This window comes from Oncorhynchus clarkii, chromosome 5 (genome assembly GCF_045791955.1).
Source record: "Oncorhynchus clarkii lewisi isolate Uvic-CL-2024 chromosome 5, UVic_Ocla_1.0, whole genome shotgun sequence".
NCBI lineage: Eukaryota > Metazoa > Chordata > Actinopteri > Salmoniformes > Salmonidae > Oncorhynchus > Oncorhynchus clarkii.
In genome coordinates, this window is record NC_092151.1 from 71,962,576 (window position 1) to 72,034,664 (window position 72,089).

The following is a 72,089-nucleotide window of genomic DNA, read 5'->3' on the forward strand; positions in this document are numbered from 1 at the left end:
CCGTGATAAGTTCCAGTCATCTCCTGTGATTACCTCTAGTTAGTATTCTTTGTTTTAGCCAAGGCCAGTGTGCGTCCTTCAGAAATGTGTGTTCATATTTCTTACAATTTGTGTGTTGTGGATGCACTCCTTTGTTATGCTAATGAGCGTTTTTTACCACGTCCTAGCAACTGTACGCTTGCTAACCCTATTGTTTCTGTCATCTCATTTCAGACGTTTAGCATTTCAGTGTCTAGTCTTATATGCCCTGTGGATATTTGGATGTATACTGTATAGATTATGTGGGTATTTTGTTAGCAATGTGCCTTGTGGATACAATCAAGTGCATGCAGTTGTGTGAAGATGATGGTGCTGCTCAGTAGTGCTGTGTAGTTGCACACTCCTGATCATTCATTAGTGAAGTCACAGCCATGTTGTTAGGTTGTATTGCCCTGTGCAGAAGATAAGCTATACATAATATGGATACAATTGGTTATGTAATTGTAGGTTGTATTAAGCCTATACCTGCCATTTACTATTGCATTTAATTTCCCCCTTTTCAGAACCACACACTCTTGGTTAACACAATTGTCAGGCCATACACTGTGCCATTACTGCTCTATGTGAATCAGCGTCATTAAACAACCACAACTGGAATCCTACCGGTCTGTCACCTGTGCCCTTACAAGCACCTAGGAGAGAACACGTAGTGCTAAGTATAACCTAACCCTTAAGAATATACAGTCCACCAAGTCTTCAACTACATCATATGCGATGTCGGCTCTTCCTATCATTGTGAAGCAGAATTCACCAAGCGTTGGATTGTTCACCCACTAATAGGGAACATGAGCTGGGTTTAGACCGTCGTGAGACAGGTTAGTTTTACCCATACGCATTAAGTATGTTAGTATCCAAAATGAAATCTAGAATCGGCTTCCTATATCGCAACAAAGCATTCTTCACTCATGCTGCCAAACATACCCTCGTAAAACTGACCATCCTACCGATCCTCGACTTCGGTGATGTCATCTATAAAATAGCCTCCAACACTCTACTCAACAAACTGGATGCAGTCTATCACAGTGCCATCCGTCTTGTCACCAAAGCCCCATACACTACCCACCATTGCGACCTGTAAGAGCTCGTTGGTTGGCCCTCACTTCATACTCGTCGCCAAACCCACTGGCTACAGGTTATCTACAAGTCTCTGCTAGGTAAATCCAGACAGAAAATATTTACACAAGAAGCAATCTATTATCACACAGTCAAAACTCTCCATCGTTTAGTTAAGTTCACCATTCTGCACCCCATTATCTCTACTTGCACATTCATCTTCTGCACATCTATCATTCCAGTGTTTAATTGCTATATTGTAATTATTTCACCACCATGGCCTATTTATTGCCTTAACTTACCTCATTTGCACTCACTGTATGTAGACTTTTTGTTTTCTTTTGTTCTACTGTATTATTGACTGTATGTTTTGTTTATTCCATGTGTAACTGTTGTATGTGTCGAATGCTATCCTTTATCTTGGCCAGGTCGCAGTTGCAAATGAGAACTTGTTCAACTAGCCTACATGGTTAAATAAAGGTGAAAAAAAACAAAATAAAAGTATGGGTATTCAAACACAGCTCAGGTTGTGTTTTCCATTCACTCCATTCCGGCCATTATTGAGCCATCCTCCCCTCAGCAGCCTCCTGTGGTGAATACATATAGTATGCCTATACTAGTGTATAGAACATTAATAATTTCAATTTTTACATGTGGAAACATGACACAGGAAATAAAATGTTTTACCAAGTTTGCACAACTTCAAGTGCATGGAAGCCCCGGTGGATGCTATTGTTATATGGTACAGCAACTGCTCGGCCTCCGACTGCAAGGCACTACAGAGGGTAGTGCTTACGGCCCAGTACATCACTGGGGCCAAGCTTCCTGCCATCCAGGACCTCTATACCAGCCGGTGCCAGAGGAAGGCCCTAAAAATTGTCAGACTCCAGCCACCCTAGTCATAGACTGTTCTCTCTGCTATCGCACCGCAAGCGGCACCGGAGTGCCAAGTCTAGGTCCAAGAGGCTTCTAAACAGTTTCTACCCCCAAGCCATTAGACTCCTGAACATCTAATCAAATGACTAACGAGACTATTTGCATTGCCCACCCCACCCTCACTACTGCTACTCTTATGTATGCATAGTTACTTTAACACTACATATTACTTCTATACCACCTGTATATAGCTATTTACAGATGCTCTTTAATGTTAGGTTTTTTTCCCCTTTAGGTATTTTCTTAACTGCATTGTTGGTTAAGGGCTTGTAAGTAAACATTTCACTGTAAGGTCTGCGCACGTGAAAAATAAAATGTTAATGTCTGGGCTGCATATTGAACCTGGTTAATTCCTTAAGCCTTGAAAGTGAGAGTAGCGCTATTGCTGTTTTCACTGAAAACCGCTCATATTTCCTTTGCCCTAATTCTTCATGACAATAATGGAATCGTAAATTACTGGTCTGTTCAATTCACTGTTACCAATAACATTTTATTAAATTTTAAAAAGCACACGTTAGATGAGAATGAATGAGAACATTTATTAAAAATGTTACAGAGCAGTCAAAATAATAAAAGTCAGCAACGCCACTACGTAGCAACACCCCTTTATCCCTGGCAGAGCATGGAAAATGTGACAACCAGGTTACAAATATCTTTAAAAGGTCATTTTCAGTCATCCAGATCCTGTGCCAAGTTTGGATGTGTGTAAACACCATTATTCTTTGATTGAATGGTCCCCAAGGCTGTCACATAACATCTACCCTCCCATACATTCTATTAACCCCTGCCCTTCTCTCACCATACATGAACCAACTCCTCTCTATGCCTTCTCTGCCTGGTACTGTTGGTGCAGCATTAGGACATCTGACTGGGACACTCTGGTCCAGCCCTCACTGTGGACGTGGTAGAGGTTGACCTGTCCTCCACTGTAGGCATCACGGTATGTGGCCTGATAGATGGCCCTGCGACCCAGATCACAGGCCTCCTCCACTGTCAGGTCCTTCTGCTTCAGACCGCTGTCCACGATGCCATACGCGTACATGGAGCCAGAGCCCACTGCAAACAAGTCCCCACACACACGGTTCCCCTCAGAGTCCACGTAGTAGAGACCTGGAAGGGGGAGAAAGTGAAATGTTAATATTTGCGAACGTTAGCCATGTGCAGTAAATCACCTGTTGGTGTCGCCGAATGGAAGAGATTGAACATGTAGAATCGTTGGGAAAAAATAAATGACGGCTGCTGTACTGTGGTCTGAGGTGATAGGACGGTGTGTTTCCCTTTTTGGATTTTTGTCTTTAGTGCACTTTAATAGGAGCTTTCCCTCCCTAAGGGGAAGGATGTGCCATACATACATTTATAAAATCATGGGAGATATGACATTTACGCTACTGCAATATGTAAACTCAGCAAAAAAAAGAAACGTCCCTTTTTCAGGACCCTGTCTTTCAAAGATTATGTAAAAAAAAAATAAAATAAAAAAAATAATAATAAAAAAAATAGCTTCACAGATCTTCATTGTGAAGGGTCTAAACACTGTTTCCCAGGCTTGTTCAATAAACCATAAATAATTCATGAACATGCACCTGTGGAACGGTCCTTAAGACACTAACAGTTTACAGACGGTAGGCAATTATGGTCACAGTTATGAAAACTTAGGACACTAAAGAGGCCTTTCTACTGACAGACCACGTGTAACACCTACACAGGATTGGTACATCCGAACATCACATCTGCGGGACAGGTACAGGATGGCAACAACTGCCCGAGTTACACCAGGAACGCACAATCCCGCCATAAGTGCTCAGACTGTCCTCAATAGGCTGAGGCTGGACTGAGGGCTTGTAGGCCTTGTAATATTCATATGTGTAAACATGAATTATAATAAAATGCAGTACTACAGGATATTTCCTAAAGTAGCTCTTTATTAGCTAGCTATAACTTGCATGTCCACGTATCTCCAACCATGATCAACTGCCCATGACCTAACCATCTGGGTGGTCTTAACCAATCATAGTAATAATAATCATCGTATGATACGGCGGTAAAATGCATCCAATTATAATTCAGTATGTTTACACATGCGTGCAAAACAAGACATGGTGTCAGAGTAAAAGGTCTTAAAAGATTGAGTTCCTTCACCTCGAATGGACTGGGAGTCTACAAACTTACCCGATGCATGGCGTAAGTACAAACAGCATGTGGAGCTAATGTTCACGGGTCCTCTGAAGGACAGAGAAGAGGAAAAGTGCAGCTACCTGTTCCTCTGGATCGGTGAAAAAGGGAGAGATATTTACAACACATGGACACTTACCGTGGCTGAATCAAAGGCACTGAAAATATTCTACGATCGATTTGAAGCATATGTTGTGCCGAAGACCAATACGATTTTCGCTAGGTACAAATTCCATGAGAAAGTACAGGGAGCTAGCGAGTCTTTTGAACAGTTTGTGACTGAGCTGCATCTGCCCGAGGAGAGGAGAAAATGCCCACAGAGCGTCTCAGAATTCTGGAACCATCGTGATGAACTATCACAGATCAACAGAATAATTTTCAAAGGAGAAAAATCATTATTCCTACCAGTCTCAGAAGAGATTTTGAAGAAGATCCATGCTGGACACATGGGTGTGGAAAAGTGCAAACAGAGAGCACAGGACATTTTGTTTTGGCCCGGAATGTGCAAACAAATAGAGGACATTGTTGGTAAATGCGCCATATGTCTTGAACGACACCCCTCAAACACCAAAGAGCCAATGTTACCTCACTGTATCCCAGACCGACCCTGGCAGGTCGTGGCAACCGATCTGTTCAGCTGGAACAACGAGGACTACATCGTAACAGTGGACTACTACAGCAGATACTTCGAACTCGACAAGCTTCACAGCACCACATATGCAGCTGTGATACACAAGCTGAAAGCAGCCTTTGCCAGGCATGGTATTATAGAGACTTTAATATCTGACAATGGGCCCTGTTACAAATCAAATGAGTTTGAATCCTTCACAAAAGCATGGGAGTTTACACATGTCACCAGAAGCCCACATTACCCTCAAAGTAATGGCCTTGCTGTTGATGAGCCATAGACTTCGCTCAATCCTTCCTAGCACCAACTGCAACCTGAGGTCGTCAGCTACAAGGAAATGCATGAAAAACATGCACAGACAACAACAAAAGCGATACTACGACAGGTCAGCTAGACCACTGATCGACGGAGAGTCAGTTAGAATCCAGAAGCATGGCTTCTGGAAGCCAGCAGTCGTCATCCAGCCAGCTGACACTGAACGTTCATATCACTTCCGCACCGCAGAAGGAGCGGTGTACTGCCGCAATCGTCGTCACCTACTGAACACAAAAGAACAACACACTGATGAGATGAACTGTTCCCCTGAAAGAGAACGTGATGGACTAAACACACACACAGCACAACATACACCATAAGAACTGTTGACTGACACAGAAGCATGCTCAGCATCATATTGCACAAGGTCAGGAAGGGAGGTTAAGCCCAGAGCAGTCCTAGACCTGTGAAATGTCAAAGGGTGTAGGCGGATCGCTGCCCTAAAAGAGTTTGACTGTAAACTTGTTATTGAAAGTTCACTTGAAATGCTTTGGTATTGTATTTGTTTGCAATGTTAAGATGTAATTTCTACTGCGAAAGCTGAGTTGCTGAGAGTCGCTTGTTTCAAAAGTAACAGTATGTTGGATCATTGTTCAGAGTCTATGTTGATTCAGTTGGTGTAGTATGCAATATAAATGGTTACTTACCTTGAGTTCAAACTACAGAGCATGTTTTCAAAAGAAACACTTAGAATACGTAAACATTTTTTTGAAGGGGGATGTAATATTCATGTGTAAACATACTGAATTGGATGAATTTTACCGCCGTATCATACTGTGCTATGATTGGTTAACCCCACCCAGATGGTTAGGTCATTGGCAGTTGATCATGGATGGAGATACGTAGACATGCAAGTTATAACTAGCTAATAAAGAGCTGCGTTAAGAAATATCCTGTAGTACTGCATTTTATTATTTTGTACAAAGCGTGCAAAACAACAGGCCTGTTGTAAGGCAGGTCCTCACCAGACATCACCGGCAACAACGTCGCCTATTGGCACAAAACCACCGTCGCTGGACCAGACAGGACTGGCAAAAAGTGCTCTTCACTGACGAGTCGCGGTTTTGTCTCACCAGGGGTGATGGTTGGATTCGCGTTTATCGTCGAAGGAATGAGCGTTACACCAAGGCCTGTACTCTGGAGTTGTATCGATTTGGAGGTGGAGGGTCTGTCATGGTCTGGGGCGGGTGTGTCACAGCATCATCGGACTGAGCTTGTTGTCATTGCAGGCAATCTCAACACCGCGAGTTACAGGGAAGACATCCTCCTCCCTCATGTGGTACCCTTCCTGCAGGCTCATCTTGACATGAACCTCCAGCATGACAATGCCACCAGCCACACTGCTCGTTCTGTGCGTGATTTCCTGCAAAACAGGAATGTCAGTGTTCTGCCATGGCCAGCGAAGAGCCCGGATCTTAATCCCATTGAGGACGTCTGGGACTTGTTGGATCGGAGGGTGAGGGCTAGGGCCATTCCCACCAGAAATGTCTGGGAACTTTCAGGTGCCTTGGTGGACGAGTGGGGTAACATCTCACAGCAAGAACTGGCAAATCTGGTGCAGTCCATGAGGAGATGAATTGCAGTACTTAATGCCACACCAGATACTGACTGTTACTTTTGATTTTGACCCCCCCTTTGTTCAGGGACACATTATTCAATTTCTGTTAGTCACGTCTGTGGAACTTGTTCAGTTTGTGTCTCAGTTGTTGAATCTTATATCCATACAAACATGTTAAGTTTGCTGAAATAAACAGTTGACAGTGAGGACGTTTCTTTTTTTGCTGAGTTTGTGGCTCACGTGTGTAATTCAAATTCAGATCCCTAGTTGCAGTCTAAGACCGCAAGATCTGATAGAGGTTAGGGTCTAGATTCCATCCAGACCATGGAATATCCGCATTATATTGTGATTGAAATTTAAAGATGTTTGACAAAAATTGCGCGTCGGCTCAATCGGAAAATCCCTTTACATTTCAATCTCGCTATAAAATGGATCTTCCATCCTGATGAACCTAGCCCTAGATTTATCAGGGCTGATCTTGTGTGATAGAATGGGTTAGCCTATATATTATCCCTATCCAGCTTAGACTATGATGTCAGTTGGTGCACGTGTAACAGAGATAAGATCGTTCTGTAATCTCACTCCAAAGCTTCAAATGTCTCCACTCATGTTGCCGAATGGCTTACTTTTTGGTGGCGCAACTGGCTAGCATGTTGTCGGTCCTGTGTGTTTGCGAAACAGAGGATTACTTGTTTGAGCCCAGTAAGAGGACATCGACAATACTGCTATTAAGCTAGAACAGTGAAGCCTGACGCACACAGTTCATATCATATCCATACCTGGTCCAGTCTTGTCCCAGCCACACACCATGGTTCCCATGCTAAGGCCCATGCCTTTGTACTGGTACACCATGTTGGCCAGCAGTTTTGAGGCGGCTGCCACTGAGATGCGTTCCTTGTTGCGGAGCTCGTAGACGCGGCACTGGCGGGCCAGCAAGCGCTCCCAGAAACTGCAGTCAGCTGCACCTCCAGCCATGGTGCCCAGCAGGTAGGGGTTGATCTCTATTACCTTCTTCACTGTCTGGGAGGCGATGTAGGAGCCAGCTGTGGCTCTGGAGTCCACAGCCACAATGACACCATGCTGGAACTAGGGAGAATGGATATGAGGCAGAAGACAATGGTTAGCCTTGATTATTTCAGATGTAATTGTTTAAACAAGTAGCCTATCGAGAACTAAAATGGCCATGGAGGAGCCATTTTAGTCTGATTATGTTCTCATTCAATATGTTGTTTGTGTTGTCTGTCTAAGGATGTTACTGGGGGCCCTTTCACATGGGGTTATAGGTCACTTAATGTAGGTACACAGGTGACCTGGAAGTGTTAGCTGTCACAGGTGAGAATTGCTTATGTGATGCACCTCACGTTGGTTCAGTAAGTTAATGTTTTTGCATTGGAACGCAGTAGTTAGCTATTTCATATTCAGTAATACATGGCCCAACTAAAGATCTAACTAACGTTAGCTAGGTCTAGAAAACAAAATGTACGTGGACGCGTGATGAACTTCTCTTAAACTGCGACAATGGCGTTTCATAGCGTTAGCGTTACAGTTAATTAATTGATGATACAAGCTAGCTAACTAGCTAGCTATCGTGCAAACTGTTGGCGAACTATTCTTTAATTAACTTACTAAAGTTAGCTATGTAGTTAGCCACCGTTCGCAAGCATATTAGCTAGCTACCAAGAAAATTAGCTTAGCATACTTACTTTGAAGGCTAATGTGGTTGTGCCATGAAGGAATTCAATCTTTCTATCTGGTCCATCTTCGTTAGAGCACGAGGTGCTCAGAGCGAAAGAGAGTCGATCTCCTCCAACAGACTCCAAACCCAACTCTGCTTCATACAAACCACTGGCGAAGCCATGACGCTGGCGACCATAGTTGGAAAAATCTACTGACTCACTCTGCAACACACTAGCAAGCGCCATCTTTGAACTATGGATGATGATGACGATAGGGTAGGGCTTCTGTTGTTATCGAAGCAATTTTGCCGGTAAAAGGAAATACGTCACTGTTTTGAACATCGTTCGGGGTTTTCTCAAGATGGCCAAAGGACGCAGCGTTGTATCCAATGATTATTTATAAATAATGCCTCGTTCAAAATCACTGGGAACTCGAGCTCCGACTGGAAAAAATCGATTTGAACGGTCACCCAACTCTGAATTTCAACTCGGGAACTTAGACCTCTTTCTGGAGCTCCACTTTTCGACCGGAACGGATCACCGATGTCATGATTTGACTTCGTATTTTTCCGAGTTCCAAGTTGTTTTAAATGCGACACTTTATTTAACCTTTATTTAACTAGGCAAGTCAGTTAAGAACAAAGTCTTATTTACAATGACGGCCTACCAAAAGGCCTCCTGCGGGATACAAAATAAAAAATAAATACAATATAAATATAGGACAAAGCACCCATCACAACAAGAGAAACATCACAACACCATATAGATGCCTAAGATAACAACATAGCAATCAAAAGCTTTGACCAAGTCAATAAAAATAGCAGGACAATATGGTGACATCATTGAGGACCTTTAAGGTTGCAGTGACACATCCATAACCTGAGCGGAAACAAGATTGCATACCCGAGAGAATACTATAGACATCAAGAAAGCCAGTCAGTTGATTATTGACAAGTTTTTCCAACACTTTTGATAAACAGGACAACATAGAAATAGGCCTATAACAGTTAGGATCAGCTTAACTGTGGCTGACTTCCAAGCAATGGGAACCTCCCCAGAAAGGAGAGACAAGTTAACACGTTTGTAGATAGGCTCGGCGATAATAGGGGCAGCAACCTTATAGAAGAAAGGGTCTAAACCATCTGACCCAGATGTTTTATATAGATATCAGAATTGAGGCTAGCAACAGTAGGTGGGCCAGGGTGTTCATGCACATTTCCAGAAATCATCAACAGTAATACAATCAAGGCACGGCATAGGACAGGAAGAGCTCTGCAGTGCTGATTTTTGACATCTGAATGTGCACCAGATGGCAACAAGATCATATTGTACAGCGATTTCATCAGGTAACATGATTACAAAGCGAGAGGTGGTTAGAATAGGATGGGAGGCCAAAAGTCTGAGTAACCAATAGAGAGTCAGAGTCCCGAGTGTGGGAACATACATAATCTGTCCCATGGTTGGGTTAAGAAAGTTTGTAGTCAACAAAGTATGCAGGAATCATGAGGAAAATAGCAAAATAGCAAAATTCATAAGAAAAAAATTAAATATATAACGAGTTGGGGCTAGCCATTGTAAATTCAGAGTCACTCACCCCAACAGTGTGTGTGTGCTGGAGGCGAGCGAAAGCTCAGGAGAGAGGGGTGAGTGTGGTGGAGGTACCTGTACCAGACAGAGGGAGACAGGCCAGGGAGAGAGGGGTGAGTGTGGTGGAGGTACCTGTACCAGACAGAGGGAGACAGGCCAGGGAGAGAGGGGTGAGTGTGGTGGAGGTACCTGTACCAGACAGAGGGAGACAGGCCAGGGAGAGAGGGGTGAGTGTGGTGGAGGTACCTTTACCAGACAGGGGGAGACAGACCAGGGAGAGAGGGGTGAGTGTGGTGGGGGTACCTGTATCAGACAGAGGGAGACAGGCCAGGGAGAGAGTGGTGAGTGTGGTGGAGGTACCTGTACCAGACAGAGGGAGACAGACCAGGGAGAGAGGGGTGAGTGTGGTGGAGGTACCTGTACCAGACAGAGGGAGACAGGCCAGGGAGAGAGGGGTGAGTGTGGTGGAGGTACCTGTACCAGACAGGGGGAGACAGACCAGGGAGAGAGGGGTGAGTGTGGTGGAGGTGCCTGTACCAGACAGAGGGAGACAGGCCAGGGAGAGAGTGGTGAGTGTGGTGGAGGTACCTGTACCAGACAGGGGGAGACAACCAGGGAGAGAGTGGTGAGTGTGGTGGAGGTACCTGTACCAGACAGGGGGAGACAACCAGGGAGAGAGTGGTGAGTGTGGTGGAGGTACCTGTACCAGACAGAGGGAGACAGGCCAGAGAGAGAGGGGTAAGTGTGGTGGAAGTACCTGTACCAGACAGGGGGAGACAACCAGGGAGAGAGTGGTGAGTGTGGTGGAGGTACCTGTACCAGACAGAGGGAGACATACCAGGGAGAGAGGGGTGAGTGTGGTGGAGGTACCTGTACCAGACAGGGGGAGACAGGCCAGGGAGAGAGGGGTGAGTGTGGTGGAGGTACCTGTACCAGACAGAGGGAGACAGGCCAGGGAGAGAGGGGTGAGTGTGGTGGATGTACCTGTACCAGACAGGGGGAGACAGACCAGGAGAGAGGGGTGAGTGTGGTGGAGGTACCTGTACCAGACAGAGGGAGACAGGCCAGGGAGAGAGTGGTGAGTGTGGTGGAGGTACCTGTACCAGACAGGGGGAGACAACCAGGGAGAGAGTGGTGAGTGTGGTGGAGGTACCTGTACCAGACAGGGGGAGACAACCAGGGAGAGAGGGGTGAGTGTGGTGGAGGTACCTGTACCAGTCAGGGGGAGACAACCAGGGAGAGAGGGGTGAGTGTGGTGGAGGTACCTGTACCAGACAGAGGGTGACAGGCCAGGGAGAGAGGGGTGAGTGTGGTGGGGGTACCTGTACCAGACAGATGGAGACAGGCCAGGGAGAGAGGGGTGAGTGTGGTGGAGGTACCTGTACCAGACAGAGGGTGACAGGCCAGGGAGAGAGGGGTGAGTGTGGTGGAGGTACCTGTACCAGACAGGGAGAGACAGACCAGGGAGAGAGTGGTGAGTGTGGTGGAGGTACCTGTACCAGACAGGGGGAGACAGGCCAGGGAGAGAGTGGTGAGTGTGGTGGAGGTACCTGTACCAGACAGGGGGAGACAGGCCAGGGAGAGAGGGGTGAGTGTGGTGGAGGTACCTGTACCAGACAGGGGGAGACAGGCCAGGGAGAGAGGGGTGAGTGTGGTGGAGGTACCTGTACCAGACAGAGGGAGACAGGCCAGGGCAGACGGTGAACAGATCACCAGGTGAAATCCAAGCAGCAGTGCAGTAGACGACAGGGGTAGGTGTCCCACCCACTTGGGAGAAGCTTTTATTTCTGGAGGCAGATTTCTTGTAGAAAATGAATGAATGGTCTTTGAACAGCAGGAGAGGGCTTCAGAGGATGCTTCAAAGACTCCTGACACTTGTTGGGCCCAAAGTCCTTGCAAGCCTGGGAGCCTTAACTCAGCATTCAGTCCCCATAAAATAAAATATATCATTGTAATGTACATTATTTTAATTGTTTATTTTTTTTCTTGGCTTTCAAAATAGCATCAGACCAAACACTACTCACTCAGTTCCGGGTTGGATGGTGTCCTCAGGTCTCTGTTTGTTTGCTAGAGTACCCTCTGTATGGCTTGGCATGATCCTATCTGTGTTGTATCTGTCCCATTATGGCGTCTGTGAAAGCATGGGCACCGCCATTGAGGCCATCTACTTCTATAGGTTGGTAAACAAACTAAAAGGGTACGTACTGGCACTTGGAGTGTGTTGTTTCAACCGGTATAAAGCCAAGGTTGGCGATTTACTGCCACCTGCAGTTATGGAATGTTTGCTCACGAGTATAATGCATTGGCCGATCCCTCCTGATGACCTGCGTGGAATTATGTGACCCTTCCTTAACGCATAGGAAATCGCACCCAGCTGACTACTTCAAAATGGTGAAAGTCCTCAATGGGCTGCCCATGCTAAAATGGGATTTTGGACATTAGAGTCCTTCATCTCTAAGAGATGACCCAGTAACTGTAGTTAGCCCCACTAAGATATTTGGATGATTCCCTATAGGTCATTGTCAGCTATAGATGGGTTACGAAAACGATGCACACACTTCAATGGGGCAGAAGTCTGTGTGTTGTTGTGATTCTGGATGGCCAGATAGCTAGCAACAATGTCAAGAAGCTGCCATGTGTGTAATCGTAGGTGGCTCATTCTTGATACCATGTCTTGTTTTGAGATGCTTTGACTGATGTCAAGTCTTTGCTAATATGGCAAAAAAAATTGCTCGCTAGCTAACCAATAACTGTAACAAAGTTTTTGAGAGACAACAAGTGCTCATCGTGCACATTTATTTAAAAATGTTCAATAAACATTGGAGACGAAATGTAGTTTATATGTTGTCAACAATCTAAGCCAACCCCCTCTGTTTTGCCCCATAGTTGCGCACAAGCTGGTTTTGTTGCTAAACAACCAACCCGTCTTAGGCAGAGAGGAAAAGGGTATTTTGATATTATAGACGTTCATTATGGGTTATTATTTGGTAGAAGTTTGTTTACACATAATAAAGACAAATATTTATGAAAATATGATGTTTCACAATAATGAAAATGCAGTATTAGGCTTCATGATACATATGTCTTATTTGTTGAGAGAAATTACATGTGGTTTTACTGTACTAAAGATCTCTGAACACACAGTATGATTGATTCACCTTAAAAAATAATTGTATGGATTTTACCACCTCACCAAATCTTTGGCCTTGGTTGACCTGTCATGATATATTGCTTGTTTGTTTTTTTGGTCTTGAAGCACTTTGAGATTCTATGAAAGCGCTATAGAAATGTAATACATTCATATCATTATTATTATTAACCTATCCCACCTCCCCATTCTCCCCTCCTCCCGTCAACATACCTAAACAATGAATGACATCACAGTTCTTATAATGTCATAAAAGCTATATTGTGTTCTGTTTCCATGGCAATTTTTTAGGTATTTTTCTTAAAACTGCATTGTTGGTTAAGGTCTTGTAGTAAGTAAGCATTTCACTGAACCTGTTGTATTCGGCGCATGTGACAAAAACAATTTGATTTGATTTTGATTTAGATTTGAATTATGCTTCTAAATTTGTATTTTATAAAGACAAGAAACTTTCCAATAGCTTAATTTTGAAAATGTAAAATTAAGAGGAAAGGTGTTTCTTATGGCTATACAGACAAGGTGGAGTCCACCCACAGCTACAGTGAAATACAGAGAACTACCAAAGCACAATATAAGGACAATACCAGCTATGGACAAGAGATCTGCTGGTTATGGATCAACAGTCCACCTTCTTGGACTGGCGAATTTGAGGGTGTCAATGTCCTCCTTGTCATTTTTTTTTGTTTTTTTTGTTTTGAATTTTACCCCCTTTTTCTCCCCAATTTTCGTGGTATCCAATTGTTGTAGTAGCTACTATCTTGTCTCATTGCTACAACCCCTGTATGGGCTCGGGAGAGACAAAGACTGAATGTCATGCGTCCTCCGATACACAACCCAACCAGCCGTACTGCTTCTCAACACAGCGCGCATCCAACCCGGAAGCCAGCCGCACCAATGTGTCGGAGGCGACACCGGGCCCGCCACAGGAGTCACTGGTGCGCGATGAGACAAGGAGATCCCTACCGACCAATCCCTCCCTAACACGGACGACGCTAGGCCAATTGTGCGTCGCCCCACGGACCTCCCGGTCGCGGCCGGTTACGACAGAGCCTGGGCGCGAACCCAGGGACTCTGATGGCACAGCCGGCGCTGCAGTACAGCGCCCTTAACCACTGCGCCCTCCGGGAGGCCTCTCCTTGTCATTTTTATGGATAGTTTCAGAGATGACCTGTCTGCTGCTGACTGTTAAGTCTTGGACGTCTCAACCATACTACCCCAAGGAACCATGCATACATATCCTTTGATAAGATGCAGGCGCACCCAACCAGTGACCTCTTGACCTTACTTCTTTCTACTGTCAGATCGTGCCCCTTTTATCTCCCGAGGGGCACAGAGCCTCCAGCATGTGGACAGGGTCCCATTCACAGGAAACAAGGTAGATGCAGGTTGAGGACCAGGTTGTGGCCCACCTTCCTTCTGCAGTCCAGAGACATCTTGCATCAATGCCTCCAGAGACGTCTTGGCAATTCTCCGAAATAAATATGTTTTTAATTCAACGTCATTGTGGTTTAAGACTAAATTCTAAATCAAGCACTACATTTCTATCAATAATAAATGTGAATAATCTAGTCCATAATCTGGTTTTGAACATAAATTAACACACAACCTCCGATGTTTACAAAAAGGATCAATATTCATCAGTCTACAAACAATCTCAGTAAAACCCTGTAGGGTACAGTTATTGGTCACTTACAAGTTTCTTGTTTTCTTTCTTCTTCTAAGCCTTTATTTCCAACTCTCTTTTGCCTTCTTTAGTTTCACTTCTTTCTACCACTGCTCTGCCCATCTTCCACTCCTTCCTGTTTCTCCCTCCTTTCCTTCAACTTCACTCTTTCTCTCTCCTTCTCTCTGTAATACTCCTCTCTCAATTCCTCTCTGTCCCTGCGAGTCCACCCATGTGAGGTGATATGGTACACATCCACACAGTTCCCAGAGTATGCATCCCTGTGTGTGGCCCTGTACACAGCCTCTCTTGCCAGTGAGATGGCCTCCTCCACCGTCAGCCCCCACCGTACCCCTCCGTCCAGCACAGAGTAGGCATAGGGCGAGCCAGAGCCCACAGAGAACAGCGCTCCCTGCAGGCGAGTCCCGTCACTGCAGACGTAGTACAAGCTGGGGCCAGAGCGCACTAGCTGTTTACCTCCAGCAGAACAGTGCTGCCGACTCATGGCTGGTGAGGGGCACGGATTCCTTCCCCGTGCCTCTGCTTGAGAGATTGAGTCACTTTCTGATGTCTTTGCCAGATCATCTGTTTCATTCCCCATCTTTGATATGTTCTCTTGCTGATCCGCCCCTTTGCTGCCATGCTCAAGAGGACATGTCTCCACCTCACCTCCGTCCCAACCACACAGAGTGGCTGCCACACACAGCTCAGTGCCCTTAAACGGGTGCAGCATGTGGGCTAGTAGCTTGGCAGCGCCAGCTGTGGACAGCCTTCTGCCATGGCGGAGCTGGTAAAGCCGGAGCTCCCGAGCCAGTATCCTCTTCCATAGGGCACAGTCGGCAGATGTGCCCGAGGTGGTGCCCACCAAGTGGGAGTGGACAGGCAGGATCTTCTGCGAGGCTGGGCAGGCAACCAGCCCATTGCAGCTGGACCGTGTGTCTGCTGCAGCTATCACTCCCCCCTGGAACATGAAGGCCAGGGTGGTGGTGCCATGAGACATGGGGAAAGGCAGAGGGACAGAGGGAGAGGAGGAGGGAGGAAAGCCAGGAGGAAAAGAGAGGAAAGGTAGGGTTGAATCCTGGTGAAGGGGGGTGATATGGTATGGTGCAGTGTTGGGGTTGATTTGGCCAAACTGTATTGGGCTTTCACTGAGGTATTCCACAGCTGGTATATAAAGATGCAGTGGGCTCTCACTGTTACTCCACGACAATCCCCTGCTTGATATATCTCTGGTTCTCTTCCCAAAAAGCATGGAGGTGTCTTCCTGGGCCATGCGATGTGAAGCTGGAAAATTCCATCTAGAGTTGAGAAAAGAGTCCTTGAAACCGCACAGATCTTGTAATGCCATTGAAAAATGTGTCCCTCAATATATAATGTAACCTATTTATCCATATTTAATTCCCCTCCACCGTTAATCATTGATTCTTCTGTTTTTTCTTTGAGAGTCCAGGTCGGGGTCTGTTTGTCTCTGTGATTGGGGATGCACTGACCTAAATGTAGTAAATCGCATCCTTTTATATAGTAAATGATCCCTCAGTTGTATTGTCCAAACAAGTAGCATGACATCAATAGCATTACATTACCTCATTACTGGGACGCAGAAAAAGTGTGGAGTAAGCCACGCCAGTCATCAAAAACTGTGCTTTTGAACACGATACCTGTCTCATAAATCATATTGATATGCTGATTGTACTGGCGTTGATTTAGATTGATGAAATGGGATTATGTGTCTGTAGTTCAGTCTATCCCCCTATTGGTGAGCCAAAAACTTGCACACCTGTGTTCATAAAAAGTAGGCTACACTGGTCAGGAATCATGAATTTACCCAAGGTGTGGAAATTCTGTATACAAGGTTAAGGCGAACAAATTCTATAAAGGTTTATTAGACAAACAATAGACAGACATATCCGTATGGGGAGACAAGCACATTTGTCCTCCAAGTGTTCCGGGCCCCTGGTCAAAACATTAAATCAGAGCTGAGACCACTCTGGTCAAAGTAGGCTATACATTTGAACATCTTAATTGCTTGAGAGTAACCCTGACTGGATTACAGCTAAGGACCCGAATACCAAGCAGGTTCTGCTTTATGGTGACCTCTGACCCTAGAGAGGTTACACAGAGGCTAAATTTCAATTGGGAATAAGCATACTTTAAAAAGAAATCTTAACGTTACACACTTTTTCTTTGGAGGAAAGTGACTCTCTTTTCCTCCTTTCTATCAGGACATTTCAAACAGTGGGAGAATGAAAGCAGCTTCCATGAACCCAAAAATCCTTCCAGAAAATGAAGAATGATATAAGGAAGGTAAATAGACTTCATGGAACTAATCTACTCTATTGAATAATTATACTGGATAGGAAGAAAAGCCATTGACCCTGAAGCGATGTTCTGCAGAGGGGCAAAAATCAACATCACATCAATTATACTTTATTAAACATCTCATGCATCATGGTACTCATGGTCTATCAGTTGAAGTCAAGTGAAATGAGTGTTGACTGTATGGTTCATAGTAATATGTTATTAGTAGCTTTCAGCAAACACTTTAATAATGTAATATCTTAGTAAGATCAAGCGTTAACAGCATTCTATTGTTTGATTTTATTACGCTCCCAATCTAACAGAGGGATCGAGGTTGCCATTCCTCTCCCTCCCAGTACATCTGGTGTTTGGGTGAAAGATAAGATGTGCCACTGGCGTTGTGAACTCAAACAGACTGTAAGAGACACAGTGAAAAATGTTTAACATATGTAGGATATATAAATAATTGAATAGGATGCGTTTTTGTCACAGTTTCTGTATTATTTTGAGTGTGTTTCCTTAGGTTACTGCTGGATGGCACCCTTACCTTGTTTCCAGTTTACCCTAATTGTTTCTTATTGGTTTCACCTGTGTTTGATTGCCCTCTCTGTTCACCTGATTGCCTGGCTATTTTGGTTCCTCTGTTGGCCTGGATCCTTGCTTATGTCTTATGTTTTGTTTAGTGCACTCTTGTGCTATTGCCTTGTTTCTGTCAATACTTTAAGTAAAGATCTGGGGCCTGTTGCACAAAACTAGGATAAGGGATTAAGCCAGGATATCTTGGTGATCCTGGCTCAATTGATCCGTAATCCGGTTGCACTAAAGATGGATAGGGGGCAGGAGGATATGTTATGGTATAAATTACCATGGAGATTTATTCTGTGGAGCTAGCCTGCTCCAGACCAGGCTAAATTCCAGGATCTATTTAATCTCATCCCTAATGTCAGTCAGCAGTCACCACAAATGGAAACCAATAGTTATTTCACTGCTCACTATACATTGTTATCACATATAACTAGACCCACTGTTATTTAAACGTTTGTGATCATTAATTTCAATGATTTTGGATAAAAAATGATTTTTAGATGATGTTGCTATCATTAGATAATTTACAGTTTCCCATAGACTATAAGGCTATATATAAAATGCTAGAATATTAGGGCCACAGAGGGGAAAAAAACACAAGTCATAATATTGTAACCAGTTGTTTTAAAGGAGGACAGTTGTTAAAATGACAGATGTGGGGCATTTCGTGAAATTGTACTTCAGTATGGTTTCATAAACAAAGACATGCTGATGTGCCAGAATATTAAGTATCACATTGTCATAAGTATCAAAACTGTAAAAACAATATGTAGCTTTTCTGCAGAAAGAACCAGCCTCATAAATTTATGACTTTATCCTTTTTCTTCAGTGTGGCCCTAGTACTCTGTCATATAAACAAATACACATTCCATATGAATATAAAAACACAATGTGTAACATTATGTTCCTTTATTGAATAAGGACAAAACAAAGCAGGTAAACCATCAGCTCCTTTCAAAACTGAAGTCACAGTGACTCTACAAGATGGAAAGCACAGAATCTAAGCATATTATACAAAATGATACATATACAGACCTTTGAATGTGTATAACACACCCTGCATGTCTGCACACTAAAATAAATGCAGGACAAATCCATACACATCAACTGAACAGACAAATGAATGGATGCAGTAGCCTCCCTGCAGCCTTGTATTACACACAGTATACCGCACAAACATCATAAGAGGCCAAATTCGTCAAAAAACGAACCCAAAAAAACCCAAATTCCTCTGCCACCGCAGGACATATTTAACCAAAATTGAAAGCACACATACTAACTAAAATAATTCAACACATATTGGTCCCTCAGCAGCCGACCACTGTCGTCATCAGGGAAGATTGCCGGATTGTCCCAGTCCATGGCTGGTGGCACTCTGGGGGCCCTCTCCTTCCTCAGGCAGGCCACATTGTGAAGGACAGCACAAGCCACAGTAATATCACATGCCCTAACAGGGCTGACCCTTAATTTGTGAAGGCAGTGAAAGCGTGCCTTCAGGAGGCCAAAGGTCATTTCAACTCTGGCCCTGGTCCTGGCATGGGCATGGTTGTAGGCCTGCTGTGCTTCCTGGGGGTCTGTGAAAGGTGTCAGGAGAAAAGGCTGGCAGCCATACCCCCTGTCTCCCAGCAACACACCAGAGAATTCACCTGTCAACACAAAATCTCATCATTACTACCTCATAAACACAGTGATATTCTTGACACAGCCATGATGGTTATAAATAGGGGTTGTGTGGCTTACCTTGTGATAGGCACTGATAGATTTCAGAGGCCCGAAAGATTCTGGAGTCATGGACTGAGCCAGGCCATTTTGCCACAACATTGCTGATCACACAGTCAGCATTGCAGACCATCTGAAATCATAAGATGAGGAATATTACACCAATCAATGCACATCACTGGCAATGCAGAGTGTTCGTCAATGGACAATATCAAAAAGTTATGTTCACCTGAACATTAATGCTGTGAAAGGATTTCCTATTCACAAAATCGGCCTCATGGGCACCTGAGGGGGCTTTTATCCTTATGTGTGTGCAGTCCACTGCACCAATGACATTGGGGAAACCTGTCACACAAAGTAATGAGTATCCTACTATGTGTTAACAGTTGTCCTGTAATTTGTAGATCCTCTTACCTGCAATCCTATAGAACTCCTCTTTGATGTCACAGAGTCTTCTGTGGCCAGGGAAGGAGATGAAGACTTCTGCTAATGCTTTGATAGCCAGACACACACTCCTTATTGTGCGGCAAATTGTGGCCTTGTTCAGCTGTTCTGCATCCCCCACTGAGTACAGGAAGGCTCCACTAGCAAAAAAGCGCAAGGCCACACAAACCATTTGCTCCACACTCAGTGCATGGCTCCGTGCAGTGCGGTGCTTAATCCTGGGACCCAGTAGTCTGCATAGATACCTGATGCCATCTGCAGAAAACCTGTATCTTTCATATAGATGGTCATCAGGGAAGGCCAGTGGGTCCAACCGGTCCCTGAAGACCCTTTCTCACCTGAAGGCTCTCCTCAGCACAAGTGCTTCTTCATCCACCACATCTCGCACGAATGGGCATGCCATTGTCAGAGCAGAAAGGAACACACAATTTTGGGCCTTCATATAGGCTAGTGGCCACACCTGGTGCTGGGGGGGGTGGGCAAAAGAGGGCGATGCCTTATAACGATGACTTGGTTGTACTGATTGCTGGGAAAATAAAAAAAACCTTAGAAAGATGCCACCGTCCTGTGTGCTCACAATAAGAGCTCATATGTCATGGCTCACTTGACTTTACGAGAATATACCTAATTTTTATTTTGAGCTGTGTCATCTTCTTGGAGCTGGGGGAGGAAAGAAAAATAATGATTAATACATTTGTGTTACAGTTAGCATACAGTGTACATTGAAGGCATATCTCACCTCCCTCTCAAGTTTTTTTATTTCAAGGTCCAGTTTCCTAATTGTCCTCTTTTTTATTTCGAACTCCAGTGCAAGATTTTCCATCTTTTTCTTCTTGTACTGAATGTCTATGTCTGCCAGTTCTATTTGGCACCGGAGGTGGTTGCCATACAACTTTCTGATAGCTTGTGAGCTCTGTGAACACAATACAATTAGCGCAGCTGGAATTTGGCAGGATGTGGTGTCCTTTTATTAATACGCACTATGTTGCCAGGCTGGTTTTCCCACTGTATAGCATCTGGGTCCTGTAAAAGAAATTAGATTTTTTGATTTTGATGAGGACTCCTCACCATTGTAGAGTAAATAGTACTTTCACAGTCTTAACATGATACCTCATGCCTTCTGGAATCCAGAGAGATGGTCTCCTCCTCATCATCGTCTCCATCATGTGCTGTTGCTGCTGCACTGGGGCCTTCACCCTATCACATTTAATCGGATTCATATTGAAGCTAGTAGACAAGACATGCCAGGCCTACAGTATGCCTTTGATGGAGTACTCACTGGATCAGCATCGTCTGGTGCTTGTGCTGGTGGCTCTAACAGGAACACAGTGCTGCCAGACACTGCAAGGCAATAGGTAAACCAAAGTCAGACAGTCCAAATTGATTCAATATGAATGTGGTTGTATCCCATGTAGAGATGGAAGGACATACCTTGAATGAAGCGGGTGGCATCTTGGGAGGAACCTATGCTCGTCTCTTTGCCCCCAGGGATCCCCTCTAAGACGGGCCTGCCTTTATTTAGCTCCAAGGCCATGTCCTCTGCTGGGGTAAGGTCAGCCTTTGGTGACCCACCACCCGTGCCTTGTCTGTGGGTATTCTTTTTCACTGCTAAAACAGTACAGACAATGTGTGAGCAGGCACCTTCTGGGTACAATATATGCTTGTGCTTTGTTAAATATTAGTCAGGGACCATACCATTCTGCAGAATGTTCTTGTATTTGATTTTGACCTGCTGCCATGTCCGTTTTGGCCGTTCATGTTTAATCTACACACACACACACACACACACACACACACTTAATGGAGTCACACTGCAAAAAATTACTTGGTATTTTTGTCTTGTTTTCAGTAAAAATATCAAAAATTTTATCATAGCTTTATACAGTGTGATGGAGTTACTTTACACAATTTCACTCATATCTGCAGTGCATTTCAATAAAAAAAATTAACCGTTTCATAATTACAGTACAACTGCATTTTTGGAGATGTGAATTAAATATTTGAATTGTAATTGTGATGTTTCAGCGGAGCGGTGAGTGTGTAATTGTGCACTACTTACGCATTCAGGCGGTCTGCAATACTTTGCCACGCTTTTTCTCTTTGCTTTATCACTGTGGCGGTGTTGCCTTTCTTCTTAATTATATCTTTTACCTCCTCGTATGCCTCCATGAGGATTTGTGCTTCCGACGGGGAAAAGTACGCGGCTCTAGTTGCCATGGTAAATCAGTTAATCTGTGATCTGTGGCGGGGTCTATTTGAGTGAGCCGTGAGCGCGCACCTATCCAGGATTGGTTTCACCTGGTTTAATGAATCCGTGTCTGCTCATCCTGGCTTGGTCTTTGTGCAACCAATTAAGCCTGGACGCACATGTTTTGGCTTCATTGAGCTCAGCTGAGTCATTTATCCCGGATGTCTTAATTCTACTTTTGTGCAACAGGCCCCCGGATTTACTCTTACCTCTGCTTGCTGTGTTTCTCTGCTACTGGGATTGAGTTTGTACAAGCATCACTGTAACAGTTTTTGTCAATCTGACATGATTTCAAATTATTATTTCTCAATTCGATAGAGTTTGAATAACTCCAGTGATTTAAGTAAGACGGTAATTTCATATAAAAAAAATGTTTCCATTGCGTGGAACACTATCCAAAATGTCTTAATGTGTTTCTTTTTTGGTTTTGTATGTATTGCTTTGAATTATGTATTACTGCACCTTTGGAGCTAGAAACATAAGCATTCCGTCCCACTTGCGATAACATCTGCAAAATATGTGTACTTGACCAATAAATTTAACTAAATAGATCCAAAGAAATGTTTTTAGTACAAGGGGTTGTGAAACAAAAAGAGCTGATAAGCTGGCACCAACTTTTTCAGGACAGAATTGTTAAACAACAGGTTTCATGTTTTGACTATTTGATCTCCCAGGGACAGAAAGTACAGAACTCAAGCCATACGTCAATGCAACAGGTCTAGACGATAAGATTACAAATGGAAGGATGTCTGGGATTGTTTTACTTAAGTAGGTTCCTATTTGCTTAATGGGACCATGTGATTTTTATTATTTGACCATGCTGGTCATTTATGAACATTTGAACATCTTGGCCATGTTCTGTTATAATCTCCACCTGGCACAACCAGAAGAGGACTGGCCACCCCTCATAGCCTGGTTCCTCTCTAGGTTTCTTCCTAGGTTTTGGTCTTTCAATGGAGTTTTTCCTAGCCACCGTGCTTCTACACCTGCATTGCTTTCTGTTTGGGGTTTTAGGCTGTACAGCACTTTGAGATATCAGATGATGTAAAAGGGCTATATAAATACATTTTATTTTATTTTATGTGTTGTCTGATGTGTCTCCAGTATGAGTACATGTATGGTTTTATCTAGGCTTCCTGACAAAATGCAGTAAGATTGATTAGAAAAGAGAGGGGGGTACGTAGGCCTAGTAATAGCGAATATTGACCTTTTTGGACTGATTTAAGATTTAGCATACTGAAAACAAATTATTCCAGGAGAGGATGTGGGGTCCCCTACCCAGTATTCTGATGAGTTTAACAATGATTCTGTATCAATCCCTTTGAAATGCTTCCTGATGCCTGCTGCCTTGAGAGAGCAGTTAGTGAAATTCTGCAGCTCTATAATGGTACCCAAAACTGGCCATTAAGGGAGCTACCAATTAATGGCCTGGCCATTTTTTTTTTTTTGCCCCTACATTTTCTGAAGTATCGATTGTCTGAATTTTGGTTTCACACATGCAAGTTCTCCTGATGAAACATATACTGGAAAACTATTTGTGACCTTGGAAAATGTTCTATATTTGTTCTTTGACTTAGAAAATGTGGAGTAAATTGTGTAGTTCAGTAAGAAAAATAATCGAATTTATTCTCTTTGAGATTTAATTTTAAGGCAACAAAATATTTAGACTATGCAAGGGGTGTGTAGACTTTCACTAGGGACTGTATTTCTCCCTTTCTGTAAGTGTATGTTCTGCCAGTGTCTGTTTTGTGCTAAATTGGGTCTTAAATTCAAATGGTAGACTCATAGTTCATATCTGTTGATAATTTTGACGCCAGGCTGCTGAAGGTAAAGACAGTTTCTAAACCCAGAGGCGCAACATCGCGAGACTTCCGGGAACGATTGCGAAACAGACCAGGCAGGGGTTTGAGAAGGCAATGAGAAAGGTGAACAATTCTTCCTTAGTTGTACATTTTTTCAAAATCTAAAGGCACAACCTAGATTCCAGCAAGTGTTTTACATAGTTGAACATGTTATTACTCCAACCTCGTGAAAGTGACAAACTGACACATTTTAATTTGCGTCAAAAACAACTTTATATCGAACGAGTGCCTAGGATTGTATGACCTGCACATGCGCAGTTGATGTGATTCTGCACAGCCAAGACATCGCCTACAAGTGTGATGGGGGATTTCTGTTGGAGAAGCACTTTCTGCTTATCTTCACACTGTACTGTCTTTGGCTTTATCGTGCGATAAACTGATTTCCTCGTGTTTATAGAATGTTGGTGCTGTGAGATTATGATGTATGAGGAGAAACGTGTTGCTGAAATACTGCCTAGGAATGTATCCAATGATGATGTTTAATAAATAATATTTTTTTGCCACTCTGCACAACCTCGCCAAAGGATCACTGGCTCTGTTTGGAGCGAACGATAGAGTAGCGGAAAGATTTAGTGTATCGTCAGGCTAATTTTGCTCGGCGTAATAGGCTCCACCTGCAGAACAGGTGCTACCACATAGCTCCACCTGTATCACGGAAGTGAGGAATAACGAGGCCACGCAACAGAAAGCCGTATTTGGATTAATAACATTGAATTTATCACATTAATACAACTATAACCACGATTTGAACATTAAATAACATTCGATATAGTCCTAAAAAAACCGGGAAGACAGAATTCAAGGATTGTATGAAATGCACACTTGAAAATGAAAGTTTTTGAAAGTTTTAACCTTTGTGGACATGCTGTCACCGTTGTAATTGTTTTGTCGCTGGTAAGAAATATACACAATTGAGTATCTAATACAAGGATAATGAATATGGCTATGTAAACGGTAATCTATTTGAATAAATTGCAAACTTGTGTAAATATTTGTGTGTAGTTTACAGACTACCACCACACATCACAACTCACAACTAATATCCACAAATGTCACATTTAGTGCCTGGTCATTAGCTGACCTCGTTTCAAATGTGATGTTTAATATGTACATACCAGACTAGGCTCACGATGCTTTTGGCCATTTTCAGCAATTTAAATCTGTATGAATATGCATTTTACCAGTCTTAAATTTCAACAAAAGTGATTATATTCCAGCCATAACACACTGATAGTCACCAGTGCTGCCTGGAGGCATCTCCGAATGAATCTTACAAACAAGTTAGATTGAGGAAAATTCCCCCAGGCTTTACTCATTATTTCAGTTTTCTTGGTTTTATAAAGGGATAATACACTAGAGACATTACCCATTTATTATAGCAAACCATTCAAGGAGAGGTCTTCTGAACACCAAGCAAGCATGCTCTGCAATGGACTTAACGTTACTGTTGAATCCAGCTAATTTCCACCTATATTTAATTCATCTCGACCAGGCACTATGTGAGTCTTCATCCCACATCACGCCTACCTCCTCATCTCCAGCTGGAGAGAGCTCAGTGCTGCATGGTGATTCCATACAGTTTGACTTGGTCCCAGACATAGTGATGCATGGCTCAGTGGTCCAAGTTAGTTACCAGTGCTCCAGGGCCTGTGAGGTGGGAGTGGAGGTGATGGTCCCCACACAGACCAAGACAGGAGTGGCTGTCTTCAGGAGGAGATGGACCAACCACAGACGCCTCCATGTCCCCAGGACTCATCCAGTGAAGCTTTGGTTCCCTCCAGGCATGGCCTACAGAAAGGACCTCTTCATGAGGCGCACATTGGACATCCATAATGTGATGGTTCGAGCCTGGTTGGACCACCTTGAGCAAGGCAAAGGAGACAAAGGCCATGTGAATAGGACCAGCACATACAATGGGTCCCTGGTGAGGACGTTCAAAGTGCTTCAGGCAGTACTTCCCTCTGAGCGTCCAGCTAGACTTTATCCTGGGTGCCCCTCCTGGATGGCTGATCTTATGTGGCAGCTGACCAGAGACAGAATCCGCCAGTGCCCACATGAGTCAGGTCTGGTCTCAATCAACCAATCAGGTTTTGTACTATATGTGTGTGTTACAATTAGACTCACATTGCTGTCAAGTACACTTTATGATAAACAGTTTGGTGCCAGTGAATTGAGACATAGAAAGAAAAATACTGACATTATTTATTTTGTTAAAGAAGTTATTCTCAGTCCTTGTTATAGTTTTAGTGTATACTAATATTTTCTTGAATTGATTTGTAGACACTGTGGATATATTGACATTTCCAATGGTTAGCACTGGAAAGAGTTTTGGAGTGATTCGCAAGATCCACCCTTTCATCAACAGAGATCTTGAGAGAGATCGTGTCCTCACTGTGGAGCAGCCCAGGTTTGGATTTAACTTCCCTCTAAATAGTATTTATTTGCATTCATGACACATTTGCCTACGTTATCATGAGAGCTGATCCTTTGGGTAGTCTTGTGGACAACAACTGGAAGTGCACTGACAATATCACCTGGAATGACTCACATAAACATGAATAAGTATAACCAGTATAATGCCAAATTAATTATACAATATATATTATGACCTCTCTTACAAAGTGAGTTATTTTAAAGTTCAACTAAAAGGGTCCATGATTTAGCATTTTGAAAATGATAGTTTCAGTCATCTGATATTTCTGACTCCATGCACCTCCTTAGGTCAGTTACAGAAAGATCTCTGTCTGTTCAATGCTGACAGCTCATTTCACTTCCATTTTTAATTCACTTAGCATATACATTTCCATATGCTACAGTTCTTTATTGTTTACATGCTTTAAACAATGCATTGAAAGATCAGCGAACTAACCTATGTAGAAGATGATACCAGTGGGCATGCTTTATGGATGCTTAAGGATGGATGCATAATCTAAAATCTAATCAAGATATAATCACAGATTACAACTACACAAATTCATTAAATCTCCTCCCTGCGGCAGCTATGGAACAGTGACACAGAAAATGTAATGTGAAAGATCTCATTAATCTCCCTTTCCCCAGTATCACAGTGTCTATATGGGTCTTTCTGGTGCAGTGGTGTGACAAGAAACTGTGTGGAATCATCCATCATGTTGATCAGAACAGCAAATACGACACTCCTCTGATGCAGCTCACTAACACAGGTGAAGCATAGCATGGTCTCACTTGATACTTATGATGTAATGTTGGGCTGTGAATGTGATCAAGCTGCTGTGTCTTTGAGCGGTAGGTAGTGTTATGATTGGATATCAGCATGCATTATGGTAGATGTCTGTTTTAGGATTTAATAAAGTACTGTCTACTGTTTAGGAGATATCATAATTCAGGTTCGTGTGGTGTCTGGGGGAGATAAGGCATTCAGAGCCCACACAGCTCTGCCTCTCTGGACCTGGATCAGACTAGACTGCTTCATACAAGGCTCTAAGGTACCATACAATTGAATTTAATAAACTATTATTCCAATGATTGGAAATTGGATTTATAACCAGCAAGATATACTGAACAGAAATCTAAATTAAACATGCATTAATTGAAAATATTTTACTAAGTTGCATTTCATATTCATAAGAAATCAGGCAATTTAAATGAATTCATTAGGCCTTAATCTATGGATTTCACATGACTGGCCAGTGGTACAGGGGAGCCAGGCCCAGCCATTCAGAATGAGTTTTTCCCCACAAACGGCCTTTATTACAGACATAAATAATCCTCATCACTCACCACCCCTCAGACGTTCCCACAGGTGAAAAAGCTGGATGTCGAGGTCCTGGGCTGGCGTGTTTACATGTGGTCAGTTGGACGTACTGTCAAATTCTCTAAAACGACATTGGAGGCAGCTTATTGTAGAGAAATGAACATTAAATTATCTGGCAACAGCTCTGGTGGACATTCCTGCAGACAGCATGCCAATTGCATGCTTCCTCAAAACTTGTGACATCTGTGGCATTGTGTTGTGTGACAAAACTACACATTTTAAAGTGGCCTGTTATTGTCCCCAGCACAAGGTGCACCTGTGTAATGGTCATGCTGTTTAATCAGCTTCTTGATATGCCACACTTGTCAGGTGGATGGATACACTTGGTAAAGGATAAATGCTTACTAACAGGGATGTAAACACATTTGTACACAACCTTTGAGATAAATAAGCTTTTTGTGTGTATAGAAAATGTCTGTGATTTTTTATTTCAGATCATGGAACATGGGACCAACACTTTACATGTTTTGTTTATATTTTTGTTCAGTGTACATACAGCAACAACATATGCATCAGAGACACAATTGGTAGCTTAGGGTGCTACAGTTAGGAATGGGGCATATCATTAAAGTCCCATGTCAGAATCTACATCCCATCTTTTCACATCATGGTATTAATATATACGAGTTTTGGATTTATGTCTTGTGTGTCTTTCAGGTGACACTGCAAGTTAAACCTGAAATGACATCGGGAGGAATGGTGGGGAACACACACATATTTGAGTAAGGCATCAAAGCTTTTTGGATAATTACAAACTTTTTTCAGACATAAATATTTTGATATATAAACACAGAAAAGGGATTGGAGTGAACTTTGGTGTTTTTAAGACTTGCACACTTCAAACTGCACCAAAAGCCTTGAGGAGGGCTTTGCATAACTTAGTGTCAATATTTCTTTCCAATGTTGAGTGTTGAATATTTTGCAGCTTTCAGAGTGACATCCATTACAATGACACTGGTGGATACTTTGTGATTGGAGGGGGCAGGTTCATGCCAGGTTTCCATGGCTATTTTGGACCAATCAAATACTATCGTTTGGGCACAGAAAAGGTGTGTCCAAATGCCTTAACTTTTTTTTAAAACAATTGTTCAATATGAGAAATGAAAATGTACAGAAATGTACTATATAGGCCTTACTGTACTACTGTATTAAGAGGTATATTGTTGTTACAGTTTTATGACAGTTAAATATAGTTAAATATATTACAGGTGATCAACTTCCTTTCCCCTGCCAAGACATTAGAGGGCCTGGAAAAGACTCACAGAGAGTGTGATGTTATCAGAGAAGTCACTGCAGCCTTTCTTCAGGCTGTGACACACAACCAGGAAGTCTTTATGACAGGTGAGCTCTATACTGTGTAGATTCATGTTTAGTCATCTGTGTGAGTGGTGTGCCAACACCAAATGGATCTGTGTCTTGAAGGCAAACCCTAGCACTGTGAATATGGAGTCTGGGGTAGTTTTATGCCACATTATTTTGGAGAAACCAGATCTGACTGAGTTAGATTTTTCAGGTTTGTGTCACTCTCACTACATCAGTTTATGGAGAAGGTTTGGACAGAATACATGTAGGCAGACATGGACCTGGGAAGCACAGAAGAAGCACCGTGTACTTTTCACCTTCTTAGAGACCCAGCTAAAGGACTTCACCACAGGTATATTACCTATAGGCTACCCATCTCATACAGGTGCCTTATGTACTTAAACCTACATCACCTGCAGGTAGTGTTTGACTGCACCTCACATATTATTGGTTACATTTACTGTATCTACTCCATTGATACCTGTAGGAACTAAGAACAGGAAAACACCCCTTTACCTTGGAAGCAGATTGTTTGAGCATGTAGTGAATAGACTGTCCAATAGAGGAAGCAACCAGATGGACTCCACCACCACCACCTCCTCCCTGATAGCCCTGCTGCAGATGTCCTCCTGCTATGGCTACCACCAGTCCTCCTTGCTGCTCTCCACCATCCACCTGGCTGGCCTGGGGGCCCCTGTGGACCAACAGCAGGTAACGACCAGTCACCTGACCTCGTCACGGGTAATACCACCTTTGTCATAAGCTGTATGTGACCCCGGACCCATGATGAGTGACCTTGTTATAACCTCTGTGTATTCCAGGGTCATGTCTACAGTCTGATTGGTGCACTGGGAGACAACCGTTTAGCCCTCATGCATTTGGGCTACAAACACACACAAGGAATTGACGGGTTCCCCAAAGACTTTGACATGGCTTACAGTTACTACTCCAATGTTGGGGCACAGACCAGTATTGACCAAGGCCGGGTACTGGGGAATCAGGTGAATTTATAAAAAAAGGACTTGAGGAACTTTAGTTGTACTGTTACGTTAGTATAACTGTTAACCATACATTTCCTCTCACCCCAAGCAATATATCACGGAGCACATTCTTATAAGCAACGAGGACCACCTGAACAGCCTAACTCATGAGACAGGTGACACCTTTCAGTATATCAAACTTCAAGCTGACAGAGGAGACGTTGAATCACAGGTACAGTATATATCAAAATACTTAGAAATCATTGCGCTTTTAGTCTAGACTAAAGTACTTAGAAGTGTCTTCTACGTCAAGTTAGGAATGATTCAAGGGAATAAATCTGAAAATGACACAACTTCATTTATGCAGAAACTTCTAGCAAAGCTTCTATTCTGGGGTCAAAATGGTGTCTCTAAGGACGTTGGGAGTGCAGTTAAGTGGTATGCTAAGAGTGCCATGGAGCTGGAGGATCCTGCTGCCATGTATGAGTACTCTATCTTATTATTTAAGGTAAGCATCATGTCTTGTGTAAGTAGGGGATATAGGACTTCAATATTGGCAGATATGTGTTGTGTATGTGTAGACTGATTAGAGGACTGATTGATAATGGTCTCTCCAGGGACAGGGGGTGAAGAGGAACATGACTCTGGGTCTTCAGATATTGAAGAAAGCTGCAGCCAAGGTATGTGTGCTGTAATACTCTACCTTGTGGTGTGTGTTTATCTGTGTCTATGTGTGCTTGCCTTTAATGTGCATCTCTGACCCCCAGGGTTCAGTCCAAGCCTTGAATGGGCTGGGATGGTATTACAGCACCATACTGAGAGACTACAAGACTGCCTACAAGTACTTTGAACAGGCTGCCCACAATGGCAGTCATGACGGCATGTTTAACCTGGGTGTGTATCACTTAAATGGGAAGAACCCACACAACCCAGAAAAGAATGAGGTAGGACCAACTTCACCCATCCTTTTTCAAATCAACTTGAGTTTTAAGTTGGAAGCCTTTTTCAGATTTATGAAGGGTCTAATACTCATTGTGTTTTCTGTACTCCCCAGACTGCTGCGTTTCATCTCTTCCTAAACTCCTCCCTCTATGGTCACGTGGACGGGGCGGTGGAGGCGGCCTGGTACCTGTCCACAGGAAACCTGGAGGGGGTCTCCCGGGACACAGAGAGGGCTGTGATGTAAGTCTCTATTCCGTTCAGCTCAGGGAGTGAAGAAAACCCCTGTATGGTCCACTGCACCAGAGGGTAGCTGCAGAAAAGTGTCATCTGACTAAATGCTGGACTAATTTAAGGACCTGTGTATTTGCATATATAAAAATAAGTGCCACTGTCACAGCGTGGCTTAGAGCGAGAGACCCTGCATAGTGCAGTTACTCGTCTTATGAATCCCCAGATGAAGCTGTTAGTGTCACAAAAATATCTTAGATCAGGGCTGATGCGTCAGAGGAAGAGTAAACCTTTAGTCACTGAGCTTATTGTAGTCCTTGGTGTTCTGTACCAAATGTGTACAGTCGTGGTCAAAAGTTTTGAGAATGACACAACTATTAATTTTCACAAAGTCTGCTGCCTCAGTTTGTATGATGGCAATTTGCATATACTCCAGAATGTTATGAAGAGTGATCAGATTAATTGCAATTAATTGCAAAGTCCCTCTTTGCCATGCAAATGAACTGAATCCCCCAAAAACATTTCCACTGCATTTCAGCCCTGCCACAAAAAGACCAGCTGACATCATCTCAGTGATTCTCTTGTTAACACAGGTGTGAGTGTTGACGAGGACAAGGCTGGAGATCCCTTTGTCATGCTGATTGAGTTCGAATAACAGATTGGAAGCTTCAAAAGGAGGGTGGTGCTTGGAATCATAGTTTTTCCTCTGTCAGCCATGGTTACCTGCAAGGAAACACGTGCCATCATCATTGTTTGCACAAAAAGGGCTTCACAGGCAAGGATATTGCTGCCAGTAAGATTGCACCTAAATCAACCATTTATCGGATCATCAAGAACTTCAAGGAGAGCGGTTCAATTGTTGTGAAGAAGGCTTCAGGGCGCCCAAGAAAGTCCAGCAAGCGCCAGGACCGTCTCCTAAAGTTGATTCAGCTGTGGGATCGGGGCATCACCACTACAGAGCTTGCTCAGGAATGGCAGCAGGTAGGTGTGAGTGCATCTGCACGCACAGTGAGGCGAAGACTTTTGGAGGATGGTCTGTTGTCAAGAAGGGCAGCAAAGAAGCCACTTCTCTCCAGGAAAAACTTCAGGGACAGACTGATTTTCCGCAAAAGGTACAAGGATTGGACTGCTGAGGACTGGGGTAAAGTCATTTTCTCTGATGAATCCCCTTTCCGATTGTTTGGGGCATCCGGAAAAAAGCTTGTCCGGAGAAGACAAGTTGAGCGCTACCATCAGTCCTGTGTCATGCTAACAGTAAAGAATCCTGAGACCATTCATGTGTGGGGTTGCTTCTCAGCCAAGGGAGTGGGTTCACTCACAATTTTGCCTAAGAACACAGCCATGAATAAAGAATGGTACCAACACATCCTCTGAGAGCAACTTCTCCCAACCATCCAGGAACAGTTTGGTAACGAACAACATCTTTTCCAGCATGATGGAGCACCTTGCCTGAAAGGCAAAAGTTAATTGACAGCATGCCAGGGCAGATTGCAGAGGTCTTGAAAAAGAAGGGTCAACACTGCAAATATTGACTCTTTTCATCAACTTCATGTAATTGTCAATGAAATCCTTTGACACTTATGAAATGCTTGTAATTATACTTCAGTATTCCATAGTAACATCTGACAAAATATCTAAAGACACTGAAGCAGCACACTTTGTGGAAATTAATATTTGTGTCATTCTCAAAACATTTGGCCTGTACTTTCTGTTGTTTTACGGTAGTAATGATGTCATGGTAATAACAATACTTTGTTGATGTCGTTATGTGATGAACCTCTCTGATTCAGTACATGTTTTATGTTTTATGTTGTCCTGCCCTCTAGCATGCTGAAACAGATCTGTGAGCAGAATGGTTACCTGGGATACATCGTAAGAGAGGCTCTCCAAGCCTACCTCCAGGGCTTCTGGTGAGAGAAGCAAAATAGACTCTAGTTCATCAATCCAATTTCCTTCATATTCATTTGATTTGTCAAATCAAGTTACTGATGTTACAGTGTTTGTGTGTGTGTGTATGTGTGCACGTGTGTGTACATGGGTATGGGTTGATGTATTGTATTGTTCCTAAAGGGGCGAGGCTCTGGTCAGGTATGCCCTTGCCGCTGAAACAGGTTTGGGAGTGGCCCAGAATAATGTTGCCTACCTATGTGAGGTAAGGAGTCTGGCATTTGAATTCTTATTTTCTCATAGAAAGATACTGCATCTCTCATATTCTTCTAAAGCCAATTAGTTCAGATTTAGTGACACATTCATTTGAGAGACACACAAAGACACCCCAGGGCGTTGACAGAGAGACATTCATTACCATAAGCCATATCATACACTTGAGTTACCACTCTTTTTTTGATTGCAGGAGTTGAAGCAGAGCTATGATTGTCAATGGAGGTATTATAACCATTCCACAATGAACTATGCCCCACATGATTCTGGTGAGTTCCTGTCCAACAGTGTCCTCACAGACTATAGTCAGTAGTGGAAAAGCTAGTTTACATAAAGCACCTGTTTCTCTGTTAGCCTGGTCCCAGATCTGTTTGTGCTCTTGCCAACTCCATTGCTTTCATTGTCAAGCCAAACATTTGGCATTACAAAGAGTGACAATGAGTAGGCATGATGGCACAGACTGACACTCAGGCTATCGCTCTGGTTCCAGGTTTGCTGAAGATGGGCGACTACTACTACTCAAGCAGCAGGCTAGGAGCTGTTGATCAGGCTATATCACTGTACAGCAGAGCAGCCCTTGCAGGCAGTTCTCAGGTGTCTTACCATGTATTATCACTGTCATTTACATGCTACAATTAAGCCTCCAGAATCTTTGAGCCTTCTGTAAAAGTAACAGTAATCAGAATTATAATGCGTTCATACATGTCAGTTTGCATGTTTTTGATTACTGTTCTTATAATGATTTTTTTCCTTATGAACCCTCAGGGAATATATACGTTGGTGGTTTTGGCAGAAGAGGGACATGATGTCCCATTGATCATCAGAGACAGATTAAACATATCAATTCATGATGGGCTAGACATTGTGGTGGAGAGACTCTTACAAAGGTACTTCCCCTTCTACATAGCAGAATCATATCAGACTCATCATGACTAATGAATAATAGACTGTGTATGCCAATGCCAATGCTTTGTTTTTGTTTTGTTCTGTTTTTCCCCCATAGATGTGTAGAGTTGGATGAAGATGAGGATCTGACACCATGTACTTTAGCTCTACTCAGAGTCCGCATGGGACAATCCTGGAGAAAAATGACTCAAGACCCTATACAGCTGTCACTGGTAGGCCTTTATCTTTAAGTATGACAAGGACCAGTGTTTCTCCTGCTCATCATGTGATCTGACCATGACTAGTCAGACCCATATGACAATGTCTTTATCAGTCACATCCCACTGGCCACTGACGTCAGCTCAAATTTCGTCATGTCATTGGATTTAGGTTAAGATTTGGGTGAAAAAAAGACGAAATGGCCTTACGTTGATGACTTTTTGTAAATCCAATCAGATTTCCACATTGATTCAACCTCTTCACATTGATTATTTTGGTTGAAATGACATGGGAACAATGTTGATTCAACCTGTTTTTTGCCAAGTGGGATAGCTCATGGTTTTTAACTAAATAAAATGCAAGACAATTTCAAAGTTGTCGAATGGAAATGCAAATGTGATCTTGTAAATCCTGTCTTCCAGGTTTATATATCTGTCGTTACTCTCATCATTGCTCTGATTACTGTGCTAATCCAAAGTGCTCTGGGTAAGTCAATTTCCTGAATACCTCCTTGCTAAAATACTGTTTCATTTCAGTGTAATAGTGAATAGTCTTAATGTCCACCTATCATGATCACATTTCCATATCTTATCACCACCTCTGTATAGGCATCTACCGTATGCCACACGGTGGTACTGTTGCCTCAGTTGGTTATCTGTCACAAACTTGTTGTGTTACAGCTACAGTCTAATGTTAAATACATCAGAGGAGGTTGGTGAAGGGAGGACCGCTTATAATAATGGCTGGATTGGAATCAATGGAATGGTATCGAAAACTTGGAAACCATGTGTTTGATACTGTCCCATATATTCCATTCCAGCCATTACAATGAGCACGTCCTCCGATTTAGCCACCATTGGAATACTGTGCCGTTCTGCACGTGTCATATTTATTTTTGTCCCCTCCATTGTAAATATAGAAAGACCATGTTAAATTGTAAAACCGACCCATTGTTTTTTCATGACAAACTCTTGTGATTTATTACATCAATGCTTGACTGGTAAACAGTTTATTTGCCTCCAGAGTGTCTCCAAGTGCACATCCCAGCTAGACAACGTAGGCAGACCACTGACCGTGCAGTAGATGACAGGACAGGGACATCCCCTGTCAATCAAGCAGAAGTCAATGGGAATGGACAGCAGGATCAGAATGACCCCATCAGGAGAGAAGACAGAATGTCCAGAACTGTTAGAATGGCCCAGGGTCTATGGTCCATTCTACTGAGGGATGGACAGAGAGTGCAGCAGACAGTTGACCTGGCTGTTACTGTGTCTGGGGTGTGTCTCTGTGTCCTCTGCACATTGATCCTCCATCACCTGCTCTGATAGTTGTCTTACACAGCACAGGAAATGCCTGAGACAGAAGATAACATATAAAGGAATGTATATGCTTTATGTTGGGAAGCAAGCCTGTAAATATTATAAAACTGCATTTTCTGAGATATCTGACTAATTTTAACTGACAAGTGGGAGTGAACAGACTCATATGACTGATACAGATGTAGGATCTTAATTTGATCACTCTTTTGTTGCTGAGAAGTTTTCTGTACAGCAGGAAATGCAGATGAACTTTGTGATTTGCATAAATTCACTGAAAACTCACATTTACAAACAGTTACATTAACAGTATTGCACTTTTCATGTAGCCTACTTTTGGCCAGCTAATAGCGCAACCGCTGAGCAACATTGTGGACTAAATGTTCAAAACCTGTTGCTGCAGGATTATTTTTCTGTGACAATATAGGGCAAATTAAGATCTTACATCTGTAGGTGTATGAGTCTGCTATCTGGTTGTTTTGTTTCAGCCACATGGTGCTGAATCACACGTTTTTTTCTGGGGCTCCTAAACGTCTGTCTGTTTGGGGCCGGTACGTTAGGTTAGTCCAAGGCCGATCAGAAGGACTAGTTTCTGCTGGTTAACTTATTACAGTTTTTGTCTGAACAGTTGTCCAGAATCTGCTTGATTTATTGGTAAGGGTTATGAATAATACGTACAGTTAAAGTCTGAAGTTCACATACACCTTAGCCAAATACATTTAAACTCAGTTTTTCACAGTTCCTGACACTTAATCCTCGTAAAAATGTCCTGTCTTAGGTCAGTTAGGATCACCACTTTATTTTAAGAATGTGAAATGTCAGAATAATAGGAGAGATAATAATTTATTTCAGCTTTTATTTCTTTCATCACATTCCCAGTGGGTCAGAAGTTTACATACACTCAATTAGTATTTGGTAGCATTACCTTTAAATTGTTTAACTTGGGTCAAACATTTCGGGTAGACATTTCGGGCGAACTTCCACAAACTTCCACAATAATTTTGGCCCATTCCTCTTGACAGAGCTGGTTTAACTGAGTCAGGTTTGTAAGGCCTCCTTGCTCGCACACGCTTTTTCAGTTCTGCCCACAATTTTTTTTTATGGGATTGAGGTCAGGGCTTTGTGATGGCCACTCCAATACCTTGACTTTGTTGTCCTTAATCCATTTTGCCACAACTTTGCAAGTATGCTTGGGGTCATTGTCCATTTAGAAGACCCATTTGCGACCAAGCTCTAACTTGACTGATGTCTTGAGATGTTGCTTCAATATATCCACATAATTTTCCTTCCTCATGTAGCTATCTATTTTGTGAAGTGCACTAGTCCCTCCTGCAGCAAAGCACCCCCACAACATGATGCGGCCACCCTCTGGCTTCACAGTGTTCTTCGGCTTGCATGCGTCCAACTTTTTCCTCAAAACATAACGATGGTCATTATGTCCAAACAGTTCTATTTATGTTTCATCAGACCAGAGGACATTTCTCCAAAAAGTACAATCTTTGTCCCCATGTGCAGTTGCAAAGCGTAGTCTTGTCTTTTTTATGGTGGTTTTGGAACAGTGGCTTCTTCCTTGCTGAGCTACCTTTCAGGTTATGTCGATATAGGACTCGTTTTACTGTGGATATAGATACTTTTGTACCTGTTCCCTCCAGCAACTTCACAAGGTCCTTTGCTGTTGTTCTGGGATTGATTTGCACTTTTCTCACCAAAGTACGTTCATCTTTAGGAGACAGAACACGTCTCCTTCCTTGCTCCCAAGGATGAACCAGACTTGTGGAGGTCTACAATTTTTTGCTGATTTCTTTTGATTTTCCCATGATGTCAAAGAGGCACTGAGTTTGAAGGTAGGCCTTGAAATACATCCACAGGTACACCTCCAATTGACTCAAATGATGTCAATTAGCCTTTCAGAATCTTCTAAAGCCATGACATCATTTTCTGAAAATGTCCAAGCTGTTTAAAGGCACAGTCAACTTGGTGTATGTAAACTTCTGACCCACTGGAATTGTGATACAGTGAACTATAAGTAAAATAATCTGTCTGTAAACAATTATTGGAAAAATTACTTGCCAAAACTATAGTTTGTTAACAAGAAATGTGTGGAGTGGTTGAAAAACAAGTTTTAATGACTCCAACCTAAGTGTATGTAAACTTCCGGCTTCAACTGTAACTATGATGGGTTACCCAGTGTAAATATGGTGGGTCCGCAAGAGTATGTGCAGTGTGTGCAGCATTCCTAGACCCTTGCCCAGGGTTTAAGTCTGCATTTTATTCATGCAATGAACTGTCTGTTCTCAGTATGTGGGTCAATGAGTGAGATATGATTGTATTCTGTGAAACACACTAAGCCCCGTCTTCATGTAGATACAGTACTTCAGATAAGGATTTCGTATTATGGGATGGTAGAACTGTTACTCTGTATCTGAGTTATGGATTTCATAATAGGTTGGGGAAGTTCGAGGAGCTAAACAGCAGCATATTTTCTAGTATTTTCTTGATCAGCTGTTATTTACAGCATAAACTGCAACTGTTGGAGGGCTCTCTCTTTCTCTCTCATATGCAGTTATTTAATCATTATATGACGAGTGATATTACCTTGAATCTTGACAACAACAAACACTGTGGCCAAATGTAATAAATGTGACAGTTTAACTGCTACTTTGCAATACTGTTCTGTTTAGTCAAACTCATTTAATAGAAATGTTTCCCAAGGGCAACCTTTATAATCATTTATGGGTGTTTTTTTTTCATGGAGACTTTTTGACTTTGTCAACATCCAGGACATACAGATATTGAGTTGATGCGTGGTCTCAGCCATGCATTATACCATAGTCTATAAACTGTCCTTTCAGAAAATAAAGACCAACATTTATTTGAAACAGCTGAGTATTCAACTATCTATCCAAGGTTATCACCAGTTCCAGAACTTTCTCTACCTGCATATTTTATTTAATTACTATAACATTACTCAGTCTGAAAGAATAGATTGAATTGGTAATGTATGAATCAATATTTGAGAAATCATAGCAATGATCACCTTGTATTTGGTTTTCTGATTTGCTGCCATTTGTGCCAATTGATTTAGACACTGTAGTTAACTATAAAGTACTATCACCGTATTCAGAGTTCTACTCATGAAGTGCATGAGCATGGCTTGAGCATGGGTGGTCTCCTAGGTGAACTATAGGGCAGGACAGGCAAATGCGTGACAGGAGGTGATGCAGCGTGCGCTCAGTGTACCTGCTGGTCTCTATGGGCCAGCAGGATGTTGGCCTTCACTCCTGACCAGGGAAAGGTTCTGCCCAGATAGCTACTGTCCAAAGGCACATCTGATACATTTCACTTACTACTATCAGTAGTACACACTGATTCAACCTCCCAAAAACCAGCTACAGCATTGGAGCACAACTCACCCGGGGTAACCAGTCTACTGTACCCATTAGCTTACAGTTATGCATTATCAACCACATGACCAGGCATTTTGAAATCTACAACATAAAATATATCATAATACCAGCTCAGCCATGCAAATAACCTTTCAGTTGTTTACCTATAAGCATGACACAAACTGATGCATTGGTTTCTAATATTTATTGATGAGAGACAATACTGTGAAACCCATATAAAACAAATACCAACATGTTTTCAGTCCGACAGAATGTAAAATGACAGTCAGTCATGATACAATACACAATGCAATACAGTAAATGATCAAATAGGAACATTACACTAATTGGAAATATATCACAACATTCTGTTTACAACTAACAATTTGTATTATTTACAAATATTCAAAGGTAAAACATTTTTAAATAGTAAGTGATGCATTAATAAAAACATTTTTTAAAGTGCATGTTTATCCCATTCTATTTTATCATGAAAGTTGAAATGATACATTCAATAAACATGATCAAAAATGTATTACGGATGTACATAATGAGTCTGTATGATTCCATGGAGTGGTTTTAGCTACATATGGTGATGTTCTCCTACAAGAAGTACAGTTGCTGTGTTCAGGCCTTCACCACTTCATGATACAGTATCACCTAAACAGAGACCGGTTAACTCCATAAAGCCTGAGCAAATGTGGAGGATTACATATATGTTACAAATAGGTTATATATGTCTTACAGATATGTTACAGTGAATTCATAACTGTGTCAGAGCTGTGTAGCTTTCACAGTTTCCTTGGGAGCTTCTAGTGGCTCATCGTCTCTGGTTAGGGCTGGGTTATCATACATCTCTTGACTCTTCTTCCTCTCCTTACCACCCTTCTCTTCATCCTCAGTCTTCTGGCAGCACTTACAGCAGCAGCAGCAGCGGGTGCCGCAGAAGGCCATGCCAGACATAACCACTCCATCCCAGGGGGCCATGGAGTGCAGGGGGCGGGGCAAGAAGTCCCAGTTCCGGAGCCTGCTGGGCAGGTACCGAGGACAACGCGTCTGCATCAGGTTGACGATGATGATGAAGATGGCCAGGACAACGATGGGCACAGCCACCCCCACCAGGGCCTGCCAGCCGGCCAGGGAGAGCCCCAGGATGGTTAGGGGCATGAGGAAGAAGCAGAGCAAGAGGTAGATCGCTGCGAACCAGCGGTAGTTGGCTGTGCGGTTCCCCAGGGCTCTGGCCAAGCGGATGGGGATCCGAGTGAAGGGGATAGGATACCACAGCAGGATCCCCGCTATGTTGAAGAAGAAATGGCACAGTGCAATCTGCAGAGGAGATGCAAACAGGGTGAGTGAGACTTCAACAACACTGATGTATAGAGAGACAGAGTGGACAGAGAGCAATATGACACCGCCATAAAAATAAATGATTACTACAACAAACCTGCAGTGAGTTGGCCAGGGTTTCCCCGGGAGCAGCCATAGCAGCAAGAATAGCAGTGGTAGTTGTGCCGATATTAGAGCCCAATGTCAGGGGATAGGCTCTCTCAAGGCTAATAACACCAATACCTGTTGGACGATAGAGAGAAGGAATAAGACATGGGCCAGAGAAAAATAATACAGGCAGGGTTACATGATACTGAAAGAATACTTGAGTGTACCAATAGGTTTGGATGCCATAGGAGCCAGCTAAAGGTAAATGGATAGATAGACGCTAAACAAATATGCCTAACTACTCACCAACAAGGGGCGTGATTGCAGAGGTGAAGACAGAGCTGCTCTGAACGATGAAGGTCATTCCTGCTCCGACCAGGATGGCAATGTAACCAGTGACCCAGCCGAAGGGGAAGGGGAAGTCTGAACAGACAAGACAGAACAGGTTGGCATGGGCTCCCGAGTGGTGCAGCGGTCTAAGGCACTGCATCTCAGTGCATCTCACAACAGACCCTGGTTCGATTCCAGGCTGTATCACAACCGGCCGTGATTGGGTGTCCCATAGGGCAGCGCACAATTGGCACAGCGTCATCCGGGTTAGGATTTTGCCGGGGTAGGCCGTTCTTGTAAACAAGAATTTGTTCTTAACTGACTTGCCTAGTTAAATAAAAGTTAAAAAGCTTGGAGACCATAACCTTAAGATCACTTTGACTGTATTATGACCCCTTTAACATCAAAGTGAATTTTAGGATTACTTTCGACATAAACATCAAAGTGAATTTTAGGATTACTTTCAACATGAACATCTAAATGACCATACGAATCACAGGATAGTCATGTAACAGGACCAGAGCACCTGATGTGACCTTCAATCTGCAGAGTGGCTAATCCTGTGTTATCAAACAGGGTGTATGTTCCACCAGCGTTCTGAGTAGATTGGGAAGATAGCCAATGTCTTCTCACCTGTGTTGAGCACCTTTTTGATGACCACGGCCACCTGTCCCTTGAGCATGGAGTTGAGCAGCTTGACGATGAGGATGAGGCAGGTACAGAGGATGAGCAGGGACAGGGCCAGCAGGATGAGGCCCACAGCCAGGTCAGGCAGGGTAGCATAGGCAAAGATATGGTTACCTGCATGGGAAGATACCAAATGTTATTAAATATATACCTGAGACAAGGGTGGGATAAAACTGAAAGAATAGATAGAAGGTAATTAGTTTGTTGAGATTAGTGATAAGGTAATTTTGCTGTCCTGACAGGACTTCCACCGATTTGATGGAAAGGATAGGAAGGAAGAATGTTACTTCAACAGTCAACATGTTTTTTTCCCCATAGCTTCTACACTTAGCCCTGACATGTCTGGTGACCCAAAGTAATGGGTTACTTTACAACTGGATCTGATCCAAGCCAAAATGAGTGATGACCCTTTCCCTTATTTTGATTGGCTGATTTTCCAAGCATACAGGTATTAATTTTGTTTGGCTGTGTGGAGTGCTGGCCCGTCGATCGGCCTTGGGCCACTCAGGTGCTTCAGCTGGCCAGAATGAATGGGACTTTTAAGCGGGTAGAGGGGGTGAGGGGAGGGTATTTGAGCAGGTAAAAGAGGTGAGGGGAAGGTATGTGATGAGTCACTAAATCGACTGAATGGAATTCATTGTCCTTGTGACAGGTGGTGGTGGTGGTGGTGGTGGTGGTGGGGGGGTTGTTCTCTGGTTTCACAGATGTTTGGCTGAGCGTATCAGGTAATCCAAATTGCTCTGTATAGGCCTTTTGTGGGATCATGGGCACAGTGATTGTTCTGTACTTACATCTCTCTAGATTGATCGTCTCAGTAACATTTATCTGCGTCCATGTCTTGTTGCCTTCCACCCAACAGGGGACGCCGATTGTGCAGTTGGCAGCTGAGGGAACTGTTATATTTAAAAGAGTCTAAAAAATAATAATACAAGTTTTTTCGCCAATACAGATAAAATGCACAGTGCATAATCATTGTAATCAAAACCTATGGAAACAATAACATCCACATTGACTAGTAAAGAAAGGGCATTTTATTAAAGGTCCAACACAGCCGTTTTTACCTCAATATCAAATCCTTTCTGAGTGACAGTTAAGTACTTTACTGTAATTGTTTACCAATCAAATGGTCAAAAAGAAACAAAAATAGCTTCTTAGCAAAGAGCTAATTCAAGCTGGAATTTTGATAGGACTGTCTGGGAGTGGTCTGAGTTGGGAGGGGAAAACTGAAAATGTACTGTTTTTCGCAGAGAGGTTTGGAACTCTCTTATTGGTCTATTAACTGATTTACCACCTGGTGATGTCACAAGGCATGCCAAAACAGGCTGACACCAAAATAGGCTGACATTTCAGGCGGTCTTTTCTAACAGCGCACACATTAAAAGGGCATTATAATAATTTTCACAATTTCACAGTATTATTCCAAACTCATAGTGGAAAATATACAGTGCCTTGCGAAAGTATTCGGCCCCCTTGAACTTTGCGACCTTTTGCCACATTTCAGGCTTCAAACATAAAGATATAAAACTGTATTTTTTTGTGAAGAATCAACAACAAGTGGGACACAATCATGAAGTGGAACGACATTTATTGGATATTTCAAACTTTTTTAACAAATCAAAAACTGAAAAATTGGGCGTGCAAAATTATTCAGCCCCTTTACTTTCAGTGCAGCAAACTCTCTCCAGAAGTTCAGTGAGGATCTCTGAATGATCCAATGTTGACCTAAATGACTAATGATGATAAATACAATCCACCTGTGTGTAATCAAGTCTCCGTATAAATGCACCTGCACTGTGATAGTCTCAGAGGTCTGTTAAAAGCGCAGAGAGCATCATGAAGAACAAGGAACACACCAGGCAGGTCCGAGATACTGTTGTGAAGAAGTTTAAAGCCGGATTTGGATACAAAAAGATTTCCCAAGCTTTAAACATCCCAAGGAGCACTGTGCAAGCGATAATATTGAAATGGAAGGAGTATCAGACCACTGCAAATCTACCAAGACCTGGCCGTCCCTCTAAACTTTCAGCTCATACAAAGAGAAGACTGATCAGAGATGCAGCCAAGAGGCCCATGATCACTCTGGATGAACTGCAGAGATCTACAGCTGAGGTGGGAGACTCTGTCCATAGGACAACAATCAGTCGTATATTGCACAAATCTGGCCTTTATGGAAGAGTGGCAAGAAGAAAGCCATTTCTTAAAGATATCCATAAAAAGTGTCGTTTAAAGTTTGCCACAAGCCACCTGGGAGACACACCAAACATGTGGAAGAAGGTGCTCTGGTCAGATGAAACCAAAATTGAACTTTTTGGCAACAATGCAAAACGTTATGTTTGGCGTAAAAGCAACACAGCTGAACACACCATCCCCACTGTCAAACATGGTGGTGGCAGCATCATGGTTTGGGCCTGCTTTTCTTCAGCAGGGACAGGGAAGATGGTTAAAATTGATGGAAAGATGGATGGAGCCAAATACAGGACCATTCTGGAAGAAAACCTGATGGAGTCTGCAAAATACCTGAGACTGGGACGGAGATTTGTCTTCCAACAAGACAATGATCCAAAACATAAAGCAAAATCTACAATGGAATGGTTCAAAAATAAACATATCCAGGTGTTAGAATGGCCAAGTCAAAGTCCAGACCTGTATCCAATCGAGAATCTGTGGAAAGAACTGAAAACTGCTGTTCACAAATGCTCTCCATCCAACCTCACTGAGCTCGAGATGTTTTGCAAGGAGGAATGGGAAAAAATGTCAGTCTCTCGATGTGCAAAACTGATAGAGACATACCCCAAGCGACTTACAGCTGTAATCGCAGCAAAAGGTGGCGCTACAAAGTATTAACTTAAGGGGGCTGAATAATTTTGCACGCCCAATTTTTCAGTTTTTGATTTGTTAAAAAAGTTTGAAATATCCAATAAATGTTGTTCCACTTCATGATTGTGTCCCACCTGTTGTTGATTCTTCACAAAAAAATACAGTTTTATATCTTTATGTTTGAAGCCTGAAATGTGGCAAAAGGTCGCAAAGTTCAAGGGGGCCGAATACTTTCGCAAGGCACTGTATATAAAAACACAGGAAATCACGTTTTTGACTGCACTGGGCCTTTAAGAAAATTCCACCTTCATCATGATATAGTGGCAATAAAGCACTGGTCCTTATAAGTAGAATCACTCTGGCCAAGCTAATAGCTGTCAAACATTAACCCTGCGACAGAGGGCTTGAGAGATAACACTCCCAGCTATACTACAGATTTATCTTGTTTTCTTACTGTTGGAAAAGTCTTCATCATCAATCATCACAAACTTGGTCGATAATAACCCATTGTTTGACTATCTGATTAATAATTCCGTGAATTACCGTGATATTCTCTGTTTTGCACCAGATTTTGATCAGACTCTTGTTTCTGGCCGCTGGGTCACCCGTGGCAATGTCACTGATGACCGTTTTATCCAGCTAGAGGAAAAGAAAGGCTTCTGTTCAGTTGTATATCATTTTATTATGGCCTACTAAAGTTCTCTATCAACTCAAATGTAACATTAAGCTGATGTTTCAAATATGTTTCAGGGTTGTATAGGTGTCTTGCTAGCCTTTGGAAAGTACTCAGACCCCTTGACTTTTTACACATTTTGTTACATTACAGTCTTATTCTAAAATGTATTTACATCTATCTACACACAATAATGAAGCAAAAACAGGATTTTTGCTGATTTATCAAAAATGTTTAAAAAATGAAATATAACATCTATCAAGTCCTGGCTCTGACTGGATATTCAGAGACTTGTCCCGAAGCCACTCCTGCGATGTCTTGGCTGTGTGCTTAGGCTCGTTGTCCTGTTGGATGGTGAACCTTCGCCCCAGTCTGAGGTCCTCAGCGCTTTGGAGCAGGTTTTCATCAAGGATCTCTCTGTACTTTGCTCCGTTCAAATTTCCCTCAATCCTGACTAGTCTCCCAGTCCCTGCCACTGAAAAACATCCCCACAGCATTATGCTGCCACCACCGTAGGGATGGTGCCAGGTTTCCTCTAGAAGTGACGGTTGGCATTCAGGCCAAAGAGTTCAATATTGGTTTCATCAGACCAGAAAATCTTGATTTTCATGGTCTGACAGTCTTTAGATGCCTTTTGGCAAACTCCAAGTGGACTGTCATGTGCCTTTTACTGAGGAGTGGCTTCTGCCTGGCCACTCTACTATAAAGGCCTGATTGGTGGAAAGCTGCAGAGATGGTTGTCCTTCTGGAAGTTTCTCCCATCTCCACAGAGGAACTCTGAGTGACCATCGGGTTCATGGTCAACTCTCTGACCAAGGCCCTTCTCCCCCGATTTCTCAGTTTGGCCAGGCGGCCAGCTCTAGGAAGAGTCTTGGGGGTTCCAAACTTCTTCCATTTAAGAATGATGGAGGCCACTGTGTTCTTGGGGACCTTCAATACTGCAGAAATGTTTTGGTATCCTAGATCTGTGCCTCGACACTTTCCTGTCTCTGAGCTTTACGGACAATTCCTTCGACCTCATTGCTTGGTTTTTGCTCTGACATGCACTGTCAACTGTGGGACCTTATATAGACAGGTGTGTGCCTTTCCAAATCATGTACAATCTATTGAATTTACCACAGCTGGACTCCAATGAAGTTGTAGAAACATCTCAAGGATGATCAATGGAAACAGAATGCACCTGAGCTCAATTTCGAGTCTCATAGCAAAGGGTCTGAATACTTATGTAAATAAAAAAAACTAGATTTCTGTTTTAAATTGTTTATATATTGTCAGGTGCATTAGGGACACTCGTGATAATAATAAATGCCATTTAGCAGACACTTTTTTCCATAGCAACTTACAATCATGCATGCATACATTTTAGATATGGGTGGCCCCAGCGGGAATCAAACCGACAATATTTGCTGTTGTAAGCGCCATGCTCTACCGAATGAGCCACACAGGACCACCTATGTTGAAGCAATCTGTCAGTCGATGACACAGTCGATGACGTAGCACGCAACCATTGGTTGATGTCTGCAATGTCTGAGCAGGAGCAAAAGTCCTATCCTTTGCTTGCTCATAGTTAGTTAAAATCCCATGATGTACACCAGATGACATCATCCAGAATAGCATTTTATATTGTGATCAACAAGATGCTTCATGATGGTAAAATGCTGCTCCTACCTCTATGATGGCACTGGTGAGGGGGTCAGTGATGACGTTTAGCAGGTCAGGGGCATTGTCACCCCCCTGGATGTTAAAGGAGTCGATGACAATCTTGGTGAGTTTATACAGGACACCAGTGGCTGCCTCCAGTGGTAGCAGGATCAGCACAGACAGCCAGTTAAAGAAGTCATGCACCGTGGCACCAGCAAACGCCCTGGAAGAAATAACACCAGGATCGACATCTCACTATTTATCCAGAATGATACAATTCTGCTTGTTACCAAGCAACAAATTGGAATTATTTTTTATAGTCCAAAATGGTGAAGTAAACTTCTATCAATTTAGGCTGCTTAGAAAGTGATCCAGTCAGATGTACCTGCGGAACTCATTTCTGTCTCCTGCCTGCATCATCGCCACGATAGTGTTGGTGACTGAGGTTCCAATGTTGGCTCCCATAATGACAGGCACGGCAGACTGGACCTCCAGCACTTCAATGACGATACAATCACTTTAGGTTTATATGAGACAATAATCACTTGGCTTTGATGTAGTTATGTATACAGATGTGTATGTATGAGTGAGTGCAAATGTGTTTGTTTACATTTTAGCAGACGCTTTCATCCAGAGCAATTTATAGGAGCAATTTGTGTTTAGTACCTTGCACAAGGACACATACAGATGTTTCACCTAGTTGGCTTGGGGATTCAAACTAGCAACCTTTGGGTTACTGGCCTAACACTCTTAACCGCTAGGCTATCTGTTTGTGTGTGTATGTGCATCCTGTACATGCGTGAATGTCTATGTGTGCATGTGTGTATGTGTCCCATGTGTACTTGTATGTGTGTGTATACTCACATCCAGAAGACACCATGCTGACCACAATAGAGGAGGACGTGCTAGAACTCTGGACTAACACTGTGACCAGCACTCCAATCACCAGGCCAGCCACAGGGTTGGACAGCACCGCATTGTCCTGGAAGATGTCCCCGGCTGCCTTACCTATGGATACACAGTGACACACAGCCAAATTCATCATGAAAACATCCCATAAATGCTTTGATATCCATAAACAGCCAATTTTATGATATTTAGAAACAGAATAAGAGGACAGTTGTAATTGTGAATATATTGTGTAATGTCATCAACATGAAAGTATGAGAGTATCATTAAATGAGCAGAGCTAAAACATAAGTATGGACAATGGGTCCCTTATCAGGATCTGGTTGACAACAAAGATTCACTTTTAATTACTTTAATTTGATTATCACTGTATATTATATGATTGGGTTGGGTTGAATTCATTTTGTCTACACTGACAGAGAGAGAGAGCGGGTTTAATGTTACCTCCAACTAGCTGGAAAGCAGAGCTCAGGACGTCCAGAGAGCAGACGAACATGTAGAGAAATCCAACCAGCAGAATAAACTTGACGATGGAAGTCAGAACCCGCATAACCTTCCCTTTGGCATCCAACTCTGTTTCCAAAGAGAGACTGAATTTTTGTTGGTGTAGTCACACAGGTTCTCACTTCAACATTGATTTTCATCCCAGTGATTGGCATTTTTCCTGTTTTGTTGCCTTACAACCTGGAATTAAAATGCATTTTTTGGGGGGGTTGTATCATTTGATATACAGCATGCCTACCACTTTGAAGATGCACAGTATTTTTTATTGTGAAACAAACAAGAAATAAGACAAAAAAATAGAATATCCCCCCCCCCCCCCCCAAAAAAAAAAGTCAATACTTTGTAGAGCCACCTTTTGCAGCAATTGTAGCTGTAGGTTTCTTGGGGTATGTCTCTATAAGCTTGGCACATATATCCACTGGGATTTTTGCCCATTCTTCAAGGCAAAACTGCTCCAGCTCCTTCAGGTTGGATGGGTTCCGCTGGTGTACAGAAATCTTTAAGTCATGCCACAGATTCTCAATTGGATTGAGGTCTGGGCTTTGACTAGGCCATTTCAAGAAACTTAAATGTTTCCCCTTAAGCCACTCAAGTGTTGCTTTAGCAGTATGCTTAGTGTCATTGGGATGGTGGTTCACCATCCTGCTGGAAGGTGAACCTTCGCCCCAATCTCAAATCTCTAGAAGACTGAAACAGGTTCCCCTCAATAATTTCCCTGTATTTAGCACCATCCATCATTCTTTCAATTCTGACCAGTTTCCCAGTTCCTGCCGATGAAAAACATCCCCGCAGCATGATGCTGCCACCACCATGCTTCACTGTGGGGATGCTGTTCTCGGGGTGATGAGAGGTGTTGGGTTTGTGCCAGACATAGCGTTTTCCAGGATGGCCATCTGACGAGAGTACCTCCTTCCATATGTTTGGGGAGTCTCCCACATGCCTTTTGGCGAACACCAAACGTGTTCGCTTAATTTTTTCTTTAAGCAATGGCTTTTTTCTGGCTACTCTTCGGTAAAGCCCAGCTCTGTGGAGTGTACAGCTTAAAGTGGTCCTATGGACAGATTCTCCAATCTCAGCTGTGGAACTTTGCAGCTCCTTCAGGGTTATCTTTGGTCTCTTTGTTGCCTCTGATTAATGCCCTCCTTGCCTGTTCCAGGAGATTTGGTGGGCGACCCTCTCTTGGCAGGTTTGTTGTGTTACCGTATTCTTTCATTTTTTTTATAATGGATTTAATGGTGCTCCTTGGGAAGTTCAAAGTTTCTGATTTTTTTTTTATAACACAACCCTGATCTGTACTTCTCCACAACTTTTACCCTGATCTGTTTGGAGAGCTCTTTGGGCTTCATTGTCACTTTTGTCACTAATTTGTCACAATTGTCACTTGCTTGGTGGTGCCGCTTGATTAGTGGTGTGGAAGACTCTGGGACCTTTCAGAACAGGTGTATATATACTGAGATCATGTGACAGATCATGTGACACTTAGATTGCACACAGGTGGACTTTAACTAATTATGTGACTTCTGAAGGTAATTGGTTGCACTAGATCTTATTTAGGGGCTTCATGACAAAGGGGGTGAATACATATGCACTTTTCCGTTTTGTATTTTTTAGATTTTTTTTAAACAAGTAATTTTTTTTCATTTCTCTTCACCAATTTGGACTATTTTGTGTATGTCCATTACATGAAATCCAAATAAAAATCAATGTAAATTACAGGTTGTAATGCAACAAAATAGGAAAAACGCCAAGGGGGATGAATACTTTTGCAAGGCACTGTATTGCACACTGTATTGAGCACCCAGTGGTCAAAAGCTGTGCACTTTGTTGGGAATGAGGAACAATTTCAGATGCAACCACACTCTATCTCACCTGACCACTTGAGTCCAGTGTCCTGCAGTTCAGGGAGGTTCCAGGGGTCATCCTCATCCGGGTCCTTGTCCACCAGGTCCATGGTAGAATATGCCGGCAGGACGACTGAGTCTTTAGGTGCCTTACCAGCATCATCTGTGAGATTAGGATAATTGTGAGTGGAGGTTGCCTCTGTGTGTGGTGATGCTGCCTGGTGGTGAGGTATGGACTTCATAGATAGTAAAGCGTAGCCTACTGTACATACCAAGAGTGGGAGACGGAGTATCTCTAAATTCTGGATGAAGAGGCATTGCCCTATAGGAAAAAATAACTTACTTTGTGGTAAACCATGAAGATCATGTAGCAAACCTCAAGGTATATTGGAGTAAGGCTAAACAGTTTTGACTTGAATAAATCAATTTGGAAAGAAAAACATTTAAATGTGAAAAGCCAGTAACGGTTCAATTTTAAAATATTTTTCTCTCTCAGAGGAAACAAATACACAGTCCTTTTATATTGAGACACCTCTATTTGATAGTTCCTAAATATTTTATATTTTTGTATCCTCCAACGCATAGCCAAGCAATCTTGTGCCTGTCACAAGATGTTACCAAATATGAGAATTTCTCCTTTAAATTATGGAAACTTATTCCATGGGAATAACTCATGGTGATGTTGCTTTTTCACATCCACATTGATAAAGTCCACAGAGAAATACAAATATGACTGTATGCTAGGGGCCTACAATCCTCAAGAAACCATAAAAAAAGTTGAATCAGAAAAGCTCTCTAAACTCAGATTTTCCAAGGTTCAAAATGAGTTATCTCAAACAAAAATTGTGTACAACAGAGGCATACTATGCCTATTACTAGGCTATAACTAATACAATGAATACCTATTATTCTAATAATAACAATAATAGTTATATCATCGTTATCTTTGCAACATTTGACAAAAAAAAGAAAGTGAGGTTAAACAGCAGAAAGTAGCACTCCTGAAAACAAGCTCGACCAGTCATTGGCTACACATTGTGTGTAGCTGCATGCCAACAATAATAATAATAATAATAATTTAGAGGTTATAAGCAAATACAGCTATAGGTAACAATTCCTAACATGTCCTTGTTTGTTTGTTGTAGTTTTATTTTGTTGTGATATTACCTGAATGAGTCTTGTTTGTAATTTATGTTGTATTGCAGTATGAAGAGTGGTAATACACACCTGCAGTGGAGGCTTTTGCAGGAGTCCTTCACCTGAGCTACCTGGATACCGCAAGCTGCTTATAAAGCACAAAACACGCTGGACCCTGACTGTTCAAAGTCCGTGGCAAAAGGGGCGCTCTGTCAGTGAGTGAGTGATCTTACCAGAGCATCTGCAGTGAATGTAGACCAGGCAACATCAAATGATTAGTGTATGATGGAATATTACTACTCTGGCATGGGTTTTTACAACTTTGTTGGCACTAGGTAGAAAGTAGGCTAATGCCTGTCATAAACTTTTTTTTTTTTTTTTGCGGGATGATAGTAGCAGTCTATCTCAGAATATGGCGAAAAGAAAAGTAGCAAATGAACTAGGCGTAACCAAATAACCTTGATGATTTCAACATGGATGTAATGTATTGCCACATTTTCAAATATCTAAAAGGCCAGTCTGTGAATATTTATCACACTTTGATTGAGAATAGGGTATTCAAATAACAGATTTATAGAAGTTTTGTCTTCCAAATTTAATTAAGACTTTAAACAGGTTTAGACCATCTAGATTATTGCTAACCCTAGCCCTTTTCCTGACCTTAACCTAATTATCCCGAACTGCTACATTAATTATCTTATTAACCTGCTACGTTAATTATCTTAACCTGCTGCGTAAATTCCCCTAGAACCTGCCACAAAAAAATCGCTTTCGATTTCAGCTGTATCAAAGTGGCATGTTTTTAGGTTGTCCTGGCCTGCTCAGTTTGCATTTGTGTGTAATGCATTTCTCTTCTGAGTGGAGAAAACATGCTCTCTGGTGGTGGCTTGTGGTGGCATTTGTAGGTTAAGCCAAATTCTTTGGCAAATATTGTAGAGAACAAAAACAACAGTAAAGTATGTTGTGGGTAAAAAATGTTTAAGATCTACAGTGGGGCAAAAAAGTATTTAGTCAGCCACCAATTGTGCAAGTTCTCCCACTTAAAAAGATGAGAGAGGCCTGTAATTTTCATCATAGGTACACTTCAATTATGACAGACAAAATGAGAAAAAAATATCCAGAAAATCACATTGTAGGATTTTTAATGAATACATTTGCAAATTATGGTGGAAAATAAGTATTTGGTCACCTACAAACAAGCAGTATTTCTGGCTCTCACAGACCTGTAACTTATTATTTAAGAGGCTCCTCTGTCCTCCACTCGTTACCTGTATTAATAGCACCTGTTTGAACTTGTTATCAGTATAAAAGACACCTGTCCACAACCTCAAACAGTCACACTCCAAACTCCACTATGGCAAAGACCAAAGAGCTGTCAAAGGACACCAGAAACAAAATTGTAGACCTGCACCAGGCTGGGAAGACTGAATCTGCAATAGGTAAGCAGCTTGGTTTGTAGAAATCAACTGTGGGAGCAATTATTAGGAAATGGAAGACATACAAGACCACTGATAATCTCCCTCGATCTGGGGCTCCACGCAAGATCTCACCCCGTGGGGTCAAAATGATCACAAGAACGGTGAGCAAAAATCCCAGAACCACACGGGGGGACCTAGTGGATGACCTGCAGAGAGCTGGGACCAAAGTAACAAAGCCTACCATCAGTAACACACTACGCCGCCAGGGACTCAAATCCTGCAGTGCCAGACGTGTCCCCCTGCTTAAGCCAGTACATGTCCAGGCCCGTCTGAAGTTTGCTAGAGAGCATTTGGATGATCCAGAAGAAGATTGGGAGAATGTCATATGGTCAGATGAAACCAAAATATTACTTTTTGGTAAAAACTCAACTCGTCGTGTTTGGAGGACAGGAATGCTGAGTTGCATCCAAAGAACACCATACCTACTGTGAAGCATGGGGGTGGAAACATCATGCTTTGGGGCTGTTTTTCTGCAAAGGGACCAGGACGACTGATCCGTGTAAAGGAAAGAATGAATGGGGTCATGTATCGGGAGATTTTGAGTGAAAACCTCTTTCCATCAGCAAGGGCATTTGTATTTTTTCTTATTTTACCTTTACCTAGGCAAGTCAGTTAAGAACAAATTCTTATTTTCAATGACAGTTAACCCCTGAACAGGGTTAACTGCCTGTTCAGGGGCAGAACGACAGATTTGTACCTTGTCAGCTCGGGGGTTTGAACTTGCAACCTTCCGGTTACTAGTCCAACGCTCTAACCACTAACCCTGCCGCCCCAATTGAAGATCCATTGAAGATGAAACGTGGCTGGGTCTTTCAGCATGACAATGATCCCAAACACAACGCCCGGGCAACGAAGGAGTGGCTTCGTAAGAAGCATTTCAAGGTCCTGGAGTGGCCTAGCCAGTCTCCAGATCTCAACCCCATAGAAAATCTTTGGAGGGAGTTGAAAGTCCGTGTTGCCCAGCAACAGCCCCAAAACATCACTGCTCTAGAGGAGATCTGCATGGAGGAATGGGCCAAAATACCAGCAACAGTGTGTGAAAACATTGTGAAGACTTACAGAAAATGTTTGACCTCTGTCATTGCCAACAAAGGGTATATAACAAAGTATTGGGATAAACTTTTGTTATTGACCAAATACTTATTTTCCACCATAATATGCAAATAAATTCATAAAAAATCCTACAATGTGATTTTCTGGATATTTTTTCTCATGTTGTCTGTCATATTTGAAGTGTACCTGTGATGAAAATTACAGTCCTCTCTCATCTTTTTAAGTGGGAGAACTTGCACAATTGGTGGCTGACTAAATACTTTTTTTGCCCCACTGTATATAGGGCTCTTGATATATGGGGTGCAGGCCATATATATATATAAAATCCGGACTCTGACATTGCTCGTTCTGATATTTCTTCATTGCTTTCTTTTTACTTTTTGAATATTGTGCTTATTGTTTTGTATTGCGAGGTATTATTACGGGACTGTTGGAGCTAGAAACACAAGCATTTCGCTGCACCTGCAATCACATCTGCAATCTGTGTACATGAACAATTCACTTTGATTTGATGTAGGCGTCCATGTGTGCCCCTGGCTTCAAAAGTAATACAATATTTATTGCTTGGCCATATCAATTGCAATATTTACCTCAAAATCGTTACATTTTTTGACGGGGATCATGTACAACAAACATTGCATCAAATATGTCTCATCTGCAGTCCCATGACATCATACAGTGGCTATGACAATAACTAAAGTTCACATCATGATAGCATAGAGAGATGCCCATTGCCCACTGATGAGAACGACATTAATCAGCTTATCACATGAGCGTAATCACTGATTCACAGATTACTATTACTACTGCAATACAATAATAAAAACAGATACGGGTGTGATCTATTATTGCCCCTGCTGAGGCTAAGGCCGGAGTGAGGGGAGTTGGGGCTAGGTAAGCAGGTACGGAGAGGAATCCAAGGAAGCAGTAAAGTGGGGGGTCCGCGACAGGATAGCAGGACTGACAAGACGTGGGACTGGAGACAGGGACCAAAGTTAGAGCGGACAGAATTGTAGCTGAGAGGAAAACAGCATCAGGCAAGGGACAGCAGGCACAACACGAAAACAGGATCTATGCAAGAACAAACAGCTAAAAACGCAGAATGAGCAGATTTTACGATCTGGCAGTATGGAAGTAGCAGGGCTAAGTATTTGTAGAGGTCTTGATTATGGAACAGGTTGCAGTTGGTGGGGATCTGCTCTGCCTCCAGCACACCTGTCTCTGCACCCCCCCCCCCCCCCCCCCCCCCACACACACTATTATCTGATTAATGTTTGATATAGCTTGGCTTGATCAGGACTATAAGATAGACACTATTATCATGTTGACACTCTTATTATGACTCTGGCAGTATGTGGGAATTTAACATAACAGTTTCATACTGAATCATACAGGGTTGAAGAGCTCAACTGTGATTATCACATTACTATAACAGTCTAAGCAACTGTGAGGAAAGAAAAGTCTAAAACATGACATCCCTACAGTAAGTAACTTCACGTTAAAATGTAATACAGTATGGCAAAGAAAGACTATGTATCCAAGTTGGCAAATGTAATTACATTTAGTACCTCTCTCCCTCTCCCTCTCCCTCTCCCTCTCTTATGCGCACCCATGCTCACACACACACACACACACACACACACACACACACACACACACACACACACACACACACACACACACACACACACACACACACACACACACACACACACACACACACACACACACACACACAGGGAGAGAGCACTGGGGGAGGAGTGGCAGGTTAGGGAGACACAGGATGAGCAGTAGAGGGTGTGGCAGTTGCAGATGTAACAATGGGTAGGGCTGGGCGTTTTGGTCATTTTTTCCAACAGAGCATTTCGGTCATCCGACCTCTAGAGCCCTATATAGCACCTCCTCACAGCAAGTGTGAATTAATTGTCACGTGTGCATACCATCCTCATCTAATATAATTATCCATTTAGTCCAAAATAAATTGGCAACAATGTGGATTGATTTCAAATTAAATGTTTGTCGACAATTATTCTCATCAGCAGCCTAACTTAAGGCCAATATCAAAATAAATATTTAACTTACTCATTAGCTGTTGTATTGTAAGCACATCGTTCGTGGCCGGTGTGGGCTTGTTTGCCTATAATCTGTTTTAGAGAAATGTAATCATTGAATATTGTAAGAACTTTCATTGTCTCTTTATATGTAAGAAAGGCCAATGTTCTGAATTATGTCGCTTTACATTTCAAAAGTGCTGAACAAATAGTTATATTGACTACGTTCGTCGTCTCTCGCTCATTAATGTCTTAATCGAAATTACGGATGGCCTCTTATCCGCTTGTCGTCCCCTTATACCAAAGTTTGTAAATCTCAATTGTCAGTAGAAACCACATTTGTTTAAGCAAGTCAGCCATATCAGCGTTATTTTTAAAGGCAGTAAATGAGGCGAATAAACTGTAGCAGCGGTAAGGCGTTGGGACTGCTGTTGGCACCCTGCTGTTGGAACATCTTTATGTAGACCCAAACAGTTTGTGGGCACCGTTTGTCACCGTTATGGTGCAAAGAATGTATTGTTTAGTGTTGTGTTGTTGCTTTGCTGGCAGGCATCCTACATTTGTTTGTTTGCCCCACCAAGATTTACATGCTAAAATCACCACTGTCTGAAAATAGTCTACATTTCCCCCTCTACATTTTCTGATATAAAAATGCCAATCATACCTATATTTTAAGAACAGACAGAGAATATGTTGTGAAATATTTTGTTTATTGATGTTGTCTTGTTATGTAAAGATGAGACTGTTTCGCTATATCCTCCACGGCATGACCTGTCAGCTATCTAAACTGTCTTGGGTAGAAGCATTCTTCCTAGACAGCATAATGTGTCCTCTGTATCAGAGGAGGCTCGTGGGACGAGCTATAGGAGGACAAGTGAATTGTAATGGCTGGAATGGAATTCATGGAATGGAGTCAAAGATGTGGTTTCCATATGTTTGATACCATATGTTTGATACCATTCCATTGATTCCATTCCAGCCATGTCAATGAGCCCGTCCTCCTATAGCTCCCTTCACCAGCCTCATTTGCTGTGTAGTCTGTTTTTCCATGTATAATCTAATGCTAAATTATACATTTTACAGAATACATTGTTGTCATCTGCAAATAACATCCCAGTGGGGTATTGACACACTCTTTTTTCAAGTGATAATCTGATTCTGTCTGGATTCATAGTCTCTCCCCTTTAACTGTCCTAATGAGCCTATTTTTATAACCTCCGATGATCAGGGATTGTGTCTGTTGGAGAGGATCACCTTGAGCAAAGTGAGGTGTAGAAACATTGATCTACAAATAGTATTCCCTGCCAAATAATAAGCTTTGTGCGATTACATTTCATAGAGCTACGCCTCCCCTGGCTTAGGCGACCCCCCCCCCCCACCAAACACTCAAGCACAACCAAATATTGAATGATTGATTGGTGACAGCTTGTGTGACAGCTTGTGCATTTCTTAGGATTTTCTGCCTGCAGCAAACCCAGTGGATAATAAGGTTTGCTCCGGTGTGTGGAATAATAACCAGATAGGCCTAATAAGTCAAATCAAATCAAATCAAATCAAATGTATTTATATAGCCCTTCGTACATCAGCTGATATCTCAAAGTGCTGTACAGGAACCCAGCCTAAAACCCCAAACAGCAAGCAATGAAGGTGTAGAAGCACGGTGGCTAGGAAAAACTCCCTAGAAAGGCCAAAACCTAGGAAGAAACCTAGAGAGGAACCAGGCTATGTGGGGTGGCCAGTTCTCTTCTGGCTGTGCCGGGTGGAGATTATAACAGAACATGGCCAAGATGTTCAAATGTTCATAAATGACCAGCATGGTCCAAAAATAATAAGGCAGAACAGTTGAAACTGGAGCAGCAGCACGGCCAGGTGGACTGGGGACAGCAAGGAGTCATCATGTCAGGTAGTCCTGAGGCATGGTCCTAGGGCTCAGGTCCTCCGAGAGAGAGAAAGAAAGAGAGAAAGAGAGAATTAGAGAGAGCACACTTAAATTCACACAGGACACCGAATAGGACAGTAGAAGTACTCCAGATATAACAAACTGACCCTAGCCCCCCGACACATAAACTACTGCAGCATAAATACTGGAGGCTGAGACAGGAGGGGTCAGGAGACATTGTGGCCCCATCCGAGGACACCCCCGGACAGGGCCAAACAGGAAGGATATAACCCCACCCACTTTGCCAAAGCACAGCCCCCACACCACTAGAGGGATATCTTCAACCACCAACTTACCATCCTGAGACAAGGCTGAGTATAGCCGACAAAGATCTCCGCCACGGGGAAGTGTCAGTTATTTTTGAACTAGATTAAAATGAAGTTTCAAATGTCTTAATCAGTAAGACTTTAACTCTGTCAGTATCTTTTTTAAACATACATTTTATTTTCAGGACTGGCACCGTCAGATTTATCCAATGCCAGATGATGTCTCAAAAGCTAGTGTTTAAACTTTAATGTATGCAAATGTCTGGAATATTTTTGTGCCCTTTAATTTTCATTCCTCCAGACAATGTATACAAATGTCTGTATACTGTCCCAGGATAGATGTTCTTGACCTATTCTGAGTGCACACATTATTTTAAATGTCAAATACACCCACAATGGCGATAAGTGTGTGAAAGGTGAAGGGAGGGGAGGTTGAGTGTCTGCTACCCAATAATACACGTTACTTTACACAGGGTTCATGATTCAAATAACCTCAAATACTACAGAAACTTTTACATGTGACGTTGTTTCACAATTCATCCAGTCATTTATTAACCATGGATACTGATACAATTCGTTTTTTTTCATATGACTTAAGGAATCCCACATTCTGTGGCACAACCTTTACCCTGCTTGGATTGGTCCTCCACCCACACTCTAATCAAATATATATTTGGATGGATTAAAACTGAGTTTACAGCACGATCATATACAATGTAACATGCTGAAACATGACCATGGTCGAAATCTTTGGCATGGAATGAACTATTTTTTCAAGAGGTCTTATCGAATTATATATTCAAATTGCATTGCATCTGATATCGTCTTATTTGATTTATTCCGTGATGCACAATTATGGCATAGTGGTTAATGATTTCCCAGAGCGCCTTTGAGTTGATGCTGCGTAGCTATCTGCCGCGCTGGCTCTGTAGTCCACGCAGGGTCAGAGTTTATTATCTTGTCTCCTTACTGCTAGGGTCCACCCAGCACTATAGTACTCTGTTAGGAGTCTATAAAGCCATAAACACTCTGAACTGCTTGAACTCGTCTCATCTAGTTCATCCTGGGAGGCTTTAGAGAGAGAGGCTGTATCTGCAGTCAAGGTCACCACATGGGCCTACCACACTGCATTGGGATGATGGAAAACTACTTAGCAGCATCAGCACACACAGTCACTATGGACTTGAGTTCCTTGCTTCTCATTTACCTTTTCAGGTTCGGGATTACGTTTTCTGAAAGCCCTGAGTACTGTAATATAAAACCTTATTCAGATACTGAATGTCAAGTTGAGCTTTCATGTTCTAGTATGTTCTAAATCAGATGTGCTGTGACCATCTCAAACTGTGGACTGGCAGAGCGGTCTATAATGGCCGGGGTAGGCCGTCATTGTAAAATAAGAATTTGTTCTTAACTGGCTTGCCTAGTTAAATAAAGGTTAAATAAATAAAAAATATGAAGAGTTGGAACTCTCCACGAGGTGTGTCCTTTATTTTATTTAACTAGGCAAGTCAGTTAAGAAAAAAATATGATTTACAATGATGGCCTAGGAACAATGCCTTGTTCAGGGGCAGAATGACAGATGTTTACCTTGTCAGCTCAGGGATTTGATCTAGCGACTTTTCAGTTACTGGCTCAACGCTCTAAGCTAGGCTACCTGCCACTCCACTTTACTAGTTTAACTATTAACACCCCTATCTATCCCTGTGCCTGCCAGTCTCACATAGATGACAAAATAGTCTTAGACAGATTACTTGATTTAGGGAGCTCATTTGCTCTCCACTGAGTGGTGTTACTCTGCCACCCTCATGGCCCTGTAGCCTCTCCTTTAAGGAGTCTATTCTCAAGGTGGCCCAGCTCCTGAGATTCCCCTGATCACCAGCAGAGGGTAATGAATGACTGGTAATAACACAAATTATACTGCAACACTTGAACATACTGTGTACTCATCTCACCTAGCTGTGGTAGATCTGATAGATCAGCCCTGACTTTCTACCAAAACAAGAGCATTATGTTAGGACTAACATTTCTGCTTGTTTTTCCTAGTGTTCTGAGAACAGAAGTTTCAGCTGTGTTGAGTGTTAACTGGGGAACACATATGGAACACCCTCCACACCCCCACAGCCACTGCATTGTGTAGCCTAGCTTCTTCTGTCCCAGCAGCAGCAGGCTGCATCCCCACAAGGTGCAGTATGTGGCCCCCTGGAGACCTAACTCATCCAGACATCTGCATACACACACATTACGTAAGCATGGCCGAGACGAGGGCCATGAGAAACTCCAGCAGAAATTCACCCCAGATCAGATCAGTCTCGTTGTGTGTAGAACTTTATCCCAACCAGCTGTCACATGATACCTCAGGGTATGTCTCAATGTTCTATTCAATTTTACAATGTTTTCCAAGTGGATGTGGGCATAGCCTACTTTAGTTCGTACTGTACTGATACTTATAATGTGTATCTTCAGGGAAGGAAAACTAGAGGGTAATCAGGTTACCACAGAAAAAAGAATAGGTACTAGACCTATAGCTTACTTTAATAGGGCCATTGTCATCCCAAATATAATCCTGCATGGCGCTATAGGATCAGGCTATGTAGCATAATAGTGCTGGGAGCACTGCAGCTTACACAGGGGAAAAAGGTTTATTTAAAGTGACATCACCACACTGCGGTGAACGCTCGTTCCTGATCACAGAGTTCTGCCTGAGTAGAAAACTGCTGACTGGAAAACAGAAGGTCTTTTGACGGTAATCGTTTCACACTTTTAATATAGGCCTGCACAGCAACGCTTTAGAAACATCTAATATAATGGCAGAGAAAAAAAATGAACAGGAGGGGAGGGGCCTGGGGGGGTCTATATTTTCCATATCTTCCCTTGTTTGATCCAACCAGTGGAGAGTGGTAGCAATTTAATGTCAAGGTTAGCCATCACCACCAATTTATCCACTGCCCCCCTCCCATACTCCTGACTCTGCTCTCTTCCTGCCCGTTCCAAGGCAGGCTCGCCAACGCTGACACTTCTCAGGCCTCGGCGGTGATTGATCAGCAACGCTCCCTCCAAGGTGCTCCGTATGGACGGCTGCTCATTTATCTTAAATCACACAGGAGATGAGGAATGAAACCGTGACCCCGGAGCTCTTTTTCTCCAGGACCAAGAAAATGCCGACAGAACACACTCAGACAAAAGTAACGCTGACAGAACTCACTCAGACAAAGGTAACGCTGACAGAACTCACTCAGACAAAGGTAACGCCGACAGAACTCACTCAGACAAAGGTAACGCTGACAGAACTCACTCAGACAAAGGTAACGCCGACAGAACTCACTCAGACAAAGGTAACGCTGACAGAACTCACTCAGACAAAGGTAACGCTGACAGAACTCACTCAGACAAAGGTAACGCTGACAGATCTCACTCAGACAAAGGTAATGCCGACAGAACACACTCAGACAAAGGTAACGCCGACAGAACTCACTCAGACAAAGGTAACGCTGACAGAACACACCCAGACAAAGGTAACGCCGACAGAACACACTCAGACAAGGGTAATGCTGACAGAACACACTCAGACAAAGGTAATGCTGACAGAACACACTCAGACAAAGGTAACGCCGACAGAACACACCCAGACAAAGGTAATGCTGACAGAACACACTCAGACAAGGGTAATGCCGACAGAACTCACTCAGACAAAGGTAATGCTGACAGAACACACTCAGACAAGGGTAACGCTGACAGAACACACCCAGACAAAGGTAACGCTGACAGAACACACTCAGACAAAGGTAACGCCGACAGAACTCACTCAGACAAAGGTAATGCTGACAGAACACACTCAGACAAGGGTAATGCCGACAGAACTCACTCAGACAAAGGTAATGCTGACAGAACACACCCAGACAAAGGTAACGCCGACAGAACACACTCAGACAAGGGTAATGCCGACAGAACTCACTCAGACAAAGTTAATGCTGACAGAACTCACTCAGACAAGGGTAATGCCGACAGAACTCACTCAGACAAAGTTAATGCTGACAGAACTCACTCAGACAAGGGTAACGCTGACAGAACACACTCAGACAAGGGTAATGCTGACAGAACTCACTCAGACAAAGGTAATGCTGACAGGTATGGTTTCTTTATACGTTCACATTAAAAGTGTGTGACTGTAAATGTTCATGGAATGTGAATATGCGCTGATCTCCAATAAACCGGCTGATGAATGATTTGGTTTCCTGATGCGCTACACTAAACAATTTATACTAGGTCTAATTGATATCTGAAAGCCTAATGCAACAATATCCACATCATGTGACCACCAGGTTCACATGACCTTTTCCCCCTCCACAATGCTCCTCACCACAGATGTAGACACTAAAGTTTGCTATTCCTCCTGAGGTGAGGGTGAAGACAGTTGATATCTTCACCTCGTTACAGATACAAGAGGACACAAAGCTGGTCACACCCTGGACATACCACTTACCATCAGTACGCTTACAGTTCAGAGGACCTCCAGAGTCCCCCTGAAAGACAGGGAGAAAATGAGGGAGGGGGGAGAGAGAGAGACAGAAGGAGAGAGAGAGAGAACTTGTTTTACAAACATTAGTTATGACACAGGTTATGGTGAATGTGATACTGTATTATCCTAAGAATATGATCTCAAGATATTTTGTAGTCTCACTCACTCATCCTGACAATTCACCCCCTCTAGCACAGATCATGGTGTCCTTCACCACCATGTCCCGCCAGCCACTCTGGCTACACACACTATTCCCCACTAAGAGCAGCAGGGCCTGCTGCAGCTGATCAGGCATGGGACCTTGTGTTGGAACAGAACACGGAGGGTACAGTTACACACTATACACTAGGACATAAACACTACGTAACAGGATTAGATACTATACAGTATGTCTACATATCATATTCTACATAACAGGTTTATATTGTATATGTCTAAATTCCAAACACCTTAAAGCTAGAATCCTTAGTTGAAGAACAACAAAGTGGACACCACACCTCTGTTTTGGTATTAAGCTGAGGGATGGGCCTGGAGAAATGTAATCATTTTCAAATTCATAGACAGATCTATGTAGTTTTAACCATGTTTTGAGGATATACAGTGTTTGTTTACATTTATATTGTCTACAAACATTGGAGAACAACAAGCTTCTATTTTGGGTTCTCATGTGGTAAGACAGTTCAACTAAACTCATGAGGCATGTATTAGTTATATTCTTCAAGAATAAATGGCTATATATCATTCATTTATAAGTAAAATAAATGTAGCAAATAAGGATTACAGTTTAAAAGGGATAGTGTGAGATTTCGGCAATCAAGCCCTGAACCAGAGTCAAATTAATTAATGGATACAATTTGTATGTCTCTGCGTGCAGTTTGAAGGAAGTTGAAGGTAGTTTTATGAGCCATTGCCAGCCAGCGTCAGCGCAATGACTGGAAGTCTGCAGGTATAGCTAGCATGCTTCAAACTGCAAGCAGAGACATACAATTTGTATCCTTAATGAATCTGACTCTGGGTAGAGAGAAAAAAAGGGCTTAGTTGCTAAAATCTCGCACTGTCCCTTTAAAATTGTTGCGTAACATCAACAGGGGCAAATAGTGAGCCTGAAATGACACTTCACATGCCACAAGCCCACAGTCTTCTCATAGCCACACATATAATATATGCCATTGAGCAGACGGTTTCATCCGTTCATTACAGTAGTGCATACATATTTTTCATATGGATGGCCCCAGCGGGAATCTAACCCACAATCCTTGCATTGCAAGCGTTGTCACACTAGGTAATATTTGGTTGAGACTTTGATCAATGATATTTCAAACTTTATTCACCCACTCAAAAAAACAGCCAGAAGTTTGTTGATTTCCCAATGTGGTATCATTATGCCTTCAAAAAGCACAGCCAAATTCCAACGGAAAAACAACGTCTGGTTTTTGGTTTAGTTGTCATCTAATTGTGTTATCACTGCGTATTCAACCATTTAAAAGCACATCAAAGTTCAAATGGGAATACAATGTCAGATATGTTGTGTTTCTACAACAACTTAATGTGTTATCACTGTGCTTCATTTAATAGCACAACCAAATGACCCGGATGGCAGTTGATATCACATTTAGAATACATAGTGCAATGATTGCTGTTCAAGATTCTGCACTAATTATTATAGCAATTATGAAGATCTACACAGACCTGCGACCTTTGCATGCTATCTTGAACAGGCAAGCTTTCTGTGATGACATAAGAAGATATTTATAGTTACCGTAGGCTGACCTCAAAATGTTGCCATGGATGTGTTACTCATTTTAAGGTTGAATAAATACTGTTACATTAGTTTAGGATATTTACTTTATTACAAAAGTATTATTGAATTGTGTTTGGTTGACAACGCAACTGAATATCAACATTGAAAGGATATCTAATGCTTGTATAGTTTAATCTGAGTCACTGGCTGAATCCTATCCTTGAACTTTTTTGGTTTAGTTGGAGATGTGAATACAACATATCATTTGTTAGCTTGTCAACAAGTTAATAGTAATAAATTCACATCTCAAACAAAAATCAATGACTTCAATAGCAACAGTGCATCGATTTAGTTATTAAAGGGGAAACTTCCACATTTTTGAACTTCATATTCATCATCTCCAGCAACACCCCAACATCAACCTATGTGAAAATTGTGTGTTTCCATGTTTTGTAGTAAAAAAGATAGAGGAAGGTAAGTGTTTCCAATGACATCATCGTGTGATTTTGACAAATTGTGAGTTGGCATCGCCTACTAATTGTCTACTAATTGGTTGATGATATCAGTGGAAACACTTATCTTTCTCTATAGTTTTTACTATTAATCATAGAAATGTGCCATTTTCACACATGTTCGAGTGGTGATGGAAATGATGATTATGAAGTAGAAAAATTGTGAACTTTCCCTTTAAGAGATCTCTTAATAATCATTCTCAAGATAGCACATTGGTAGTAGTCAGTGGCAAATATTAAAGCTGGGCTTGGTTAAAATACTGGATGGGGGACCAAATGAATAGCTGTAGATAAATCAACTCTCCAGAAGGAAGTGCTGCCCAGCCTTGTTTTTTTTCTGATAGTGGATATATAATGTTGAAGATCTGACGTTGTTTCACAGGTACAAATTCAACATATTTTATACAAGGTTTGTGGCAGTCTTTGGCATTTTCTAGGTCTATCAGTTGGATACTCACCAGCGGCGACCATGTGAATGTCCCAGTCAGCGTGAACCAGGATGTGCAGCACGTCTCTGACCTGTTCAGTTCCCTCCTGTACACTCAGGTCATGTTCTCCCATCACCACATGGTACACATCTCCAGGCATGCATGGGGAGGATATACCAAACATCACCATGAAACATCAAGTTACCTTGAATGATACTGTATCTGCATACTCAGACTTACAGTACACTATACAGTACATTATACTTTCCCAATATTCCCAATATTCTGCTTCACATTCATGACCTCAATGACCTCTTCCTACTCACAGTCTGTCATTGTCATTGTCATGTCCATCCCCAGACACTGTGCTCTAATAGTCCCGTATACCGATATTAGCTGGGAATTACCTCCCGTTCCCTTAATGCTCACCTTGCACTAACCTGTACTGTACTTTACTGGAGGTATTATGTCCCCCTGGAAATGTTGACAAGGAAAAGGGATATGTGTGTGTGGGACGGGGGTGGGGGGACAAACTCGTATAAAGAAGTTTCCACCAAGACGTTGGTAACCTGCATACTGTAACCGGCATATACTGTAGCTTTTGAGTATTCTACAGTACTCGACCATATCCATACCAGTAGCCTGAACAGTACAAACTGTTCCCAACATTGATGGAAAAAGAGAGAGAGGGAGCAGTTGAAAGCCCTTGTAAACGAGAGACAGAGTGTGTGTGAGGGACAGAGAACAGGAGAGAAAAGTAGAGAGAGAGACGTAAAGAGACAGAGGGGGAGGGAGAAAGAAAGAGTGATTGAGAGGGGGACTTAGTGTTGTCAGCTGTGTTAGTATGCAGTGGACTGAGAAATACATTTTCTTCCTGTGACCGCAGAACTGGATACGCTTGGGCTGCGTTCAAGAGAAACAGTCCTGTAACAACTTTTCTTTCTTTAATAAATAAAGTGGAGTACGTCTAAGCCGGGGCTGTGCTCCCAGTGAATCTGGAGCCAATTCTTTACGCCTCTCCGAGACAGTATCTTTTCCTCTTTAGGGGAATTAGCAGCGTCCTCTAGAGGAAACAGCACACATCCATAAATTTCCCCTTTAAAGAAGCACAGCGAATCCATATTTGCCTGGACAGCTAAAAGGCTCTGTATGTTTTCTCTCTGTGTTATAATTCTCCACGGCACATTTTGTGTACTGATTTATGGAGCAGACGTGCAAAATGTTTGCATAGCATGGCAATGATATAAGACATTTTTATTTTATAATGTACATGTATGTTTCAGGTATAGCATGTGGGTAAAATGTAACAGACTTATAATTTATGTCGTCGGTCTTCTGCTTCTCTCTCTCTCTCTGTGTGTGTGTGTGTGTGTGCGTGTGCGTGTGCGTGTGTGTGTGTGTGTGTGTGTGTGTGTGTGTGTGTGTGTGTGTGTGTGTGTGTGTGTGCTTTAATGTACAGTATAGATATACTGTACTCTGGGAGTGTGACATGCCTGCCCATCTTTATATGCTCAAGAGTTCCATCTGACTTTCACTAGAAAACTAGCAATTCCTGCCTGTCCAGTAAATATGGGTGCTGAAACAACTTGAGCCTATCCATAAACTTCAGTAATCATTTTTTATTTTCTATTAGGGCGACCTTCAGAAATACTTCGTAAATCAAGACTTCCAGGGAGAAAAACAGTCAGCCACAGTAGCTTGTCTGCTCTCTGTCTACTCGTAGTTTGAGACAAAGATAAATGATGTGCCTTCAACCTTCACAGTGTAAGGCCAACTGGCTAGGTATATCTGCTAAGGTTTTCAGATATGACAGGAATCTGCAGTAGGACCCCAGGGACTGCAGGGGAAATAGATTCAAATGGGCAGATTTGATCCATAAATCATATTTAACTGGTCAGATAAAGTGGTGAATTCCTGTTTCCTGTCATTTAAATGAAGGATATCAATTGACCTGTTTCCTGTCATTTAAATGAAGGATATCAGTTGTTCTGTTTCCTGACATGTTAATGAAGGATATCAGTTGTTCTGTTTCCTGTCATTTACATGAAGGATATCAGTTGTTCTGTTTCCTGTCATGTAAATTAAGGATATCGGAAGTCCTGTTTCCCGTCATTTAAATGAAGGATATCAGTTGTCCTGTTTCCTGTCATTTAAATGAAGGATATCAGTTGTCCCGTTTCCTGTCATTTACATGAAGGATATCAGTTGTTCTGTTTCCTGTCATGTAAATTAAGATATCAGTTGTCCTGTTTCCTGTCATTTAAATGAAGGATATCAGTTGTCCTGTTTCCTGTCATTTAAATGAAGGATATCAGTTGTCCTGTTTCCTGTCATTTACATGGAGGATATCAGTTGTTCTGTTTCCTGTCATTTACATGGAGGATATCAGTTGTTCTGTTTCCTGTCATGTAAATTAAGATATCAGTTGTCCTGTTTCCTGTCGTTTACATGGAGGATATCAGTTGTCCTGTTTCCTGTCATTTACATGGAGGATATCAGTCATTAATGTGAGGCTAGGAAATGGTATAGGGAATAAACCAGCTACTCATGAATTCGTTGGTAAAATAACAGACGTTCGCCGCGGATAGGAAAGGGGTAAAACATCATATGTTTATTTAAAAAGGATTGTGAATTATATTTGGCAACAAGCACTAATACTACCATGGTTATGTGTATAAGGTGAATTCATGTTTTTACAGGATTTGGGCCCATATCTTCTTATCATGAATCATAAACTTTATTAGGCATGAATTCATGTTTTTGACTGAATCCTTGATATTAGCATGTCCTGTTTTAGGTATACTGTAGGCTAATGTACATGGAATTGATTTCAAAATGATGGATGACTCAATTAAGATTAAGATCACTTTATTGGTCAATTGCACAAAGTTCAGATGACATGTGGCTTCCGCTTTTAACCCAGTCCTGCTGAAAGACACACAGGTTTTGGTGCGGTGCAGGGAGGTGCTACACTGGGTGCCCAGGGAGCTGTTGTTGTGGGGGATTAAGTGCCTTGCTCAAGGGCACAATAGCAGGCAATGGCATCTAGGATTTGTTACCAGCTCACTTCATGCCAGATTTTTCCCATCAGACCCTGGATTCGAACTGGCAACTCTCTGGCTACTGGCTTGCCTTTCTAACCGCTAGGCTACCTGCTGCCCCATCAGGTAATTAAGTGGTCGAATTACACTTTTCCACAAACATCTTACATCCATACATCACAGCCCATCTTCAGGAATGCCCAAGCTTACTGCAGATATTTCAGATTTAAACATAATCAGCCTCATTTCCCATGCATAGTTTCCACCCTGTCTTTTGTATATAAAAAAATATGAATTTGTAGCTTGTTCACCTTCCTGTCTGTCTGTCTGTCTGTCTGTCTGTCTGTCTGTCTGTCTGTCTGTCTGTCTCTGTGCATGTCTACAGTAGCTCTGATGAGCACCACCAGGCTGAGGATCTGTGTGGATGGAAAAGCTGGGTAAGGCAGAACCGTCTTGACGGCTTCAGTCAGAGTATGTTATGTCTAGTTGAGGCTCTATGAATCACACCCCTCAGGTTTGCCAACAGTTCAGAATACCAACATGTTATCCCCCCTATTCCTGCACTCTTTCTCTCCCCCTCTCTCCCCTCTCCTGTTCCTGGCTAAAGTCTGATCCCTCAGGTCGGGTTCTGTGCAACCTGGGCCCACCCCAGTCCCTGCTTCTCTTTTCTTAAAGCCCACTACACTACAGTTGCCAAACATTAGACATATTATTTCTAATTACTAGCACAGATGTTGGCTTGAGTTTATCGATGCATGGATCTGAAATACTTCAGGAAATCCCAACTAAAGTGTGCTCGACTGACCCTACAAATGAGCCATTTAAAGTGTGTTAAGGAAGGAATGATCAAGAAATGCCACGTGTTGGAACTGCTTTGGGTGAAATGTTATACTGTCTGTTTGGAAATCTGCTTAGTTTGTCACAGTGAGTAAAATTATGTGATATATTTTCTTATCCTGCTGAGAACACTAGACCAAGGATGCATCATTTCAGAAACGCCTGTAGAGCTATCGGCAGAGCTAAAACAAACACAGGATAATTGCGTTATAAGATAGCAATCCCCCCCCCCCCCCCCACCTCCCTCCCTCCCATCTCCCTGTGTCTGCAAACATCACCCCTCCACCCTGCCCGTTAATGTCCCCCAATGGGCTGGTCTGCAATGGGTGTTTTCACTTATAATTGGCTCCATTTGGGCACCTTGAGGCTCAGTGGCGACACTTTTTCAGCTTGATTCATTGCTATTCCCCTTTCCCCCCTCTTTCCCTCTCCCTCTCTCCCCTTCTCTCTCCCCCACTTCCTTTTGTTCCCCTCTCTCTCCTTCCCCTCCCCCGGTCCCCAGCTCCTCAGGTCCCTGCTTTGTGGAGTCTTAACTAAAACCTTGTTGGACAAATTAAAAACGGTTTGGTCTGTGTCTCTGGCTTGCATCATGAGCCCATAAACACAAAGTGCTTTGGTCATTTAAGACAGAGGCCCTGTGATTATCTCTGCTCTTTTAACTCGCAAATCAAACCCGGGTTCAGCCCCGGGCCCTGACATGTCAGCTCTACCTACTGGAGGAGAGAGAAAGAGAGAGGGAAGGAGTAATGTCCCTCATACACAAACCAATCAGACACAATCTAAACAAGCAGGCGTAAGTTCGAGACAAACTTGGCTTAGTGGGGATATTGACAATAAGGGATTTTTGATTCTGCTAAAAGTTGAGTGAGAAGTGTAGTTAACAGCGGGGTTTGAATGTTTCATTAATGCAGCAGGTGACACAGATGTAGGATCTTAATCTGAGCCAGTTTGATACAGCAGGAAAATAATCCTGCAGCAACAGGAAATGTAGGGGTTAAATACATTTTTCGTGAGGGAAAATCAAGTCTGAAATTTCAAAGTGGAAATGGCACATTTCAGAAGCCTTTTTAAACTTCAAATACACTATAAATTTTACATTTCCTGCATTTCAGGAAAGTTATCCTGCAACAGGGTGATCAAATTAAGATCCAACACCTGTATCTAAATATACAAGACTGAATCCGTAGGTTATTTTCAATGTGTTACCACATTTAATAACATATATGCCCAGTAACAAACACATGTGACTGTATGCTACAACTAGACAGTATGACTGAACCTATTAATCACAGATTACTTTGTGTTGAAGCTATAAAAACTCTGCACTGACTTAAATGGAGATTTATTATGGCTTGAATTAGCAATAGGAGAAAACCTTACATGGTCATGATGAAATGCCCTCTGTTTTTGTCATTAACCTATTCTGCAAGCGCCCAGCCACCTGGTTATCGTGACATTAAATTGGTCCTAGCAGATTTGTGATTTAGGGTCTCAGCCTTCAAAGGGAAATCAATGTAATGAGGTCTAAACGGTAGTAACTTTCTGATGGCTAATGATCGTCCAATCAACTGTCAGGTCACATTAAGGAGCTCAATGCTTAAGACTGACCTAGCTGAGATTAATGGAGAGGGAAATGCTGCTGAGATTTCTTTGAAGGGAATACTATAATATACAGACAGAAAAGAGAAGAACAGAAGAGAGAGAGAAAGAGACAGGAGAGAGAGACAGGGGTGAAGAGAGAGAGAAAGAGACAGGAGAGAGAGGCAGGGGTGGGGAGAGAGAGAGAAGAGAGAGACAGGGGTGGGGAGAGAGAGAAAGAGACAGGAGAGAGAGACAGTTGTGGGGGGAGAGAGAAAGAGACAGGAGAGAGAGAGACAGGGGTGAAGAGAGAGAAAGAGACAGGAGAGAGAGACGGGGTGAAGAGAGAGAGAAAGAGACAGGAGAGAGAGACATTGGTGGGGGGAGAGAGAAAGAGACAGGAGAGAGAGAGACGGGTGAAGAGAGAGAGAAAGAGACAGGAGAGAGAGACAGGGGTGGGGGAGAGAGAAAGAGACAGGAGAGAGAGACAGGGGTGGGGAGAGAGAGAGAAGAGAGAGACAGGGGTGAAGAGAGAGAGAGAAAGAGACAGGAGAGAGAGGCAGGGGTGAAGAGATATAGAAAGAGACAGGAGAGAGAGACAGGGGTGAAGAGAGAGAGAGAAAGAGACAGGAGAGAGAGGCAGGGGTGAAGAGATATAGAAAGAGACAGGAGAGAGAGACATGGGTGAAGAGAGAGAGAGAAAGAGACAGGAGAGAGAGATAGGGGTGGGGAGAGAGAGAAAGAGACAGGAGAGAGAGGCAGGGGTGAAGAGAGAGAGAAAGAGACATGAGAGAGAGACAGGGGTGGGGAGAGAGAGAAAGAGACAGGAGAGAGAGGCAGGGGTGAAGAGAGAGAGAGAAAGAGACAGGAGAGAGAGACAGGGGTGAAGAGAGAGAGAGAAAGAGAGAGACAGGGGTGGAGAGTGAGAGAAGAGAGAGACATACAGAAGAGAGAGACAGGGGTGGGGAGAGAGAGAGAAGAGAGAGACAGGGTGGGGAGAGAGATAAGTGAGAGACAGGGGTGGGGGGGAGAAGAGAGAAACTGAAGGGAGAGACAGGGGTGGGGAGAGAGAGAGAGAAGAGAGAGACAGAGGTGGGGAGAGAGAAGAGAGAGACAGGGGTGGGGAGAGATAAGAGAGGGACAGGGGTGAAGAGAGAGAAGAGAGAGAGGCAGGGGTGGAGAGAGAGAAGAGAGAGACAGGGGTGGGGAGAGAGAAGAGAGAGACAGGGGTGGGGAGAGAGAAGAGAGAGACAGGGGTAGGGAGATACATAAGAGAGAGACAGGGGTGGAGAGAGAGAAGAGAGAGAGACAGGGGTGGGAGAGAGAAGAGAGAGACAGGGGTGGAGAGAGATAGAAGAGACAGACAGGGGTGGGGAGATAGAGAAGAGAGAGACAGGGGTGTGGAGATAGAGAAGAGAGAGACAGGGGTGTGGAGATAGAGAAGAGAGAGACAGGGGTGGGGAGAGAGAAGAGAGAGACAGGGGTGGGGAGAGAGAAGAGAGGGACAGGGGTGGAGAGAGAGAAGAGAGAGAGG

The 72,089-nt window shown here is 42.7% G+C and overlaps 4 protein-coding genes across 4 annotated transcripts; 1 reads left to right on the top strand and 3 right to left on the bottom strand.

The window, feature by feature from the left end:
* Positions 1–2,488: 2,488 nt before the first annotated feature.
* On the bottom strand, positions 2,489–8,661 carry LOC139409342 (proteasome subunit beta type-5-like). The gene is made up of 3 exons (XM_071154345.1): positions 8,405–8,661; positions 7,481–7,787; positions 2,489–3,138 (listed from the first exon to the last, which is right to left on the bottom strand). Exons 1-3 carry the CDS (start codon positions 8,621–8,623, stop codon positions 2,849–2,851), a joined length of 816 nt encoding a protein of 271 aa, XP_071010446.1. The 5' UTR covers positions 8,624–8,661; the 3' UTR covers positions 2,489–2,848.
* Positions 8,662–14,869: 6,208 nt separating this feature from the next.
* LOC139409750 (proteasome subunit beta type-11-like) lies at positions 14,870–15,775 on the bottom strand. The gene is made up of 2 exons (XM_071155136.1): positions 15,445–15,775; positions 14,870–15,240 (listed from the first exon to the last, which is right to left on the bottom strand). The coding sequence occupies exons 1-2, from the start codon at positions 15,773–15,775 to the stop codon at positions 14,870–14,872; spliced, it is 702 nt and encodes a 233-aa protein (XP_071011237.1).
* Positions 15,776–24,590: 8,815 nt separating this feature from the next.
* Positions 24,591–38,635, top strand: LOC139409343 (protein sel-1 homolog 3). Its single transcript, XM_071154347.1, has 24 exons — positions 24,591–24,825; positions 25,424–25,994; positions 26,212–26,338; positions 26,992–27,113; positions 27,280–27,395; positions 28,382–28,446; positions 28,650–28,773; positions 28,933–29,065; positions 29,238–29,378; positions 29,514–29,737; positions 29,848–30,027; positions 30,116–30,238; positions 30,374–30,514; positions 30,624–30,686; positions 30,774–30,950; positions 31,061–31,188; positions 33,003–33,086; positions 33,247–33,328; positions 33,530–33,605; positions 33,827–33,930; positions 34,102–34,223; positions 34,340–34,454; positions 34,863–34,926; positions 35,464–38,635. Exons 1-24 carry the CDS (start codon positions 24,760–24,762, stop codon positions 35,763–35,765), a joined length of 3,450 nt encoding a protein of 1,149 aa, XP_071010448.1. The 5' UTR covers positions 24,591–24,759; the 3' UTR covers positions 35,766–38,635.
* Positions 38,636–39,332: 697 nt separating this feature from the next.
* Positions 39,333–50,296, bottom strand: LOC139410204 (sodium-dependent phosphate transport protein 2B-like). The gene is made up of 12 exons (XM_071155668.1): positions 50,251–50,296; positions 50,007–50,141; positions 48,078–48,206; positions 47,589–47,732; positions 47,110–47,221; positions 46,752–46,947; positions 44,954–45,049; positions 42,385–42,505; positions 41,540–41,707; positions 40,883–40,999; positions 40,587–40,711; positions 39,333–40,468 (listed from the first exon to the last, which is right to left on the bottom strand). Exons 1-12 carry the CDS (start codon positions 50,294–50,296, stop codon positions 39,917–39,919), a joined length of 1,941 nt encoding a protein of 646 aa, XP_071011769.1. The 3' UTR covers positions 39,333–39,916.
* Between the last annotated feature and the right edge of the window lie 21,793 nt (positions 50,297–72,089).

Coding starts and splice junctions, on each gene's coding strand:
- LOC139410204 (XM_071155668.1), bottom strand. CDS start 50,296: ATGCCTCTTCATCCAGAATTTAGAGATACTCCGTCTCCCACTCTTG. Junction 48,207..50,006: donor CACTGGACTCAAGTGGTCAG/GTGAGATAGAGT, acceptor CTTTGGAAACAG/AGTTGGATGCCAAAGGGAAG. Junction 41,708..42,384: donor GACGATCAATCTAGAGAGAT/GTAAGTACAGAA, acceptor CTTCCCATGCAG/GTAACCATATCTTTGCCTAT.
- LOC139409342 (XM_071154345.1), bottom strand. CDS start 8,623: ATGGCGCTTGCTAGTGTGTTGCAGAGTGAGTCAGTAGATTTTTCCAAC. Junction 7,788..8,404: donor CAACCACATTAGCCTTCAAA/GTAAGTATGCTA, acceptor CATTCTCCCTAG/TTCCAGCATGGTGTCATTGT. Junction 3,139..7,480: donor CTGGGACAAGACTGGACCAG/GTATGGATATGA, acceptor TCCCCCTTCCAG/GTCTCTACTACGTGGACTCT.
- LOC139409750 (XM_071155136.1), bottom strand. CDS start 15,775: ATGTCTCATGGCACCACCACCCTGGCCTTCATGTTCCAGGGGGGAGTG. Junction 15,241..15,444: donor TCTGTGTGGTTGGGACGGAG/GTGAGGTGGAGA, acceptor GTAAACAGCTAG/TGCGCTCTGGCCCCAGCTTG.
- LOC139409343 (XM_071154347.1), top strand. CDS start 24,760: ATGAAAGTTTTTGAAAGTTTTAACCTTTGTGGACATGCTGTCACCGTT. Junction 29,738..29,847: donor CCCCTGTGGACCAACAGCAG/GTAACGACCAGT, acceptor TGTGTATTCCAG/GGTCATGTCTACAGTCTGAT. Junction 33,087..33,246: donor GCCTACCTCCAGGGCTTCTG/GTGAGAGAAGCA, acceptor TTGTTCCTAAAG/GGGCGAGGCTCTGGTCAGGT.